Here is a 72,089-nt window from a genome sequence, read left to right as displayed (position 1 = left end):
GTTTTGTTTAAAGGGGAGGGCATTTCTTAGTAGCTTAATGCACAGAATGTCTTAATGTCCTATATATATTGATAAAGGGTGAGTGCAGAGGATCTCTTGTTGTTGTCAACTACAGCTGCCAACATCTTTGAAAACTAGGCTTTATGCATAGAATATAGGCATGTCTAGAAACTGGGAGTGGTTTGTTTTTGGGAGGAACAAAAAGTGGGGGTGGCTTAGAATTTTTTCCATGGAGTACTTCATGTGTCACCATCTTCTGTAGTGTCCCCAGATTTTGCTCTGGAAATCAGGTAACCTTATACTGCGGTCCCATCACTAAGACTACTCCCTGCTATTTCTCCTGGTTGGAGCAAAGCCGCTACTCACTTTCCTAGAAAGTGCTATAACAATATCTATCCTACACTATATAATGCTTGTTCACGGTTCTCCTGCTCCCCGACTTTCTAAAGATGATTGCTTTCTCTAGGGCCGAACACTTCTGGGCCATGTGAATCCCAGGTGTCCTGGAGCACATCCACACAGATCAACTGCTGAATGCCAAGACAGAATATCCACCCCTAACCAGTCAATATATTAAAGTGTGGCAGGAAATGCTCATACCTATGGGCCAATAATATACAATATGTTTATATAGAAAAAGACACAAGACCATCTGCCCAGCAACAGTCCAGGCTTTTAACAGGTTAGAGAGCTACAAAGGAGTAAGTTGAGTTTGGCTATTACATTAGACATCCGCTCACTCCAGCCTTTATAGATCAGCTGTTTGTATTGGGAGCTATCTGGGAGACTGGTTATTGGGCCCCACAGCAACATCATTGGGCCCCTAAACATATTCAAGTTACGTAACAACAACAGTCTAAAAATATAATTTATTGCATTAATATATTTCATTTATTGCATAGTAAAACCATCCCTAATACCTATGGAAACATGGCAACATGTGAGGGGCCTCTCTATAGCTGAAATGAGTCGAACTGCATGCACAAGCAAATCACAAGGATGTCAGATGTTTCCCCCTAAGGGAACAATCTCAGGATTTGTCAGAACAGTTCAAAAATGCATCTGTGTGGATAAAATACAATATCAGATATAAATACATCTATATACTGTATATATGAAATGAAAAATAGTCGCACTGTCATTGCAGGATAAAGTACCTGGGTGCAAATTGCAAAAACAAAACCATGTAAAGAAGAAACATGCACTCACAGGAGCAAAATATAGTTCCAACGTTTCGGCAAAGGTTTAACAAAGGTTTGAATTTCTCACTTTTTAAGTCCACAGTGTGGTTGTCAAAGTTGATATCTCTGAATATGAAACCGCAACCAGTTTTGCTGGTTCCCTTAGTTCCGTGTGCAAACAGATTCTACTGCCAAGTAGTTGGTAACAGCAGTTTCTTAAAGGACAAGGAAAGCTTAAGTCAATTTGTATGGTGCCCCTTGTGACTTTAATTGCTTCCCGGATACCTCCACTTCCTGCCTGGTTCCCACTCATCTGCTCCAGGAAAGCAACATCTCATTAATGCTGAGATGAGAATGAAAGAACTTGACCGCAGCCTAATTTCAACCCTACTGAACCCCTGTTGGATGAACTTGAACACCAAGGGGCACATTTACTTACTCACGAACGGGCCTGAATGCGTCCGATTGCGTTTTTTTCGTAATGATCGGTATTTGGCGATTTTTCGGAAAATTGTCGCGACTTTTTCGTTGCCATTCCAAATGTTGCGCAAAATCTGGCGTTTTTTTCGTAGCGTTACTACTTGCGTGAAAAGTCACGACTTTTTCGTAGCCTTCACGCTGAGTACGAAAGATTCGGATTCATTCAAGCTTCAGTATGGTGACTTTTCTTGGGCCAGGTTGGAGCTGCAGGGTGCCATTGAGTCCTATGGGAGGCTTTCCTTGGGCCAGGTTGGAGCTGCAGAGTGCCATTGAGCCCTATGGGAGACTTTCCTTGGGCCGGGTTGGAGCTGCAGAGTGCCATTGAGCCCTATGGGAGGCTTTCCTTGGGCCGGGTTGGAGCTGCAGAGTGCCATTGAGCCCTATGGGAGACTTTCCTTGGGCCGGGTTGGAGCTGCAGAGTGCCATTGAGCCCTATGGGAGACTTTCCTTGGGTCGGGTTGGAGCTGCAGAGTGCCATTGAGCCCTATGGGAGACTTTCCTTGGGTCGGGTTGGAGCTGCAGGGTGCCATTGAGTCCTATGGGAGGCTTTCCTTGGGCCAGGTTGGAGCTGCAGAGTGCCATTGAGCCCTATGGGAGACTTTCCTTGGGCCGGGTTGGAGCTGCAGAGTGCCATTGAGCCCTATGGGAGACTTTCCTTGGGCCGGGTTGGAGCTGCAGAGTGCCATTGAGCCCTATGGGAGACTTTCCTTGGGCTGGGTTGGAGCTGCAGAGTGCCATTGAGCCCTATGGGAGACTTTCCTTGGGCCGGGTTGGAGCTGCAGGGTGCCATTGAGCCCTATGGGAGACTTTCCTTGGGCCGGGTTGGAGCTGCAGGGTGCCATTGAGCCCTATGGGAGACTTTCCTTGGGCCGGGTTGGAGCTGCAGGGTGCCATTGAGCCCTATGGGAGACTTTCCTTGGGCCGGGTTGGAGCTGCAGAGTCCATTGAGCCCTATGGGAGGCTTTCCTTGGGCCGGGTTGGAGCTGCAGAATGCCATTGAGCCCTATGGGAGACTTTCCTTGGGCCGGGTTGGAGCTGCAGAGTGCCATTGAGCCCTATGGGAGACTTTCCTTGGGCCGGGTTGGAGCTGCAGAGTGCCATTGAGCCCTATGGGAGACTTTCCTTGGGTCGGGTTGGAGCTGCAGAGTGCCTTTGAGCCCTATGGGAGACTTCCCTTGGGTCGGGTTGGAGCTGCAGAGTGCCATTGAGCCCTATGGGAGACTTTCCTTGGGCCAGGTTGGAGCTGCAGAGTGCCATTGAGCCCTATGGGAGACTTTCCTTGGGCCGGGTTGGAGCTGCAGAGTGCCATTGAGCCCTATGGGAGACTTTCCTTGGGCCGGGTTGGAGCTGCAGAGTGCCATTGAGCCCTATGGGAGACTTTCCTTGGGCCGGGTTGGAGCTGCAGAGTGCCATTGAGCCCTATGGGAGACTTTCCTTGGGCCAGGTTGGAGCTGCAGAGTGCCATTGAGCCCTATGGGAGACTTTCCTTGGGCCGGGTTGGAGCTGCAGAGTGCCATTGAGCCCTATGGGAGACTTTCCTTGGGCCAGGTTGGCGCTGCAGAGTGCCATTGAGCCCTATGGGAGACTTTCCTTGGGCCGGGTTGGAGCTGCAGGGTGCCATTGAGTCCTATGGGAGGCTTCCAAAATCATGCTAAGTCTGAAAGTTTACGAGCGCTCAATACGAAAAAGTCGCGACAAGATACGAGCGCATCGTAATGGCTATGAAAAACTCACGTTTTTTCGCGCAAATCGTATTGGTAACGAAAAAGTCGCGACAATTTCCGAAAAGTCGTAAAGGTGCCGAAAAAATACGAAACAGTCACAAAATGTTCGTTTTACAATTGGAATTTTTCCAATTCGGATTCGTGGGTTAGTAAATGTGCCCCCAAGTGTGAGCCAGGCCTGACCACCCAATAACAGTGCCCTCCAATTCTTTTGTTTAATGGAAGCAAATCCCACCAACAACGTCCCAGCATCTAGTGGAAACCTTCCTAGAAGAGTAGGGGCTGTTATAGCAGCCATATACAAATATCTGTGTGGCAATGTTCTCCCCCAGCCCTTAAAGGAGAAGGAAAGGCATTTTAGCATTTTATTACCAATAGATTAGTCACAATAGTGCAAGCTAGAACGCTATATTTATTCTGCAGAAAACTTTACTATACCTGAGTAAACAGCCCTAGAAGCTCCCTCTGTTTGTTTAATATAGCAGCTGCCATTTTAGCTTGGTCTCAGTAGCATCGATGCTTCAGATCCGGATGCTGGTAGCTCTGATTACAGCACAGGGGAGAAAGAGGTGATGGGAGGGGGAGCAGGGGAAGGAAAGGGGAGAGAGGAGCAAACTGAGCAGACTTGTACCGTGCCTTGAAGGATTTTTCCGATAGAGGAAGTCTGATACTGAAGAACATGTTTACACAAAAGAAAAAAAATCCTGTGGTTTTTTTTTTGATAGAGGACTCTGTGAGTGCTTATAGCTGTATTTACATACCCCTTTTTGATAAAGCTTACTGAGTTTCTACCTTTCCTTTTCCTTTACGATCTTTCTCTGAATATTCCCTGTGAGCCAGGAAAAACAGAATTCCAGCTTTACTGCCCCACCACAGCCAGCCCTGCTAAAGAAGACCACATGTAAGTGCAATATATGAAGTTCTTTACCATTACAATTACCATTAATTTACCTGACATTAGAGTATAGAACAATCATTGATAAACAAGGGGGCAGGTATTTGTTTCCATGTTTCCAAGTTTGTGAAGACAAAAATACCGGCCTGATGACCTTGTAGTGCGGGACTGGGTAACACCGGGCAGATTAGCAAACAAAATGGATTATAAAGCTGATCCAGATTAAACGGTAATAGATACAATGAGTTCCTTCGGATACAATTAGTAGCCCATCCAGATCATCAAGTTAGACAGCAGGTAATAGATTTTCACATCATTTATATGTTTCCTTGTTTCCTTTGAGCTACTTTAATGAAGCTATTTAGAAGACATCAAGCAGAGAGCAATTAAAAACATGCTAAAACCATATACTGGATATTTACCCATGGCCCTAGTTATTTTGATCCATCCAGTATCACGGTTCCACGACTCCTTCGGCACTATTGATCCAAACGGACACAAAGAACAACTCTCACTACTTGGGATTACTGGAATTAGTGTAGCGTTATTGAGTTAATTATACTTTACTGTGAGTCGTTTGTAAATGAGCCTCAAACTTGGTACTAGAATGACCCTGTAGTCATAAATAATAGAGTGAAAGCAGAGACTAATTTGCCCACCATGGTCTTATTTAGTAGGCACTCTCAAGTCTTCTGCATTAGGTCTGTCTCTCCAAATAGCCTAAGCCCTGAGCAGGAAAGGTAAAAACTACGGAGACGGAAAGGTAAAAACTAAGTAAGCTTTGTCAGAAAGGTCTATATAAATACAGCCATAAGCACTCACAGTAATGCTACACTGAGTCCTCTATCAAAAGAAACAATGGATTTCTTGTCTCTTTTTTGTCTGACTTCCTCTCTCAGAAACACCTTAATTCCCGTGGCAAGAGTCTGTGCAGTTCTCTCCTCTCTCCCCTCTCCTGCTCCCCCTCCCACCAGAATGCTAATGCTCCCTCCCCCTCCCTTAGGAATGTGTGATCTCAGCTATAACGGCTAGAGACTGCAGACAGGAAGCTACTTAAAATGGCAGCTGTTATCTTAAGCAAATGGAGAAAGCTTCTAAAGCTGTTTACTCAGGCATGTTAATGGTTTCTGCAGAATAAATATATTGTTCTAGGTGGCACTAATGTGGCGAATCTATTGGTAGTAAAATGCCAAAATGACTTTCCTTCTCCTTTAAAGTATCTCTTATGAAGAGCAGGGATGCACCGAATCCAGTATTCAGTTAAGGATTTGACCTTTCTCTGTAGGATTCGTCTGGCCGATCCAAATCTGAATGCTTAAAGGAACAGTAACACCAAAAAATGAAAGTGTTTTAAAGTAATGGAAATATAACGTACTGTTGCCCTGCACTGGTAAAACTGGGGTGTTTGCTTCAGGAACCCTACTATAGTTTATATAAATACCCCGCTGTGTAGCCCCGGCGGCAGCCATTCCTGCACTGGTACAGCTGGGGTGTTTGCTACAGAAACCCTACTATAATTTATATAAATACCCCGCTGTGTAGCCCCGGCTGCAGCCATTCCTGCACTGGTACAGCTGGGGTGTTTGCTACAGAAACCCTACTATAGTTTATATAAATACCCCGCTGTGTAGCCCCGGCGGCAGCCATTCCTGCACTGGTACAGCTGGGGTGTTTGCTACAGAAACCCTACTATAATTTATATAAATACCCCGCTGTGTAGCCCCGGCTGCAGCCATTCCTGCACTGGTACAGCTGGGGTGTTTGCTACAGAAACCCTACTATAGTTTATATAAATACCCCGCTGTGTAGCCCCGGGGGCAGCCATTCCTGCACTGGTACAGCTGGGGTGTTTGCTACAGAAACCCTACTATAGTTTATATAAATACCCCGCTGTGTAGCCCCGGGGGCAGCCATTCCTGCACTGGTACAGCTGGGGTGTTTGCTACAGTAACACTACTATAATTTATATAATAAGCTGCTGTGTAGCCCCGGGGGCAGCCATTCCTGCACTGGTACAGCTGGGGTGTTTGCTACAGAAACCCTACTATAGTTTATATAAATACCCTGCTGTGTAGCCCCGGGGGCAGCCATTCCTGCACTGGTACAGCTGGGGTGTTTGCTACAGATACCCTACTATAGTTTATATAAATACCCTGCTGTGTAGCCCCGGGGGCAGCCATTCCTGCACTGGTAAAACTGGGGTGTTTGCTACAGAAACCCTACTATAGTTTATATAAATAAGCTGCTGTGTAGCCATGGGGGCAGCCATTGAAGCTGGAAAAAAGGAGAAAAGGCACAGGTTACATAGCAGATAACAGATAAGACACCATTGTATTCTACAGGGTTTATCTGTTAGCTGCTATATAACCTGTGCCTTTTCTCATTTTGAATGGCTGCCCCCATGGCTACACACCAGGGTTTATATAAACTCTAGTAATGTTTCTGAAGCAAACACAAAACTTTTAGCAGTGCAGCAGTACATTATAGTTTAATTTCTTTCAAATATATACATTTTTTGGTTTTACTGTTCCTTTAAATTAACGTGCCTTTTTGTCACATGAACATGGACATCAAAAAATCCTTTCCACGCCCTAATTTGCATATGCAAATTGTGATTCGAATTTGAGGTTCGGCAGAATCCCAAAATAGTGGATTTGGTGCATCCCTAATAAAGAGGCACTGTATAAGCAACACTAGAGTCCAACCCCTATGGGCGTGGTTCCCAAACTGTAGGGCTGTCTCAATAAGGTACCAACCTGAAGGTCAGTTAGAGCGAGGCCTGTGGGAAACACTTGTTTGCCCAAATATTCTTTGGGACTGTGGCTAAATGTTTGTTACAGCAATGCTTTGTTACCTTATTACCAGCTCAGGATGGGCCCTGAACAGATGGGAACACAAAGATCTCTCTAATTGAAGGCATTATGGGTACAGATTTGCGTAACAGTTACTGAGCCTGACGGAACATTATTTTAGGTTCCCTAAATCATTGGGCAGACGGGCTGTTATGTAAATATATATTGAATTTGGGCCACTATTCAGCTGCCCCCAGCAGTTCTGGGATCTTCTCCTATTGTCACACTCCTGCTTAGTAATGTAATCACAATGACCAATGGGCTGGGCCATTTTCTTCTGATTCAGGTATAGTATGTGGATGCCCTGGCATTAGCTATGATCCTCCCTTGCACCTTGGTATATGTCTATGTAAAAGTAATACTGTGTATTGTGATTGTTAGGGGGTAAAGTCAATTTTAACCATTCTCTCATTTAAAAAAAACTCTGAATGCTTGGTATCAGTGGTTTTGCTTTTCATGTGTAACCCTATCTTGGCTAGGGCAGCACCGGACCTAAATACACCTCTGGTGGGAGGTGGGCATTCCTCTTTGGCCTTCCTATTTCCAGCAGAAGGTTGTGTTCTAGGGAGCCTGGACCAACTAGACCCAGAAGCATTGAGTCCTAAAGGAAAGTTATAGCTCTAAAGATACAAGTTGGGGAGCAGGGAGCCCGTGAATAAGGGTAGGTCAGTGTGCAGGTTATCTATCTGTTAGGGCAGCTCTAGGAGTGTGAGGTAGTTCAGGATTATTTAGAAAAAGCAGCTGTGTGCTCCAACCAGGAGAAATTAGTGGGATTAGTACTCCCCAGGCTCTGCTGCTTAAGTGAAGGGACCGCAGTAGCGACAGGGAATTCAGTTATAGCTCTGCTCCCTGATTCAAGTCAGCTGTAGGGATCTGGGCCATTTAAGGTGAAAACCCTTGGGACTTCAGTCTACTTTCCCACATGGGTCTCCAAAGTGGTGCTACAACACTCTGCCTTTATTTTGCCTGCACCTGACTCACATTTGTTGTCTCTTGGACAGATAAATCAACCAGTTATCTGCAAAGAACATCTGGCTTTCTATTCTTATTACTACTACCTTCTGCAGTAGAGAGGTGTAGTTGCACAACATCTATCAAGTACATTCTCAAGAACATCTGTCTTTTTATTCTTATTACTATTACCTTCTGCAGTAGAGAGGTGTAGTTGCACAACATCTCTCAAGTACACTCTCAAGAACATCTGGCTTTCTATTCTTATTACTACTACCTTCTGCAGTAGAGAGGTGTAGTTGCACAACATCTCTCAAGTACACTCTCAAGAATATCTGACTTTTTATTCTTATTACTATTACCTTCTGCAGTAGAGAGGTGTAGTTGCACAACATCTCTCAAGTACACTCTCAAGAACATCTGGCTTTCTATTCTTATTACTACTACCTTCTGCAGTAGAGAGGTGTAGTTGCACAACATCTCTCAAGTACACTTTTCCCAATAGCGAAGGCCCATCCTGTGTGTAAGAGTTATGCATACCCATGCTCTGTACCATGTAGCTGGACATTTCTTGAATATCAGCCAAAATAGGGAGACATATTTACACCTTGAAAAGCATTGGGCACATTTGTGGTGCTTTATGGATAAATGCAATACACGACTAAGTGTAATTTCCAATTTGGCCAGTAGGTGGCAGCAACCCTTATGTTTTGGCTTTGACTGGAAGTTTCTTAGCAGTTTTTGGTGTAGGAGGAGGTGCAAAGGATTTCGAATTGTTGTGTGTCGTGTGTGGGGTGGTTGTGGGTTTATTATACTGGACTCCATGGGTTAACCTGATACTTTATAAGGGGGTTGGTACAGAGGAAGAGCCTCTTTGCGCTGGTAGTGTCTGAATGCGGAGCAGGAGTGGGGTGAGATAGCTGGGCTAGGGGCATAGGCGGCTGTGGCCCTAATAAGGAGGCTAGTGGAGTAATAGCCATTAATAGCCCTGGCAGGTCTTCCATGGGCAGTAGTCAGCAACATGGGTGAACAGTGAGAAGCTGGAGAAAATGTGTGGACTGTAAGTGACAAGAGCAAGGGCAATAAGTGTAAGTGTTCATAACTGGAGCCGAGTATGGTACTCATGTGACTGTTTCATCTCCCTCTTTTGTTTAAAAAAACAGCACTTTGTCTTTTGTTTAATGGCGGGGAGGTATGACATATAAGTGGAATCAGAGCTATAGGGGAGTATAGGTATGGGACCTGTTATCCAGAATGCTTGGGACCTGGGGTTTTCTGGACGTTTTTAGACCTGGGACTTTACATCATTTGGATCTCCATACCTCGTCTACTAAAAAAAAATTAAAATATCAATTAAACCCGATAGGATTGTTTTGCCTCCGATAAGAATTTATTATATTATGTCTCTTACAGAGACAAGGGAATCATTTAACCATGAAATAAACCCAATAGGACTGTTCTGCACCCAATAAGGGGTAATTATATCTTAGTTGGGATCAAGTACAGGTACTGTTTTATTATTACAGAGAAAAGGGAATCATTTAACCATTAAATAAACCCAATAGGGCTGTTCGGCCCCCAATAAGGGGTAATTATATCTTAGTTGGGATCAAGTACAGGTACTGTTTTATTATTACAGAGAAAAGGGAATCATTTAACCATTAAATAAACCCAATAGGGCTGTTCTGCCCCCAATAAGGGGTAATTATATCTTAGTTGGGATCAAGTACAGGTACTGTTTTATTATTACAGAGAATAAAAATTCAAATGATTTGGTTATAATGGAGTCTATGGGAAATGACCTTCCCATAATTCCTAACTTTCAGCATAACAGGTTTCCAGATAACGGATTCCATACCGGTATATATCGCTATATTGCCTCTCCTCTCATGGGAGAGTAGATTATAGCTATATATAATATCTAGGTATATATAAATTTGGGGGAACAAGGGGATATTTGGCTGAGTTCAAGAAGCAAAACCTTAGCACATCTACGTACATGAATTCCAAACCTCTAATGTACAGAAAAAATACATTCAAAACTGATGTAAAAAAGTATTAGGGTTTGAAAAAAAGGCGTATTGATGGCAATACTCATTTACGCGTAGGGTACAGTGAGGCTGCCCCTGCCATCACCCATAGGCCTTTATGGAAACTGCCAGTCAGCCCTGGGGCACAGAGTTTCTTTAGACATAAAAACCACCTTCACCAGCAACAATTTCTTTTTACCTTTAAGGATAAATTGGCATTTGTATAATATTCCTGAAATCCCACCATTTAATTTATAGTGACAAAACTGTCAGGGGTTGGGCAAACTAAGATGATTGGTTATTTTGTTTTCTCATTCAGCCTCCCACCCCCCAAGGAAGTAATAGCCTCTATGTTGCTAAGTTTATTGAATAGGACAACATTAAAGCAGTGTATCGCATAAAAGTACAATTTTCAGACAGAAATCATCATGCTTTTCCCCCACAATGCTGTTTTGTTCCGGCGTCAAATGCAGGGGGGTAACTACAGAAGAAGCAGCGCTGCCTCAGGGGCCCTAGCCAAGTTGGCATGGCAGCAGCACCCCTGAGAGGAAGCAGACCCTGCGGTTGCCCAGGAGTCTAAAGAGCCCAGTAAGCCCCTAATTAATGAGCAATTTCAAAATATCTTGGTAGAACAGGTCAACTTCCCACTGTTTTGGGGCCCCAAGTTGAGTTTGCCGTGGGAGCCAATTCAATCAACCTGAAATTACAACTTCATTCTGATTGGCCAAAAATAAAGTGGCTAAAGTATTTGGACATTTTTCATGACACTCATTAAAGATTTCCCCTGTAACTCACTGGGCCTGTAAGCATTAAATCTAAATGCGGCAGATTCTGCGGGGGGAAAGGCATGATGGGAGCTGAACCCTAGAGCCAATGCCATCACCGCTATTTTAATACATGAGGCTGTTCCAAAAATAAATCACGTATGCAATTTTCTTAGCGAGCATTAACTGCAGACCTCATTATGTGCTGAGACAAAGCAATTCATTCTTGGGTTCTAGTCGTACGCAATTAATTATTAAAATACAATAAGCTTGTTTCATATTTCAAGCCTTCCAACGGGCAAATAATAGTGTGGGTGGAGCAACACTAGGTGGCAGTGTGTGACCAGTATAGGGTGCAAGGGGATGGAGCAGCTGGGGAACATTGATTATCCCCTGATTTGATGCACAGTATGTACATATATATGGGGGTGTAACACAAGGGGCAGCAGGGGAAGCTGGGAGTGTAGATATAATTATATAATAGATAATGTATATTTGGGGTAGGCAGGTGCTGACTAGGAACAGCAGGAGGGCTGCAGGTGCTGCTTGGCTCAGGTTAAAGGCTAAATGGCACCAGTCATTAGACCAGTCTTTTCAACCAAAATTATTTTCTCCCTTACAAAATAAGCCAGACTGTTGTTGCCTTCTCATTTCCCATCATGCATTTGGCTGCCGGCTGCTCCTTGGTTTTTCTGCGTATTGACTTTCACCTTCTGCAGCGTGGCTGTAATGGAACATCTTAGCCTGGCTTGCCTTCCCTTTCCATTTCTTTCTGAAATGACCCTCTCTGCCCCACGTACAGTCTCAGATAGATCATAATTGTAACTTGTTTGCCCTCAAAGCGGCTAACTGCTGCTCTTCCTCACAACTCTGACCTCCTCCTCCTCCCTTGTTATATCATTCAGCAGCTTCTGTGCTGAGACCTCCCGAGACCTCTCCTGGAGAATGAGATACTTCTCTTCTGTCCATCCCTCCAGCACTCACTCCCTCTGCACATCTAACAATTCTACCTGTACTGTAATTGAGTACTGGGGCGCCCTAATCCACCGGGACCCGCTGGGGCAGAGCTCGGCTTGTATAGATATTCCTATACACCCACAGGGCTCCTTCCACTTATGCATTTGCATAAGTTGATCACTAGACCATAAAGGGGACCTGTCACCCTAAAAAACAATTCCAAATTATTTTCTATTGTGTTTGTCAAGCAAAATAAATGTCCCTTACGTTATATTAATAATATAAATCTTGTTTCCTTCCGTCTTGGAATTACACAATCACAACAAGCAGGCAGCTGCCATTTTGTGGGCACTGTTGTTAAGGTAAGCTTTGTATCATGCCAAAATCTTGTTTATGTGCCAGAATGGGGGGACCTGATGCCCATGCACTGGCTACACAATTAGATGGTGAAGAGGGAGAGGAAAAGTGAGTGCTAAATGGAAAGTGAAAGTAATTGTCTGCCCCGGCTCCATGCCTAATGAAATATAGAGAATGCAATATGTGATTGACAGCTGGGATTTTGCAATGCCTTTATAATGGGTATGGATGTGTTAATAAAAAAAATAATTTTGGTTTCATTGTTTAATTTAAAAAAGGACTTTTATTCTACAGTTTTTCTGTCTGGGTGACAGGTCCCCTTTAGGTCTGCTACAAATCATTTAAACATTACATAAGCAGCTTAGTTACCAACAAATACAAGCTGCTGTTTTATTATTGCTGAGAAAAAGGAAATCATTTTTAAAAATTATAATTATTTGCTTAAAATGGAGTCAATGGGAGATGGCCTTGCTGTCATTTGGCGCTTACTGGACCTTACTGGAGATTGGTTATTTGAGCCTCTCGTGGCTAAATGTACTGCCTATAATATTTTATTCCTTCCTTATATATTGATATCAGCAGCGTAACTTGGTCATTCCAGTCCCTCCTCCCCTGCCCCCTGCCTCCACCTCCTGGCACCGACAGTGCTGCTATATTTAAAGGTAAAAGAAGGGCCATGGAGGGGGGACTATGGTACAGCAGACCCTGCAGTCTGGGCCCCCCCAAAACAGTGGGGTCTGATGTATACATAGTTACGCCACTGACTGATATCTCATTAGATTGTAAGCTCTGTGGGGAAGAAGCGTTTCACTCAATATGCCTGCTGCTCTATAATATGCACCAAGTGTTCTCTGCTCCAAAGAACATCTTTGGATTCATGGATACTTGATCAGTAGGTGCCTCTCAATAACAAAAGAGCTTCTGTCCCATTGGCCACATAAATTAATGTTCATCTCACTCTAAAGGGGAAATATTCCTTAACTGAAAGTTCATTTTAGTTTGGGGAGAATGGTCAGATACTTTTACACGCAGCATGTCTTAAGTCTGGCATAAAATCCTTTATAAATGATTTATAGGTTTCCCAGTTAGGATTTATTGCTAGATGGGGCCAAGTTAAATAGATCCACAAAGAGCCAAAAAATAATACTAATTAGCTGTTTGGTTTTGATAACGAACCATAGAATGTATGGGATAAAACAGTTTAGTGCTTCCTAATCTATACCAGATATGTTTCTATATCTGCTCAGTTTAACGGTAATAGAAAGGGATATAATCTTGATTTCATCCCTAACTGGATTGGGTTTGCTCTTTAATTACTATTAACGAGTTCCCACTTCAAACCGAGGGAGTGATTTTTCTTTTATATCGGTCTCCATTATCTGTTTGTTACGTGAATTGGAATTGTTTCCGGCTGAAAAAGAGCAACCAGAAATAGATACTCAGTAATGAGAAAACCAAATTATACGCCAGTGTTTTCATTCGTTGAGATAAGGTAGCGGGAATGTGTGTTACACGCGGGGGGGAATCCACCTTGGGCCCCCTCCTGGCTCTCTCTAATACACATTGTGCGGCTGCTATATGGAGCCATCTCTGCTTTGCTATATGGAGCCATCTCTGCTTTGCTATATGGAGCCGTCTCCTCCACTTTGCTATATGGAGCCATCTCTTGTGCTTTGCTATATGGAGCCATCTCCTCCACTTTGCTATATGGAGCCATCTCTTATGCTTTGCTATATGGAGCCATCTCTTATGCTTTGCTATATGGAGCCGTCTCTGCTTTGCTATATGGAGCCATCTCTTGTGCTTTGCTATATGGAGCCATCTCTTATGCTTTGCTATATGGAGCCGTCTCTGCTTTGCTATATGGAGCCATCTCTTGTGCTTTGCTATATGGAGCCATCTCCTCCACTTTGCTATATGGAGCCATCTCCTCTGCTTTGCTATATGGAGCCATCTCTGCTTTGCTATATGGAGCCGTCTCCTCCGCTTTGCTATATGGAGCCATCTCTGCTTTGCTATATGGAGCCGTCTCTTCTGCTTTGCTATATGGAGCCTCTCTGCTTTGCTATATGGAGCCATCTCCTCCGCTTTGCTATATGGAGCCTCTCTGCTTTGCTATATGGAGCCGTCTCCTCCACTTTGCTATATGGAGCCATCTCTGCTTTGCTATATGGAGCCGTCTCCTCCACTTTGCTATATGGAGCCATCTCTGCTTTGCTATATGGAGCCGTCTCCTCCACTCGGCTATATGGAGCCATCTCTGCTTTGCTATATGGAGCCGTCTCCTCCACTTTGCTATATGGAGCCATCTCTGCTTTGCTATATGGAGCCGTCTCCTCCACTCGGCTATATGGAGCCATCTCTGCTTTGCTATATGGAGCCATCTCTTCTGCTTTGCTATATGGAGCCATCTCTGCTTTGCTATATGGAGCCTCTCTGCTTTGCTATATGGAGCCGTCTCCTCCGCTTTGCTATATGGAGCCTCTCTGCTTTGCTATATGGAGCCGTCTCCTCCACTTTGCTATATGGAGCCATCTCTGCTTTGCTATATGGAGCCGTCTCCTCCACTTTGCTATATGGAGCCATCTCTGCTTTGCTATATGGAGCCGTCTCCTCCACTTTGCTATATGGAGCCATCTCTGCTTTGCTATATGGAGCCGTCTCCTCCACTTTGCTATATGGAGCCATCTCTGCTTTGCTATATGGAGCCATCTCCTCCACTTTGCTATATGGAGCCATCTCCTCCACTTTGCTATATGGAGCCTCTCTGCTTTGCTATATGGAGCCATCTCCTCCGCTTTGTTCTATGGAGCCATCTCCTCCGCTTTGCTCTATGGAGCCATCTCCTCTGCTTTAGATGAGTGCATCTCTCTGTACAGTACATTAAATTGTCAGTTAAATGAACATTAACTGTTATTAATTACCACAGGCGCAGTTGCATTTCTGCAGTCGTTTCATGCAAATATCCCATTCATTAAATGTTCTAGCGTCAACATGGCTCCTTGCACCTCCATAGCGTTGCGCTCAGCATAGCTTGGTCCACCCTGCTCCAAATTTGACACAATTCTGCCTATCAATATAGGGGACTCACCTCTAAATCAGGCGGTAGCTCCAGGGTTCTCACAGCGGCCTGCACAGTTGCACCAAAGCATGGGGCACACACCTCGGTCTCACTCTGAGCAAAGGAAATGAGGCCAATCAGACTTTCAGTGCAGTTGCATCCAGTTCTTGCAGAGGTGTAAGCGCAAATGCATACATTTTGCCTCAGGTGGAGCTCCCTACTTCTAGTAACCAATATAATGCTGGACTTACTGGGAAAATGTTGGGTTAAAGACATAGTGATTGTGCCTGAAATTGCATAATGACCCCTTAAATGAGACCATACAGAGCTACCCCACTGGCTGATCAGTCAGATACTGTACTAGTTACTATACACGTTATGGCCGCCATTCTGTTGTTTCTGCTTGTTCAGGTCTATCAACCCAATGATCAGAACAGCAGGAAGTGAGGAGGAGCAAAAAATTAGATGTACCGTGCTGTATTTATAGTAGGCAGAAACCCAATGGGATGTTTTAAGGTAGCATGTAGGGCTCACAACATCAAATAGGCAGATCCTGTTGGTACAGTGACTCTTGTAACAGTCACAAATATACACGTGACAATATAAGAGAGAAATCACCCCAATACAAGTTGATATTGGAGAAAAAATATCCCCTCCACCAGTTTATGTGATAGGTAAACCGCTTGGAAATGGAGAGGAATGTTTCTATATACACATAAATATATTTTTATTTGATCGTCAAACTGACAGCATAACTGAAGTACTGAAAAACCACAATCAACCTAAAATTGTCGGTAGGAGAAGACCATTGTGCACAGTACAGGGAAGTAGATAGGAAGTTATACAATGTTATATAGGCCATATCCTCTGACACTATATTTTGATCTTTATGAAAGATTCAGAATGACTATTCCCACTGGACTAGTTTGTACTGAACAATAGTGGCCCTATGCATGAATACACAGTTTAGAGCTGCTTCTGAGGGAGACTGAGCAGGTAGAGGTGGGACACAAGGCTTGTGGAAACCAGGAAATGACTGGGGAGAAAGAAGAACAATAATACTACTTGCATACAGTGCCTGCTATCAACTCTGCAAATAACGATTGGGTCTCTGGGTTTCTGTTTTGCTTTGATAAGACACGGTCAGGCCCATAGTGGCAATCTGTGTACTCTGGCAAATGCCAGTGGGGCGGCTGTAGGCTCCCACAGATTATAATGTTGGGCTGCTGGGGGTGGGGGGCTGTTTGTACTTGAAATGCCAGAGCTTATTTTGAATCTTAGTCTAGAAGTGGACACAGTGACCTCTTTGTCTTTCTGTCTTTATTCACTAACGTATACATCTATCCCACCATTCAGTTGATCATTCGGTAACACTTGATTATTCCCGGTATCACACAGTAATATAATATAGATGGGGTTGAAAAAAAAACACGTCCATCAAGTTCAACCTTTTTGGGAAAAACTCCTTCCTGACCCAAGATGGCAATCGGACCAGTCCCTGGATCAACTTGTTGTAGAGTTAATTTCCCTGTATTTTCTCACTTTCCAATTGCATTCAGACCATTTTTTCTGAAACTGTCTAATAGTATCTGCTGATACAAGAGCCTCAGGGAGAGAGTTCCACTAATGTATAGTCTTCACTGTAAATAACCCATCCATCTTTAGATTGAATCTCCTTTCCTCTACTCTGAATAGATGACCCTGTACATTTATGTATTTATACATTATTATACCCCCTTAAGCGCTTCTTCTCCTGAGTAAACAACCCCAACTTGGCCAACCTTTCCTTATAACTGAGACTTTCCATTCCCTTTACCAGCTTAGTAGCTCTTATTTGGACTTTCCCTTTTTCATTCATAACCATTTCACCATTGCTTTTATAAATAGGAGTTATGGCCCTCTCCTCCCGGCTCTGTAAAGCTCTTGGCTTAGCCCAAACAACTTGTCAATGGCTGACAAAAGATATGGTATATAAATGATTAAGCAAAATCAATATAAACAAGGGCTGGGTCCTGATGGAATACCCCCTAGGGTACACATTAGTCATTCCCTTATTTGTTTCATTATTATTTCCACCCCTTTATTCATTCAAACTATTTGGGTCGCCATTTATTAAACTCTATCCCCCATCTATTTCTTTAGTTATTCTCTCCATTGTTTGTTTGTTTTTTTAAATCATTATTAGGGATGCCCAGAATGCTAGATTTGGGATGTAGAATGGCAACATTTTGGAAAAAGACTTTAAAGAACCAAAGAGCATAAATAAGTATTTTCTAACAATCACACACTTGTTTTGGGTTTTGTTAAGATGAAAATGAATACTAGTTCTGATTCAGGTTGGTATTTGGCCAAATCTTTGTATGGGAATTCATTATTTGACCAAATTCAGGAATAGATGTGTTGCACCCTAACTCATCATTACTGTCCATCACTCATCCCATCACCCATTCCTTAGTTTATTCTCATTACTTTCTAACAGCATTTTCTGCTTTTTTTCCTCCTTCATTTATTTCCTCATTAGCAGTTTACCCCCTTATCCCTAATTTATTCATTCAATTCATTGTTCCCATCTTCAGGTCATTAGTAATTCCCTTTCTCATTCATTTGCTCATTGCTTTTATCATTTAATTTTACCCCTGGTTCCTTCCATCATTTCCCAATTCTTTCCTCATTAATTCCCTCATTTCAGGATTCATTCCTCCGGGTTCTAGTTCATTCTTGTCCTTTTCTACTTCCTTTCATAATTCATTCCTCAATTCACCATTCCGTACTTTGTTCTGTTTATTCTTTGAACTCATCATGTATTCACTTATCCATACCATAATACATTCAATTGTTTCTTTAGTCATCAGTTGATCTTGTCTTTATTCTGTTATTCCTTTCTTCTTTTCATTAATTTTTCCCTTCACCCACCCTATGCTAATCTAAAAAATAAATGTCACAATAAAAAATCCACCAAACACTATTGGATGTTCAGTAAATAGGTTTACAAGGAAGGGATAATTTCTTAATGCAGCCAGGAGTTAGGGTGCTCTAAATAAACGCAATGGTTAGTGCATATTGACATAATTCATTAAGGTACTTGTATCCGTACACACTCCTGCAATTCTACATGGTTGTCAATGTGCCCAAGGAGTGATGCACCCTGTACTCCAGTGATCCCCAACCAGTGGCTCAGGGGCAACATGTTGCTCCCCAACCCCTTGGATGTTGCTCTCAGTGCCCCCAAACCAGGGAGTAATTTTTGAATTCCTGACTTGGGGTTGAATAAAAACAAGATTTACTACCAAATAAAGCCCCTGTAAGCTGATAGGGTGCATAGAGGCCCCTAATAGCCAATCACAGCCCTTATTTGGCTCCTCCATGAACTTTTATGGTGTTTGTGTTGCTCCCCAAGTCTTTTTACATTTCACTCTGACTTGCGAGTGTAAAAGGTTGGGGATCCCTGCTCTACTCTGAAAATGTTAAGAGGCATTTGGATACGATTAGTGTCAAACTGCCACATCAGGCACAATTGGGGCTGCTGTATGTATGCTGCAATTATGGGGGGAGCGACAGACTCATTTCCCAGGTGCAACAAATGCATTCCAGCATCAGTACCAGCGGCTTGGAACTCACAAATGCCAAATTTCATCATCAAGTTATTTCCATTAGAAAAAAAATATAGACTTAGGGAACACACTTTAAACAGACATGTCAACTTATCCATATTTTTTAAGGGAGTCACCCTGATTTAAGTGCTCCTCTCTTGGCCACCCGCAGTAAGAGGTCCGTCACCTACGTTCAGTAACTTACTTGTTCCATTGAAATACATTAAATCATCGACCAAAGTCCTCAGGGGGTGGGGCAGAATGGGGTGGGCCCGGGGCAGAATGGGGATGGGCCCGGGGCAGAATGGGGATGGGCCCGGGCCAGAATGGGGATGGGCCCGGGCCAGAATGGGGATGGGGGTGTGGCAGAATGGGGATGGGCCTGGGGCAAAATGGGGGTGGGGGTGGGGCAGAATGGGGATGGGCCTGGGTCAGAATGGGGATGGGGCTGGGGCAGAATGGGGATGGGCCTGGGGCAGAATGGGGATGGGGCTGGGGCAGAATGGGGATGGGGCTGGGGCAGAATGGGGATGGGGCTGGGGCAGAATGGGGATGGGGCAGAATGGGGATGGGGCTGGGGCAGAATGGGGATGGGCTGGGGCAGAATGGGGATGGGGCTGGGGCAGAATGGGGATGGGGCTGGGGCAGAATGGGGATGGGGCTGGGCAGAATGGGGATGGGGCTGGGGCAGAATGGGGATGGGGCTGGGGCAGAATGGGGATGGGGCTGGGGCAGAATGGGGATGGGGCTGGGGCAGAATGGGGATGGGGATGGGGCTGGGGCAGAATGGGGATGGGGCTGGGGCAGAATGGGGATGGGGCTGGGGCAGAATGGGGATGGGGCTGGGCAGAATGGGGATGGGGCTGGGGCAGAATGGGGATGGGGCTGGGGCAGAATGGGGATGGGGCTGGGGCAGAATGGGGATGGGGCTGGGGCAGAATGGGGATGGGGATGGGGCTGGGGCAGAATGGGGATAGGGCTGGGGCAGAACGGGATGGGGCTGGGCAGAATGGGGATGGGGATGGGGCTGGGGCAGAATGGGGATGGGGCTGGGGCAGAATTGGGATGGGGCTGGGGCAGAATTGGAATAGAGCCAGGGCATAGCAGGAGTGGCTGAATTGCACTTCAATTTAACAAATTGTTAAACTTACATTTGGGGGTACACTGGGTTTATAGCCATGGGAGGAACCAAATCCACATCTTTTTTGAATTTGGTTTATTTTGAGAAACTGAACTGAATTTGAAGCCAAACAAATTATACAAGTGTATAATTTTTGGATTCATCCAAATACCAAACCCTCCAAAATAACAAACCACCAGGTATTTACATATTTCAAATTTAGTTATTTAGAACTTTTGTATTTTGTGAACTTTAAAACAAATCCTGAATTCAGTGTGTTCCTAATCTAGTTGATTAATAGATCCACCGGCCTACAGGCATCCCTTGAGAAATCAAGCCCCCTATATGTAATAAAGGCACTAAGGAGCAGTAGCCCATAGCAACCAAGATGTTTGCTTTAAACAGGTGACCAGTAAATTCTACCTGCTGATTGGTTGCTATGGGTTACTGCTCCTGGGCAAAGTATCCATTAGTTCCATTCATCTTCCTTACTCTCTGGAACCCAAGAAACAAATAACAACCATTGATCTTTAAATAAAGGACATTTATTTGTTTTTTTTTTTCCGTTTTTTTTCTTTTTGCATAACATCACCACGGACAAATCACAAGATGAGGTATCCGAGAAAACTTTGGTATAAAATGTACATGTTTTAAAATGTGTACAGGCAAAAAAGACTTTGGTTAATTAGCACAAATAACAAAGTTTAAACATTCAAGTTTCATTTATATATGGGTACTATATTTATATATATTAAAATGCACGGCGGCTGTCCTAACACTGCTTGAATCAACATAAATTAAATTAAATTAAATAAGAAATATTTCCAGATTTTTTTTTTTATTTTTGTACAGGTTTTCCAACAATGGGGGTCTACCAGCCCCTCTCTGGCAACGAAGAGGAAAAGTAACCAGGATTGAACCCATTCATTGCCAGTGGGACCTTGAATTGTCTTCCAGTAATTATGATTGTTTCTTTCACAGGGTTGCCCGTTGCTCGGAATCATAAGCCTCTCTGGTTGGAATCATAAGCCTCTCTGGTTGGAATCATAAGCCTCTCTGGTTGGAATCATAAGCCTCTCTGGTTGGAATCATAAGCCTCTCTGGTTGGAATCATAAGCCTCTCTGGTTGGAATCATAAGCCTCTCTGGTTGGAATCAAAACCTCTCTGGTGTTTAACACCATGACACTTGGTTCCTACCAAATACTAAGGCCGTGTACCTTCAGATCATTAAAGGTAGGTTCCTATATTGATGATGTCTTGAAACACACGGCCCAGGCTGGATTCAGGACTATAGGGTATGTTTACTAAGAATGGAGATAAATATCACCGGTGATGTTGCCTGTAGCAACCAATTAGGTCTTTGCTTTGATTTCTAACTTGTAGGTGACTGTTCAAATCTTATTGCTGATTGGTTGCTATGGGCAACATCACCGGAGGTATTTATCTCCAATCTTAGTAAACATGCCCCTATATCCTTTTGAGTATATAAAACATTAGAGAAGCCATATTGAAAAGCCAACCTCAGCTTGTTGGCAGCTTGTTGTGTCAAACTTTGGACCATACATTTTACAGAGAGAGAGAATATGGCTCATCCCATAACATTTAGAGCCATTTCTTTGGACAGGGTATCTGCTAATCCATTTGTATCTATTGGCTTGTGATCACCCTTAGGATCACCCCTAATTAAAAATGAAGATCTCCTGCATCTCCTAAAGCCACCCTGTTTTCTAGCGTCCGACCCCCCGTGCTAAACCGTTGCTTACGTTTAATTGTCACACACGCTTATGCTTTCCGCTTTGTAATATCTTTGGTTTCAGTTAAAAGAAGGTTCTTTAAATTGTCTCCCTTCATAGCAGAGCCCACAGGCTGAAAGGCAAGAAGAATAATAAATAAAAAAAAAAAAGATAAATAAATAAATAACACATCATTTTCATACAAATATAGCAATCTTCTGCGTGGTGTCGGGTTTTTAACAGCAGAATATTAAATCAGTAGTCAGTCCATTTATGTACAGTTTTGGTTCAAAGGGTCGTTTTGTTCTCTAGTTCCAAAAAAACCTCCTTTATAACCCATGCAGATCCATAGGGAAATAAGGTTGTGTAAAGACATTCAAATCATCCTTTAGTCCTAGACTTGGGAGGGGCCTCGCCCAACATAACCATTGTTTGGTGAAAGTTGAAAGCCGTTATTGGTAAAAGTTGAAAGTGCCCTGGGTCAGTTGCGGTGAGGGAATGACCACGTCTCTATGGTAACATCGTATTTTCCATATGGTACAAGCTAATCGACCTATGGAAAACGGTTTCATTCCACATTTGTTTAACCAACAGGCAATGAAGAAAACGTATTCATGAATGAACATATAAGGGTTATCTTTAAGAGTCGAAATCATGAAGCAAAATGGCTGTCCCAAAAGGTAAAATGCTTTCTGAGATGTATATGCCTGAACTAAATGTAGAAAAGAGATATGGAGGATGTACTGCACAACAAGTGCCTTTGTCATTCACAGGTCCCAGGCAGACTGAGACCACAATAACAGCAACAGAACAACCAGAAGCAACAGAGATGAAACCACCAGGAATTTCCCAAGGTGACATCCAACCCTGACACTTTAAGTTCAAAATGGCTGCCTCTTGCCAGTTCAGCAAATAACTTATATATATATAGTTCTTTAAAATTAGCAAGAAGAGCCCATATTATCATATAACAAATACCCGTTAAGACTATCGTTTTTTTTGTTTTGAGATCCCCAAAACGAGGTAGAGATTTTATTGTAAGTGTATTAACATATATTCTTATTTTTTTTATATTTATGAGCATTTTAAAATATACAGATGTTCTTAATGATGCGACTGAACATGTGACAGATGGAATGTGAGTACCACGTGCCAGTATGTTCCATGCCTCGGTCTTCATGACATACGTTCTAATTCTGTTGTAAAACCTTTATCAAAGCAAACGTTCTTATCCTACTGTCCATTTCTGTGCTGGAATTAACATTATTGGACAAACTAACTTGAATCCACAGCTAGTGTTCTGTAGCATAACTAAAGGCACGCTAACCCTTTTGTCTTCTGTAATCAAGTAGCAGAAAAATCAAGAGGTTAGTGTTTAAGATTTACATGGTGCAGTGCCCCCCCCCCAGTGTGCCAAAGTTGGAGTTGAACGGCAGAAGTGTCAGGCTGGGTCTCCTAGACCCACCAAAGAACCTATCGCTCTGAGCCTGCTATTAGATATAGACAGACTGATATGGGTTTTTATTCAGGCCCACAGTGGAAATAAGAATGGGCTGATGGAAATTCTCCTATACTAGGGGCCACCGGGAGATCCTCTGGTAGGCCAGTCCTCCTTTCAATAAATAAATGAATAGTATTTTTCAAATATTTCTAGCATATTGCTTACAGAGGAGGCAGAGAATATTTCTGAGGTTAGCGTGTCTTTACTGTGTTTCCTGAGAAGAGACAAATACGTAACGAGTGATGCCACAATAGACTACATCTGGATTCAAGACCTGTACGTGTGTCATAAGTATTCTCTTCTATTTACCTACCATGACTTTGATTTGAAAAGATCCCTTCATGCCTGCATTTCCTGTGGTTCCTCAGTTGAATCCCCCACACAAATTGGGGACCTCACCCCAGACTCTCCTTGTTATAATGAGCATACGGCAGTTTATCTCCACCCAGGCAGCCCCTAATATGAAGCTATTAGGTGCAGATAAAATGCTCAGCAGTATAAACATATTTTATTGACTCATCCATACAGAGTAATGGGATAATCCTACTTCGGTTTAACATTACATTTCTCCACGTAAACAGCCATTTCCATCTGTACTACCTGATAGCATCATATGAAACAGGTCAATACTACAATCAATAGGCTGTTTATGTTTTCATTTATGATATCATAGCTGAAGGATGGAAGGGAGATGGAAGGTAGGGGAAGAAAGTGTTTGGGAGAAGGTCAAATTCATTATTGCCCTTATTAAGACCTGGAGTAATAAACATACTTTAGTTAGGCCTGGCTCTAAGCAGATGGAAACTAGGAACTTCCCTAAGGCTAACAATGACATTCTGGAAATGTGTTAAGAAACTTAGTTCTTTGGTTGGTTTATCTCAGTGTGATGTATTTGGTATAGTAGTTTTTGTGCCAACATTTTAAAGACAATAAGAAGATGCACTGAGAAGATAAGTTGAGATGTTCCACACACTTGCCAACTGGTGGTCACTGAGTGCTGCACTTACATACCCCCATTACATACAGCCTTGTTTTTGGTTTGATTCTTTGGCATAGGAGGTAGTAACATAATATAAGTGACTCAGTCTGGGTGCCACTTCAATCACAATGAATCTATGGGATCTAGTAAGTAGAAGGTTAGAAGTGCAATTGAGAAACACATGTGAAGGGAACACCTTGACCCTCCATACATCCCAGACCAATACCTTATGATCCGGTCAGAAATAAAACAGATGATTCTGGGTAAGTGAGTTTGTCTGAAACATGAACGTTCAACATGATCAAAGGTTTGTTTGAATTGCTTCTAGAGCCTACGGCAAACACAACAGAAACATTTGCTTCCTACAGAGAATCTCTACAATACCCAAAAGTACCTGGGACTTATGGTGAAAAATATTGTTCCTTCTTGATACCCAACTATGTTATTTTCCAATTCCTTTCCTAGTTGTACAACTGACACCTTTAAAAGGTTTAATAAGCTAAGGAGGCCTGAATATATTTTGTCCCACAAAATAGGGCTTGAAGCCAAAAACCTGAATGTTACTTCAAAGTGCTCTTCCAATTGATTCAAATAAGAAACTAGCCTTTTTTTAGAAACTACTCCATTACAAAACAACTGATGTTTGAAATGGTATAACTGCTAGAGTGTTTTCTTGAATGGAAACCCCCGCAAAATATATGTTCAATGAAGGGGGGGTACTACATCTTTACCCAAAGGGCCACATAGGGCTTTTTGGGGCTTCCTTATTATGTCTTATTATTGTCCCATACTTTCAGCTTTGGTCAAGCCTTGGGATTGGTGCCCAACCATTTCACAACAGCACTTACATGATGGATTATGGCATGATCATTTACAGAGCTCTACAGTACAAATATCACACTGGCTGTGAGCATCACATAGTTCAGAATACAGCTTAGATACCAGTAATATGAAATTGTGCAGATTATGGGACAGATCTATATTCAAAGCAGAACTTGTCATATCCTTATATTTATATAACAGTATGGGTCAGTTTAGCATTGGCCAGACAATGGACCTTGGGGTATCTGCCCAAACCAGTTGCCTATTGAATATGGAACTTCCATGAATTCCATTGTAACTCAAACCTGTGTTTCACAACTCTTTATAATAACCCTTGAGGACACACAATGGAGGAAAGTTTACAAAGCTGAGGTATGAGAACCATGATTCATTGCGACAGTAAAGGCCATTCCAGACCTTTATTCTTAACCTCTAAATTGATTGGCCATTGCTTCCTCCCAAATGGTGTCTCACTGAGAAAAGGGAGAACTCCAAGCTGGGTAGCCCTAGTCATTGGCGACAAGGGAAGTCTTAGTCATGACTGTCTTCCTTATTAGGAATTAAAACGGCATGGGGGGCCGGGAAACTCTTAACCTGTATAACCTGTACCTGTTTGTCCTGTTGACGCCTTATGAAAAACGAAATCAAACAAGAAAAGACAGGTCAATACCCACAATATCCCATTTAAGGAGGTACAAGATGGCAGATGGAGAGCCCCAGCCATTTACTCATATGTTAACAAGTCACCTTGTATAAAGTCTTTCTGAATTGGTGGGAAACATATGAGGATGATGGCTAAGCTGCTCCTATCTTTGGTTATTAGCAATATTGGCAAATTTTCTCATGCTTTAGTGCAAGCGATGGCTGAGCCAGTTTTGGACACCAAAGAGCCTGAAGATGGTGGACGCCCATGACCCTCATCCATCCATTTGTCCAGGCTTCTTCGGCGGGCATTCATGAAGAAGTTGCTGACGGTGGAAAGCTCCAGTCCTAGCTGCTGGGCAATAGTGATCTGTAGCTCCTTGGACGGCCGCTGATTCTCATGAAAGATGGCATGCAGGGTGCGTCGCTGGATGTCAGTGAAGACCAGGCGGTGCCTTTTAGGTACGTGATTTCTTTCGGCTTTGCTTTGCTCTTGCTCTTTCCTTTTGCAGGCTGTTGGCAAACAAGAACGTAACAGTTGGGTTAATAAGGGACTACCCAGAATCCTTTGCGGCAAGATAATCGCTTGATAGCACTACAGTTATTGATACAGACAAATAAACCAGCACATTTATGTTGGACCCAACACAGGATATTTCTGGTATTTCAGTGTCGAAATGCCCCTTCATTAATCCCTATGGAAATCATGAGAGAAACCAGTAGGGGCAATTGATCTTTTTTACAGGGTTACCCTCAAAGCAGGGCATTCTGGGGCATTTTGATGCCCAGTGTACCCAATGTACCAATGCTTTCAAATAGCATGAAAGCCTAGCATATTTCCCTCTGCTATTGCAGTATAAATGGGAGCTGCTGCACTGGTTGCATCTGCTGAGGCATTCTCCTTATACCATGTGGGCTGTTCTTTGTTGCCAGTAAAAAACAAGCAATATGGCTGCGTTTGTGAATATGTTTCAATGCAAATATCCAGTTATACTTTACTGGTGAAAGAAATTGTTGTTACCAGCCCACAGTCTAGGGGAGTATTTCCCCTTTAATACAATCTATTGTCCTTAGAGCTTGTCCTCTAGCCTGGTTAATATGGAAAATATGTACGGCACAATTCAAAGCAAACTCCAAAGTGTAGTTTAAATATTTAAGAGTGCCCAGGCTGGACATGAGGAAAAGCAATGTACAATGCCCTATCACCCCAATTTATCATATGGCATTGACACCCCTTTCCTGGTGGTTTCTGCCTCTTGTCCCCATCTGGTTAGATCTTTTCTCCAGTTCCCATCCCCCTGCCTCTGTCTGGGACACTGCACACAGATAGAGAAATATTGATCATATCTCAGCTGCGCGGCTCGCATGTAGTACTTTATATATATTCATATTAACTCTGCAGCTGCCGGGGCACAGGAGCCCCTTGTCGGAAGTGCAGACGTAGCTGTAAAGCAATGTAGGAGCCGGTCGTACCAATGGGGTTAATATACTAGTTTTGGGCAAGGCCAGGAATGATTTTTTCAATGGCAGGTCGGGTAGCAGAGACTCTCAGCCACCTCTCATATCTTCCTAATCCCCTGATATTAGGTTGGACCTGTCAGCTAATTCTAATACAGAGATATCAGCAAGCGTGGCCTCAGCTAATTCTAATATACAGATATAAGGGCACGCACCTCTCTGTTCTTTCTATAATACAGATGCCAGGCTTGGCCTCTCTCAGCTAATTGTAATATAAAGGCACTAGTGCACACACCTCTGTGTTAATTCCAATTCACACACATTAAGGCACGCGCTTATTTGCTAATTCTAATAGGGAGTCAGTGGGCCACGTATTTCTATGTCAGTGCTATAACACAGACATCCAGGCACACACCTTCCTGCTGCTCTCATCTGATCCTCATACACAGAACTCCTGGACTCTACCTGCCAGCTAATTCCCATATACAGACATCAGGGCCTGTACCCCAAGTTTGCATGCTGGACTCTACCTGCCAGCTAATTCCCATATACAGGCATCAGGGCCTGTACCCCAAGTTTGCATGCTGGACTCTACCTGCCATCTAATTCCCATATACAGGCATCAGGGCCTGTACCCCAAGTTTGCATGCTGGACTCTACCTGCCATCTAATTCCCATATACAGGCATCAGGCCCTGTACCCCTAGTTTACATACACAAACATCAGTGATGTAACAATTGAGGCTGCAGACCCAGAGGCTTTAGGCCCAGGTTAAATTGAAACCTAACAACCAGATAGCTGCTAAAATTCCGAACTGCTGAACAAACAGCTAAATAATTAAAAAAACTGCAAATAACTAAAAATAAAGACCAATTGCAAATTGTCTTAAAATAGCATTATCTACATCATACTAAAAGTTAATTTGAAGGTAAACAACACCTTTACTAATCTGAGAGTGGGGAAAGTCAGCCTTGCACTCATGCCTAGACATCAGGATCCCGTCAGTGACAATGACAGGGACATCACTCATGTGACGTCACTCATAACAGCTACAGTGCAATCTAGTTGGGAAATGCTATCTGCCTCTGAAAAGCTCTATGGAAGAGGATGTTTGGATCTGATGTGGTTTAAGTAGAAAAGCCATGAGGGTACGAAATATAATGTTCTTGTCGGCTGGCGTAGCCACCTGATACCACTTCCGAGAATAGAAAGACAGGCTAACGGTACTGCGGGATACGACCAGTCACAAGCTCGAGATTTTTGTGTTGCTTTTTTTTTTTGGAGCAAATGATCAATTGCCCTTTACAGTATGCGTTCTGTAGTAGTAAGTGCCCCTCAGTAGGCTGCAGACTCCTGTGTTGGCTGCATATAGTTATAAATATAGTAAAGCAGTTTCCTAACAGCCTTCCTCGGGTGCTTATACATGTGACAAACCCTTCATTACACCAACAAGTTCCACAAGCTTTATAGTGTGGCCAGGTACATAGATTATTATAGGACAAAAGGTGTTCTGTCATCTAGTGGCCTACTCCCTAGTAGAACCTAACACCGTTCAAAAGTCATTGGGCTGTTATATCACATGTTCTATGACATTTTATTGGGCAATTATAACACAGCAGGAGGGCTACAGGAGGCGTTAAGGAAGGTTGTGGCAGCAAGAGGGACAGTGGCAGCTTAGCCAAGGCTAAAACTCCAAGTAGTGTAACACCATCATAAAAGCTTGGCCATAGATCAGTAGGGTAAGATGTTTTCCACACCCCTAATGACATTAGGCCACAGGCACTAAACTTTTAGGTCACGTGCCCTATGACTTTATGTTGGTCAATTATAACACAATGGACGGGCTACTCTCTAGGTGGCCAACCAGCTAGAGGGACTGTGGCAACGTAGCCACAGTAGGTTAAAAACCCCAAGCAGTGTGAATAGAGAAGCTTGGTCATAATTTCCCACACCCCCAATGGCACTGAACCAGTCACTGGACTGCTAGATCACATGTCCTATGATTTTATGTTAGGGGATTTTAACACAATGGAAGGGCTATGGGAAGTGAAAAAGAAAGGTTGCTGTCAGCCAGCCATAGGGAAAGTGGCTAAAACCCTAAGCAGAGTAGCACAATCATAGAAGCGCTGGAAGGAAGCTTTTGGAAATGTTAATAATAATAAAAGGTTAAAAATTAAGATATAGTTGCCCCCTATTTTGATAATTATCATCATCAAATCTGTGCAGATTCGTTCACATGAATATAAATTGAGTAATTCTTGATTCTAGTGTAGAAAGGCAATATCTATGTATTGATCTATCGATCTATCTATTATTTATCATCTATCATCTATCTGTCTTTCCAGAGGTGTGTGCGTGTATATATATAGATATATATATATGATATAATCTATCTATCTATCTATCTGTCTGTCTGTCTGTCTGTCTATCTATCTATATAAATATATATATATATTTTATATATTAGGACACGTACAGTATCAAGACCAGTGACAAGAAGGATTTTCTTTATAATATCCATTCGCTGAAGGGCAAGCACTCAAACCTTTCTTTATTCCTGAGCAATATATTAATATATAACATGCTTGTGTTGTCTCGCAGACCTGTCTGTCAATTTTTTTTTTTTTTTTAATATATACCATAAAAATAAATGGGTTGATGAAAAAAAGATTGGGGGAAATAGTGGGACTCATTCCTGAAAAATCAAAAATCAATAGGAAAGCTACTCCAGGGAATCATGCGCGGGGCATTGTGGGTAGTTTATGAGCGTATTGTGCATGTCAGTGGCTCTGATGGAGTCTGCTGTGGAAATCAATGGTTCTGCTATAACCCTTGCTGTGCCGGGGCTGGCTCGGAGCTACATTTCTGTTATTGTACTGCTGACGCTTTAGAACCAGATAACGGTTGCCCTGTCTCCCTGATAGCGCACTGTAACTTCACAACTAGCTGAGCAGGGCTGCTTGAATAAATGGGCGCCCTACATTTAACCCTTTCATCGGAGATCACTTTCTCCCCCTGGTTCCGAAGCTACAATAGTAAATGAATGGACCATAATGAGTAAATAAAAATCAGACCTAGCAATCTGATTGAATTGACTTCAGTCTCTACCAAGGCCAATTCCAAGCAACTTTTCAATTGATCATTATTTCTTTTTTTTTATAGATTTTGAATTATTTGACACCTTCTTCTAACTGTTTGTTATTACTACTTGTTATCATTTATTTTTCTCATCTTCATGTAGCAGTCTTTCATTCAAACAACTTCCTGGTTGCTAAGGTAATCTGGATCTTAGCAACCAGATAGCTGCTGACACTCCAAATGGGAGAGCTGCTGAATAAAAATTGAAATCATTAAAAAAAACTACAAATAATAAAAAAATAAAGACCAGTTGCAAGTTGTCTCAGAATATTACTCTTCACATCATATGAAAAGATAACTCAAAGGTAAACAACCCCTTTAAAAGAGAAGGAAAGTTACAATCACAGGGGGGGTGTCAAAATTCACGGTGCAGATTTCCCCTGCACACAAACAAGCCAAGGACACACATACATGTTAGGCCACATCAATTGACAAAGTTCTATATTTTACTCCCACACTACTTCCTGTTACAGTTAGAGCTGCATTATTTCTGGTCATGTGATCTCTGAGGCCTATCACAAAATGGTTGCTCAAGGGAAAAGATGTAAAAGGGCAATATGTACTGAAATATATATTCCAGTTTACTTAATATGATATAAATCTGTTGGTGGTATAGTTTTCCTTTCACAAGCCATGGTCCCCAAACAGATGTGCTGGGCAGTTCTATAGAAAAATGATGAGCTGTAATGCCCACACACAGGGTTTGTGTTTCCTCCTCCATATAACAGTGCCGTGTCTCCATATTGTTACCCTGACGTATGTACTGGTGTCACTTGGAGCCTGGTGTTGAACTGTGTAGGCAGAGTTGCCATAGTGGATATGGAGGATATCTATGGAGTTCATAGAGCTGTGGTACAACAATGTACATAGAGCAGCTTTAGCCACTGCGGAGGGGCATTTGTATAAAGGGGATGTAGCACATTTTATTTTTTACTTCAGGGAGGTACCTGAACACTTGGCCGCATAAGTCAGCTCTAACTGATAGCAATGTTCCTTCAGCAGAACAACTGACTTAACCATGTAAGTGCTGAGCGCCAGCAGTAATCCTTTTTATCGATCCCCACCACTGTTGGCTTACTGTCTCTTACCCCCCTGGGTAATAAAGGTGCCCAGGGTTAGTAACTCATAGCAACCAATAAAATGTCTCCTTTTAAACAGGCGATTAATGAATGATAGCTGTTGATGGGTTGCTATAGGTGATTGGACCTGTAGCAATTTTTCACCCATTAGAGGGTTAAATGAGTCTAAACTCATACTATACTGCCTGCTTGGCATTGGGACTGTTCAGCTGCCTCCGGGAACCTAAACAGTGCTGAGCCCTATGCATTAACCATACCTATACTGTCATCGCCTGTATATGTAATAAACATTCATAACATAAAGAGACAGCTGCTAATTTAGAAATCTATTTTAATTAAAAAACATTACATAAATACTATACATTACAAAAACATTGCACTTCTCCACATTTTATACTATATATGCAATCTGCCTTCATATTTTCTACAAATACTTTTTTTCCAAAAATTGTAAATTCTAATTCAAGTTTCCAAAACTCAAATTTTAGAGATTTAATAAACAAATAAAAAAAAACTGATTTTCCAGTTCTTTCATATATAAATACACATTCAAGATTTTTTATTTTTTTTTTCAAAATAAAATAAACACAAAAACTGCTTTATTATTTTTTTTTTATAAATGATTTCTTCCCATTAAATTCTCATTTTAAAGACAACTACAGGAAGACAATTAGTCCAACTTACTGACCCCTCTCCTAATATAGGGATAGAGAGCTGTGTATAATGAACTCCTCCCTTTCTCTGTGCTGCCTGTGTTTTCTAAACCCACTTGAGCTGGCAGCCTGGGATTAGGCCTAACAATTCTCTAAGGGTGAAGACACACGGAGCTACTAGTAGCAGCTACTTGTCACGGTTACTAAAACAGACAATGCTGATCATTTAATGATAACTGTCTCTACGTGTGTTTTAGAAGAGGCAATTCTCAGTATTGTCTATGGCAGGGGATTTTCTGGCTTTAGTAGCCGTGAAAAGTAGCTGCTACTAGTAGCTCCATTTGTCTTCACCCTAAAGCTCCATTTAGATACTGACAGCAATGGAAGATTGTTGCCCTTCTCTGCAATGCAATTTTAGGAGTAAAATCAGGAGTAATATTTCCATACATATAATTCTGTCCTAAATTGTTTTCCTGAGTTAAAAAGGTTAAAAAAAAATTACAATTAATTAGTTTCTCATAGATATGAACTGTAATAAAATTTCTAAATTATATCAGAATTGTCAAAATGTTTAAAATGTCAGGGGGGGTGGAAGTTTTTATAAATGCGAAAAAATATTGTGTGGGGAAAAACCCCAAATTACAAGGAAAGACAATTCTAACTATAAGGACTGTGACAGACGGGGAGATTAAACACCCCTGTCGCGGGCGACTATTCTCCCCGAACTGCCACGCGACTGGCGAGAATGTAAATCGCCGGTGGGATGGCATATGAGGTGCCGAAATTGCTGAAGTTTCGTCTCAAGGCAACTTCGGCGATTTCGGCAAATCGTTGTGCCGCGACTAATCTCCCCGTCTGTCACAGCCCTAATACTGTAACTCTGCCCCGTAATACAGATAGGGCGCATCACCTGTCTGGCAGATCATTTCAGGGGCAGCAGGACACCCAGAAGGGACATCAGGAAGTGCTGCTTTACTGAAATGGATGCTTGGAACTTCCTTCCAGCAGCAGTGGTAGAAGCTAAAATAGCAAAAGAATGAAACTGGGATATTGGCAACAATAACAAACAATAATTCCTTTTCACACAGGTAAAATATTGGGCAGTTTAGTAACATCTACTTTCTATATTTCACAGTTTCTAGGGGCTTGTATAGACATTTACGCCAAGAGGCAGATGTATCTGAGTTTTTACGATTCAAGTTTTGTGTGGCAAAAATTGCAAATTTCCGAAACCTGCAAGTTTCTCAAACTCGAAATTTAGGGAGTTATTAGCCCCCCCCCCAAAAAATCAAATAATATTCAAACCCAGAATGAAATAATTCCGCTGGCGAGTCCAGTCAGAAACTTATTATTAATATTATTATTATTGAAGAGTTGTATTTATACAAATTCAAATTATTTTTTAATCTGAGTTTTGAAAATTTGACTCATTGAAAATCAAGGGTAGAATGGGATTTCCCTGCATTTGAGGTTTTTGTTTCATATTTTTTATGTTCTTTCATACATAAGTGCACATTCAAGATTTTTAATTTTTTTGTTCAAAAAAAAAAAAATCAAAAGGGAACCCCTGGCAGACAGTTTTCTAAAAAAAACCACCAAGCATCAAGTATCTTCAGGCAATGGTGGATTTGGATCCATGTAGCAGCTTTGTGTCCTTATATCCCCCCAACCATTTTGGGTTCTTCCCTACCTATAAACACTGAGTTCTATAGCAAGTTCTTCCCTACCTATAAGCACTAAGTTCTATAGCAAGTTATTGTGCCAAGTCATGTACTACAAGCTCTGAGTATTTCTGGAGCTGTATAATATATTTCTATTACCATGGCCAGAGGTTCAGATATCTGAAGTTCTCTTTGGCTCACAGGGTGCTCAGGAATTACTGTAGCTTTACTGGCGGGATGGCCCTAGGTGTAGGCAAATCAAAGTCAGCATTTAGCAATTTAGTTCCCAAAACCATTCCACACTTTCTGCAGTGCTACCCCTAATAAACAACATGAACACTTGACTGACATATAATCACCCATACTATAATCTTTCCTACTCCCTTGCTACTCCTTTCCAACTAGCGTTAAGAAACAGCACATTAATCAGAAATGTATAAAATATTAGCAAATACTCGCTGTTTCTCATTTTTCCATATATTCCTTGTTAAGTCTTATTAAAGCAGATAATTATAACAGAAGAACCGGTGGATATACAAGGAACCTCTAGGGAGGTCACCATTCCCCATAAGTCATTGGTATCTGTGACCTTACATGAATGCTGAGCTGGGCTCTCTGGGAGATAGGATGGGTGAAATGTCAATTTCTGATAGGTCCGGATGGCCGCTTATTGCAAGGACCAGGAACAACCATGTTTCTTGGGACTGAGTGAAAGCTGAGCCCATCGGTCAGTCATTGGCTTTGGTGGAAACAACATTTTCTGAGTTAGTGAACGTCAGCCCCTTGGAACCTTCTGCACTCAAGCAGAAAGAGAATAATGTGACAGGACAGACACAAACATATTACTTTCATTTCAGAACATCACACAGTTCCCCATTTTTGACTGTATAATGGATGAACTGTGTGTGAACTATTTATCGTATTGCCCCCCGGTTGTCTTATATTATTGACTTTGCACAAAATAAACAGAATGGGGCAAATCAGCAAAAATCAAAGTTTTCTTTAATGGAATTTATCTATTGTTTCTGCCCGCACAATTCTGTTTTATCGTCATATCAGAAAACCCTATAGATGGTTTCTATAGATGGTTATTAGTAAATAAAAGTGCAACAATCCCACTCTGTTTTTATATATTATTCTATTTCTTAATTACATTGTTCTTCTCTGAACCCCTTTAGTTCTGTAATGTGTTATTTTTGTAAGTAAGAGACCAAAATGGTCCTGCATTCAACGTGAAGCCCTAGTAGAGGCGATGTTGCCCATAAACGCGGAGGAAAACACTATGGCAGCTCTTAAATACAAATATGGAGGGAAGTAATGTAAAACCGCTAGTCTCGATGGGCTACTGTATTAAAGAAAAAGGTTTAGGTATAGATACGTGGGGTAAAAAAATTATAAAAATAATAAATTGTGGAGTGAAATCAGGATATTGCCTCTTTTTAAATGAAGGCCTATATTGTGTACTACCAAAAATTGTTAATTTCATGGAAATGTAGGGACTAAAAAGGAATATGTACACACTGCACACTTAAAGTTGATGGTTCAGTTCTGCCTGCTAATGATCTCATTATAATTCCCAGTGCAGTTACATATATTTATTATAATATTTGCTTTATCTTACTGTATCGGTGTACTTGTAAATGAATTACGCAGTCCTATATGCACGCTACAGATACACACTGAGACTCTAGCTGCATATGTAGGAGCAAAGGCCGACTGCGGTGTTATGTATTGAACCCTTTCCCTGCCAAACACACACATTTTGTGTTCTTTGTAAGGGGGGGGGGGGCAACAACCCGCCAATGACAGGGTTCATTCAGCACTATGGCTTACAATGTGTACCGTAGTTAGAATTGTGGTGGCCAAGCAGGGAAAGGGTAAGTAGAAGCCAATGTAAATAATGGGGAATTGAGGGATACTATACCAAGTATATGGGCCCCTTAAATGGATAATATACTGACTAGTTAAGGAGGTAGAAAACAGCAAATACTTAGCTTGGCTTTCTTTGCATAGTAAAACAAGGGTTTCATTGTTTAAGCTTGAAAGTCATGCTTCAAAAGATACTGCTTGGTAAAATTAAGCAAGCATTCTACCATTTTTCATGATAATTTGTCCACAAGAGGGCGCTTTTTTGGTTTTTTTTTTTTTTAAACAGATAAAACTTCCCGTGTCCACTTTTATAGCAATCAAAGTTGTTCCAAAATGTAAATAATCACAAATATTGGGGAAAGTATGGCTTCCTGTGTAGAACAACCTGTACAAATTTGTTTTACACGTATGGGATCTGTTATTCAGAATGCTTGGGACCTGGGGTTTTCTGGATACGGGATCTTTCTGTAATTTGGATCTCCATACCTTAAGTCTACTAAAAAATCATTTAAATATTAATTAAACCCAATAGGCTTTTTTTGCCTCCAATAGGAATTAATTATATCTTAGTTGGGATCAAGTACAGGTACTGTTTTATTATTACAGAGAAAAGGGAATCATTTAACCATTAAATAAACCCAATAGGGCTGTTCTGCCCCCAATAAGGGGTAATTATATCTTAGTTGGGATCAAGTACAGGTACTGTTTTATTATTACAGAGAAAAGGGAATCATTTAACCATGAAATAAACCCAATAGGGCTGTTCTGCCCCAATAAGGGGTAATTATATCTTAGTTGGGATCAAGTACAGGTACTGTTTTATTATTACAGAGAAAAGGGAATCATTTAACCATTAAATAAACCCAATAGGGCTGTTCTGCCCCCAATAAGGGGTAATTATATCTTAGTTGGGATCAAGTACAGGTACTGTTTTATTATTACAGAGAAAAGGGAATCATTTAACCATTAAATAAACCCAATAGGACTGTTCTGCCCCCAATAAGGGGTAATTATATCTTAGTTGGGATCAAGTACAGGTACTGTTTTATTATTACAGAGAAAAGGGAATCATTTAACCATTAAATAAACCCAATAGGGCTGTTCTGCCCCCAATAAGGGGTAATTATATCTTAGTTGGGATCAAGTACAGGTACTGTTTTATTATTACAGAGAAAAGGGAATCATTTAACCATTAAATAAACCCAATAGGACTGTTCTGCCCCCAATAAGGGGTAATTATATCTTAGTTGGGATCAAGTACAGGTACTCTTTTATTATTACAGAGAAAAGGGAATTTTTAAAAACATGAATTATTTGCTTATAATGGAGCCTATGGGAGATGGCCTTTCTGTAATTCTGAACTTTCTGGTGAATGGGTTTCTGGATAACGGATCCCATACCTGTACCTTAATATTTCTAGAATATCAATCCGGCCTATAAATAGATACCCGGATTGATATTCTATAAATATTAAGGTACAGGTATGGGATCCGTTATCCAGAAACCCATTCTCCAGAAAGTTCAGAATTACAGAAAGGCCATCTCCCATAGAGATTCCAAGGAAAGCAATATGGCAGCTCCCACATCTAGATGAAAATTCATAGGAAATTGTGGGCACAATAAGCCATGCCATTGTAATTCCACTGTTAATTCAGAATCATATAAACAGGCTATTCACTTTCAAGAAAAAAACATCAAAATAGGTTTAAAAAAAATAGAATTTGTGTTGGAATTTCTGTTCCCTGCGTTGACCCTTTTTTTGTTATTAAATGGCCACTGATCCATTTTCTTCAAGGGTAGTTTAAAAAAGAAAAATATCACTTTTTTTCCCCCAAATAATGTGTTATTTATATTTTACTTTATTTTGTACCCGAAGCAAGACTTTTCCATTCACTGACTTGGCAAATTATAAGAAGACAAATAATTGAAATCAATGATTAAAATCAGTGAGAGAATTTGAAGCAATTAGGAAACGGTGGTTCTGCGGTTGTACTCGCGGGAGCGGGGAATGAACTCTTTAGGGTACAAAGCGCTCAGTGTAGGAATAACCGTTCCACTTATTTCCAACATAACTTTAATTGTGGAATATTGTGGAAACCTCAGAAAACATTTCATTGTTTTCTCTTTTTTATGATTTTTTTTCTATTCTGTATCATTCTTTATTGTTCTATTTGTTGTTGGCATCTCTTGATTTCACCATTACTGTCAGCTCTTAGCAACGTCAGTAGGATTATTTAGTATTATCATTAGTACTACGTTTTCATTTGGGATCCTATCGCTTTTCATGACTCAAATTTAAAGTTGTTATTTTTCCTGACATTAATCCTGCCTTATAACTGTCACCTCCAATAAGAGTATCTATCTTCTTTTTAAATGTGCGCTCTAAAATATGCTGAATAATGAAGATTTTACAAAAAAAATGAATATGCACCTAAATCATTTTGAAAACTTTACTTGGTTTTGGTGATATTAGCATGTGTAAGAAGTATAAATATGAGATTCATTATCAGAAAACCCGTTATCTAGAAAGTTCCAAATTATGGGAAGGCCGTTTTCCTTAGACTCCATCATTTTTAAAAATGATTCCCTTTTCTCTGTAATAATAAAACAGTACCTGTACTTGATCCCAACTAAGATATAATTACCCCTTATTGGGGCAGAACAGTCCTATTGGGTTTATTTCATGGTTAAATGATTCCCTTTTCTCTGTAATAATAAAACAGTACCTGTACTTGATCCCAACTAAGATATAATTACCCCTTATTGGGGGCAGAACAGCCCTATTGGGTTTATTTAATGGTTAAATGATTCCCTTTTCTCTGTAATAATAAAACAGTACCTTTACTTGATCCCAACTAAGATATAATTACCCCTTATTGGGGGCAGAACAGTCCTATTGGGTTTATTTCATGGTTAAATGATTCCCTTTTCTCTGTAATAATAAAACAGTACCTGTACTTGATCCCAACTAAGATATAATTACCCCTTATTGGGGGCAGAACAGCCCTATTGGGTTTATTTCATGGTTAAATGATTCCCTTTTCTCTGTAATAATAAAACAGTACCTGTACTTGATCCCAACTAAGATATAATTACCCCTTATTGGGGCAGAACAGCCCTATTGGGTTTATTTCATGGTTAAATGATTCCCTTTTCTCTGTAATAATAAAACAGTACCTGTACTTGATCCCAACTAAGATATAATTACCCCTTATTGGGGGCAGAACAGCCCTATTGGGTTTATTTCATGGTTAAATGATTCCCTTTTCTCTGTAATAATAAAACAGTACCTGTACTTGATCCCAACTAAGATATAATTACCCCTTATTGGGGGCAGAACAGCCCTATTGGGTTTATTTCATGGTTAAATGATTCCCTTTTCTCTGTAATAATAAAACAGTACCTGTACTTGATCCCAACTAAGATATAATTACCCCTTATTGGGGGCAGAACAGTCCTATTAAGTTTATTTAGTGCTTTAGTCTTAAGGTATAAGGATCCAAATTACAGAACGATCCCTTATCTGGAAAACCTCAGGTCCTGAGCATCTTTGATAAAATGTCCTATACCTGTACCCGAAGCAGTGCTGTATAGGAATGTCTTTCTCTAAGTCTTGTATTATTGCTTAAAAATGTGAATGAAAGAAAGAACAAGCAGTTATTTGGTTCCTAATAAAACCCTACTGTGCGTGAATGGGATAGGCACCTTAGATTGTAAGCTCCACTGCTGCAGGGACTGATATGAACAATGTAAAATCTCTGTAAAGAATATAATAATTTGCACTTATTGAGGTGTAAAAATGGAGTGGGATTTTGTGTTCAAATTCAACCTTAAATTCCATTTAAAAAGGAAAGGAAATTACAGTTAAACCATTAAATATTCCAAACCAGACACTTCAACGTGACAAAAAAAATGTAAAAACTGTGTTAAACTTCTTTCCAATAATATTATTTCTCTTGTCACCCTTTGCAGGGATCGTCAGGCAGAATTTTATCAGTATGCGCTCATTGTTAAACAATTGTTCGCTCTAAATATTAAACAGATCAATGCATTTTATAGATGTGCGGTCTTGTAGGAGACTGGGAAAAAAATAAGCCGGCCATGTTTGAATTTTTTTTTTTAAAATGCAAATACCGTTTCCCCCTCCCTTTCGTAATATGTAAATAGCGGTCATAACTACGAGAAAGCGTAGAAATGGTCAGTGAATAGATAAACATTTTTCTATCTGCAAGTCTCTTGGTCAAAAAGTGTAACTCAGTATCAACTGGTAAAAATTGTCACCCTAAATGTTTTCTTTCTATGGCAATTTGCTTTTTTTTCTGTACGGTTGAAAGGAAGGAATAGGAATGCCTTTAGATAGATAGATGATAGATGATAGATAGATAGATAGATAGATAGATAGATGATAGATAGATAGATGATAGATAGATAGATAGATAGATAGATAGATAGATGATAGATAGATAGATAGATAGATAAATGATAGATAGATAGATATATAGATAGATAATAGATAGATAGATAGATAGATAGATAGATAGATAGATAGATAATAGCTAGATAATAGTTAGTTAGTTAGTTAGTTAGATAGATAGATAGATAGATAGATAGATAGATAAAAGTTAATTAGATAAATAGATAGATAGATAATAGATAGATAGATAGATGATAGTACACCATTTTTTGCTTAGCTGCCATTTGATTTCAGAACATGCAAGCAAAAATTTTTTGCAAAAGGGTTCAAACAAATCCATCACAAAACAATACAGGGAATGTTAAAACTGCATTTATGACCAGGCAGATGTATTTCAGAGATGGAGAAGATGCAGTTTGGATCGTGGGGATCGTCAAAAGGGCCTATGGGATCGTCAAAAGGGCCTATCAAAGTCTTTGTCACTTGTCATGCCTGCTGTAGAGTGAACATACGGAGTTGCTTTACCCTTTTATTTCATTATTTGATTTAACTTGATTCTCCATGACAAGTCGTTCCCTGTTATTGTTCTACAAGGTCATTACAAAAGCGTGCTTTATTATCTAATGCATTTTGATCTGACAAGTTAAGCCTAGAAGGGCAGAGTCACTAGCATCAGTGACCCCTGAAATTTGAGCTGACCTGCCTCTTACGGGATGACAAGTGTCCTACTCCCCTAATTGCACAATGCATACGAATGAAGCGTTTCCCTGTGTTGTTTATGGTGTAGGATAGCAGCATGCATGATAGAAAGTATCTTACCTTCTAACCTTAAAGCTGCCATTCTCTGGAACTCTGGTTCTTGAAGCCACCGCCACATCCTTTTAAAGGTTTCTCTCCCAGACTTTAGCTTGCTCCAAGGTTTGGGATTCCTTAGAAGGTCCGAGAGAGTCCCTTGTGATCTACACAAGACTCTCTCGGCAAAGATAGCCTGGGGTATGCTGTATCGTTTCAGTTCTGCTATGATTCTTTGGGCAACATCTTTGGTATTAATTTCTTCCAGTTGGTTGGAGATTGCTGTGTTTTGCGTCTGCATGGGAGGATTCTGCCTGCAGTTGATTTCGGGCCTGTGGTGTACATAATGGTGTTGGTGCATGGAGTTAGGTGACCCCACTCCTGAAGACGGAGGTGGGGACAACTCCCTTGAAAAGTGCTGGTCAATTCTGCTAAACATACTGTGGTGGGCCTCAAAACCGTTCCCAGAGACCATCTTTTCGTTAGCTAAGTGTCCAGAAGGATGACCATAACTGTGCATGGTGGTGAGATTGGGACTAGGCAAAGAAGAAAGACTTTGCCCCATGCTTATGTCTTTGGGATAGTGACTGTAAAAGTTACTTGGTGGCCCCAAGCCTCTATCCTCTCTCATTAGAGTAAAACTTCCAATAACGTTGCCAACTGGCACACACTGGTGATGCTGGTGATGATGGAACTTATCATGTAGAGGCTGCAACGGAGTCAGTGTTGTGTAACTGTTGGCTGATGCTGGAGGGGAATCACCCCCAAATCCAATGCCGGGGTGCAGAGAGGCAGCCAGGTGGTGATCTGAGCGGTGATAGTCCCCTCCATCCAATACAGAGGTCATGCTGGACACCAAGGAGGATCTAGGGACAGGTGGATGTAAAGTCCTACCTTGACTGTGCATTAGCTCGTGGTCTGAGCTAGACATGTCTTGGCTGTTCTGCAAACCCAACTGGACATTCATGTCTTCAGGCTATCGCATCCTCCTCTTTATCTAATCGTGGTCATTAATCTCTACTCTAAATTGACTGCGAGAGAAACCCAGCTGAATGTCCCAGTAAATGACTACTCGTATCAGTACAAAGATGGTACTTGCCTTGGATCGCCACTGGCTTTTGTCTTTCGCCCTTTTCTGATTAGCAACCTCGTACAACCCAATTCATTGTTTGTTTGCCGCGTTCCTGAAAAGAGCCCAGGCGCTTTCGATACCGCGTCCTTTATCAGTTAATGTGATCCTTCTTGAGTCACTGGCACAATTCACCGATTTGTTTTTTTGTTTTTTCTTTTTAAATCCCGAATTCCATCCAAGCAGTGAAGCTATGGAGATAGTATGGAAAGCAAAGAAACTGAAAATCTTACCTATTGCTGGGGCTGTCTGTTTCAGGCAAAAGCACACAGATCAGCTTGCTTTGGTCTATCCTTCAAAAGTGAGCCTGCTCCTTCATTAGGACCTGTCTTAAGCACAGATCTTCATGTGCAAATGAGATGTCAATCAGGGCCGGTCCTCCCCCTTTTCAGAGACAGCTGAGTTTTGTGAGCTTGCTCTCCTGGCTGTGAGGTTGAACAACCCAGGGCTGGACTGCAGCGCAGCTCTTGGACGTCTCCTCCAGCCTCTGCCCTATTGTGATACTGTCTCTCTTGTCTCTCTCTCGCTCAGAGATCAGTACCCTGCTTGCTTCCACTCCCAGCCCACAGCTAAGTCTCATCGATTTTAGTCCCAAACACTACGCTTTCCTGCTTCCACACCTCACAAGCCTAAAATCTGACAGATGTGCAAACACCCACCACAGTAACTCTTTCATTGCTGGATCCCATTCATGGCTCTGTCCTGACCAGATACTGCCCCCGCCTCTTTAAAACACATTGTGGCTCCTTACTGAGCTGAAATACAAATGTTTTATTTACTAACACACACATTGGTGTTATATAGAGAGTCATAAATATTCATAAATCTAGCCATTTTTGTCCATTTAAAAAAAACATCTTTAAAAGAAAGAACCCATTTATTAGTTGCAAGCACTGCTAAAGTGCTTGGCATATGGGCATGTGTGTATATACAGTAAATTAACAAAAATATCATTTATTTTACCTGAAACGTCTCATTTTATTGACACAAAAATATTCCTTATACCTTGGTGCAGCCCTAAGCACATCACACAGAGATCTCAATTAAAAATCAGTGCATTTATTTGCGTAAAGACATATATTAGGCAAACATAGTATATATATATGTATATATAGAGAGAGAGGTATTGGACCTATTATCCAGAATGCTTGGGACCCTGGGATTTTGGGATAAGAGATCTCTCTCTAATTTGGATCTCCATACCTTAAGGCTACAAAAAAATCATTTAAACGTGAAATAATCCCAATAGGATTGTTCTGCCCCCAATAAGGGGTAATTATATCTTAGTTGGGATCAAGTACAGGTACTGTTTTATTATTACAGAGAAAAGGGAATCATTTAACCATGAAATAAACCCAATAGGGCTGTTCTGCCCCCAATAAGGGGTAATTATATCTTAGTTGGGATCAAGTACAGGTACTGTTTTATTATTACAGAGAAAAGGGAATCATTTAACCATTAAATAAACCCAATAGAGCTGTTCTGCCCCCAATAAGGGGTTATTATATCTTAGTTGGGATCAAGTACAGGTACTGTTTTATTATTACAGAGAAAAGGGAATCATTTAAACATGAAATAAACCCAATAGGGCTGTTCTGCCCCCAATAAGGGGTAATTATATCTTAGTTGGGATCAAGTACAGGTACTGTTTTATTATTACAGAGAAAAGGGAATCATTTAACCATTAAATAAACCCAATAGAGCTGTTCTGCCCCCAATAAGGGGTTATTATATCTTAGTTGGGATCAAGTACAGGTACTGTTTTATTATTACAGAGAAAAGGGAATCATTTAAACATGAAATAAACCCAATAGGGCTGTTCTGCCCCCAATAAGGGGTAATTATATCTTAGTTGGGATCAAGTACAGGTACTGTTTTATTATTACAGAGAAAAGGGAATCATTTAACCATGAAATAAACCCAATAGGACTGTTCTGCCCCAATAAGGGGTAATTATATCTTAGTTGGGATCAAGTACAGGTACTGTTTTATTATTACAGAGAAAAGGGAATCATTTAACCATGAAATAAACCCAATAGGACTGTTCTGCCCCAATAAGGGGTAATTATATCTTAGTTGGGATCAAGTACAGGTACTGTTTTATTATTACAGAGAAAAGGGAATCATTTAAACATGAAATAAACCCAATAGGACTGTTCTGCCCCAATAAGGGGTAATTATATCTTAGTTGGGATCAAGTACAGGTACTGTTTTATTATTACAGAGAAAAGGGAATCATTTAACCATGAAATAAACCCAATAGGACTGTTCTGCCCCAATAAGGGGTAATTATATCTTAGTTGGGATCAAGTACAGGTACTGTTTTATTATTACAGAGAAAAGGGAATCATTTAAACATGAAATAAACCCAATAGGACTGTTCTGCCCCAATAAGGGGTAATTATATCTTAGTTGGGATCAAGTACAGGTACTGTTTTATTATTACAGAGAAAAGGGAATAATTTAACCATGAAATAAACCCAATAGGGCTGTTCTGCCCCCAATAAGGGGTAATTATATCTTAGTTGGGATCAAGTACAGGTACTGTTTTATTATTACAAAGAAAAGGGAAATTAATTTTAAAAATTAGAATTATCTGCTTATAATGGAGACTATGGGAGATGGGCTTTCCATAATTCTGAGCTTTCTGGATAACAGGTTTCCGGATAATAGATCCCATACCTGTATATATATATATATATATATATATATATATATTTATATATAGGAACACATGCAAATATATATATCAATCTCCACTAGTCTGTGCCAAGAAATATATATATATATATATTTGCATGTGTAGTATTGCTATATAATATATATAATTGATTCCTAAACTCTTCTATTGTATAATGTTGCAGTATAAGTTGGCACTTGTTCTAAATATAATAATTGTAATATATAAATATAATATATATATAGTAAATAATATGTCATATAATAATAATAATAAATATTTATTAAAAAAATAATCATATAAATATATATAACAATAATAAATATAATACTGGGTTCTTCATTTTTTAAGAATTCATTGATTTTTTCCCCACTTCTCTATGAAAATAGAAATGGTAGAAATGTTGCGCTGAATTTCCCACCATCTTGCTGTTACTTTTCTACGAATGGAAAAGGCAGTGCAGAAGGAATCGCTTATTTGTTTGAATACAGCTGTTCCTGTAATTAGGGCAGATTTTCCCTCTAAGACCTTTCCACGCACGGCAAATCTCCAGGCAGTTGCAGCTGAAACCGACTGTAAAATGACAAATCGTTTGTATGGCCAGATTCAGTGAAATCAATGGATCTAATCCTCTGTGTGTTGGTGTGCAGACAAAAAGGGGGGGAAAAAATATGCACTGAAAATTGTGTGGCGTGGGCCTTAAATAGATGGAGGGATGGATAGATAGATAGATAGAAAATATATAGACAATTAAAAAGACCAATCCTTGATAGAGTGATATACCTTAGATATATAGAGATAGAGTGTTAGACAGATTGATAGATTTAAATACATACAGGCAGGTTAATTGTCTCATCATGATACTGGCCCCTGTGTGTGTTGGGTGATAGGCACCATAGATTGTAAGCTCCGCCAGGACAGTGGGCTGATGGCAATGATATATCATATCTGTAAAGCACTGCATAAACATATTGGAATATTGAAATAACGGATAGGTATTGATAGATAATAGATAAAGGGATAGATTGATTAGATACTGATAGATAGATAGATAGATAGATAGATAGATAGATAGATAGATACAGTAGATAGACTGATCGCTAACCAGTCCACAGACAAGGCAGCAATGTACCAATGATATAGCTACAGGTGAGGGCCCCAGCCTCTATTGGGATGTACTGCAGTGAGTCAGGAGTCCAAGAGCAGACCTGAAACTGACACCATAGCAATAAGTACTATGCAGTATGTACCATGATACAGAAATGCATGGGGCTTTCATTAGGGGGTTCCCATGTATTATCTAAAACTGTAATGAGCCTTAATATTATATAACTGATAACCTGCCTAGTGAGTGTTGTCAGTTGTTGAGTTAGTTATGCTCTGATTGCTTTATTAGCCCTGCATTATATCTGCCACTATTACACTGAGTGTAAAGCACCAACAAGAACAATAAAATGAATTCCATTATTGCCCTAACATTTTCTATGTGGAGGGGCCTTTAAAGCTAGGAGGCCAAGCCAAATGCACTCTATGTCCTGAAAAAACTCTGTCCCTGCCGATAAAATAGAGTAGAACCCCAATTTTATGTTTACCAGGGGATGGCACCTAAAGGGCATAAATACTGGGAAAACATAAAGTCCAGGAAAAATAAAATGCAGCTTACCTGTATGGGACTGCAGAGAAAATGGCATAAGTCCTAGGAAAACGTTAAATCCGGGTACATGAAATTGGGGTTCCCAGGGTCAGACTGGCCTGTATGTAGTGTTCACCATTTGCACCGGCCGCTAGTTACTGCAACTTATAATCCACATTTTAATTCCCTGTCGGTCTCCCTTTATCAAACCCCTGCCACTGCTCATGTCACAGGCAGCACAGGGGCCCCTTGGGCCAGGTTCGCTGGTGGGCCCCCAGGTGCCCCAGTTTGACACTAAATACCATGATCAATTGAAACCCTTGTGCAATGGTTCCGTGCCACACTCACTAGCCATATTACTTTTCTCCTTTCCCCCCTGAAGTGTTGTACCCTGAGGTTTCTCTAGGGACACAAAGGGGGAATTTACTAACCTACGACTTTTTTTGCAGTCACAAACCCTGAAAAAGTTGTAAGAAAATTTTTTTCTTAGATTTTTTTCTGTGACAATCCTGAATCCAAAAACTCTCCACCTAAAACCACACATAGGAGGAGTTATGGCAATTACAGCTGCCCAGCGCAGTCCAGTATGGACAATTTGGTGACACGTGTGGATCATCTGATTACATTAATTAATCTGATGCATTCATGGACCTATTGGCCAAAAATCTATGTGGAATAGCATGCCCTTGTGTCTGGGTTGGCCTCTGACCCCATACATGTGGCCAGCAGTCAGAACAGCTTGCCTTTATGATTCACCTACTGTGGTGCCATCAAGATAGCCACACACATATGCATTTTTTCAACCCCCATGGTTGGTTATTGCACTTTGTAGAGGACAAAAGCTCCATCCAGATACTGTATTTCCCCTATGGATTATTGTTGAGAATCAGCAAGTTCCCAGCAGCCCCTAACAGAGCAAAGAAAGCCGAACACAATATCTCGTCCTTAAGGCAAAACCAGACTTGGAGTTCTGCCTTGCACAAGAGCAAAGCTAAATGTTGCCATACAGGGTACCACATTATGTGTATTTTACTGACAATTTGGTCATGGACAGCTAAATAATATTGCTCCAAATGTTTGGAACAACAAACCCAACAAATATATTTCAGAAAGAGGCTGTCATATATGTCGATGACCTATCCACTTGCTAAGAAATGGCATCAGCAGGTTGAAAATGCCCTTCGAAATAGGCTAAAGCTGCCCAACCAAATCAAGGCATGAACAGCAACCTTAGTCCTGTCGGCTCTACAAATACAAACTGCCAGATACAAATCCTAAGGGGCTTTAGCCAAAAGACCAACAGTGTTAGGTTTACTGTCTACATCTGTAGAGATTATAGGGCGTCATCATCACTGATGTATAAATTCAGTGCCGAACCGATCATCTTACCCAAGATGGAGCAGGCTCCAGTGGGGCCCAGTTATGGCAGTAAGCAAGGACACTATTTTAAGATGTGACTAGGAACTTCCCTGACCAATTGTAGTATCACAAATGTTGGTCTATACCTAAAATGTCTTCACAAGGCACAGAAAGAGTAGAAAGGGTTTATAGGCCCAGGCATCTGCCAAATACAGCCAGTGAAACACATTATTGCTCTTATTGCTCCCCAATTAGCCGGCATTCATCCACAGTCCCTTTCAGTTTGAGCCTCTGGCAATTAATGTGTGAGTTGCCAAGGTACAGCTGCAAAGCTGGGGTGTTCCCTCCTTTGTAGATTCACATTGAGACTGAGCATTGTAGTTCCAGTGGGATCTAACAGTGCGGTACAATATCATGCATCCGTTCGCTGTTCCATGTGTCGGTGCTGAATGGAGAGCTCTATAGCCCCTCGATCCACCCTTAGCTCCTCATTCCCTGCCCTGTACATGCTTTGCCTTCTCTGGATAATTATAATTCTTCCATTTAAATTCATTTTACCTTTGTCACATTCTCATTGAATGCCCCTTCAACTTAGATGAACATTGGCTAAGCCTTAAGTAGCCAATACACAAGTAGCCTTTCATTATAACATCAATATAACTCCTATACTGGGAGGTCTCGGCACAGGATAAGCTAACCCTTATTGTTGTTTTGGCCAAAGTGGACTTAGAAAAATACATCATATTTCCAAATATTTTATAATATCCATTAGAGTTAACATAATATATAGTTTATATATATATATATAGTTTTTTTTACATATATCAACACATATATATTTCACAGGCACAAGGCAAAGTAAAAATATATAATACATTTATATGTGTGAGTCACATCATAGTATACACACAACACAATATATTTAATAGTAAGGTGATTAGTATTCCTGCCTAAATGACAATTTTTTACGCTTATTGAGATCAGATATATACATTTTTTCTGGAACCCGCTGTACTGTAGGTGTTTATATAATGAATGATTCTGCCTATATTATATTTATGTGTAACTACTATATCTGACCATGGTATATTTATCTGCATCCATTTGTCAGTATCTATTTCCCCCTCTCTTAATTATCTTCTCTCTCTCTCTCTCTGTGCCTATAATATAAGACTAAGACATTTGCAGCACTTTTTGTATTTATTACAGAGAATACTCAGGATTTAAGATGTGCCTTAAAGCTGCATTGTCCCAAGGAGAGCCTCTAATTTCCTAATGTCATCCCATTGTGTGCAATCTGTTACACCAACGCATTCCGCTGAATGAGGAAAAACCATCAGGGATGCAAATGGGGCTCTTTCTCCATTTATCACTCGGCTTCCCTTAATGAATGAGGTTTCAATTCTACACTTGAATGGCAGGAAACAAATTCTGAAAATAGAAATTTGGGAACTTTTGCTTTCTTAGCTTGCCTGCTCCTTGGAGGAGCTAATTAGTACCGCAGACCATTAATAAAAATCAATTGTAATTGCTTTTGGGGGTTTTTTTTTTTGTTTTTTTTTGCATCAGCTGAAGCCCATTATGATATATATATATATATATGTGTGTGTAGTGCGCTATATATATATATATATATATATATATATATATATATATATAGTTTTAATATGTATAAAAAATGTTCTACTATATATATCTACTATATATATATATATATATATTTACATATGTGTGTGTGTGTATATATATAATACTCCATCAGGAACATCTATATATATGTGTATAAATATGTACAAGAAAAAATGTTCTTATATAGATATATATTTAAAACTTCATCAGTTGCATATAATTTTACCAGCACTAAATGCAATACTATATGTACAACATTGTTTTCTTAAATAGATACAGTATATATCTAAAATATTATCTAGATAGATATATATATAAATGTTTTTATATATATATATATATAGAGAGAGAGAGAGAGAGAGAGAGAGAGAGAGAGAGATAGCATAAGATAGCATTGCATGCAGTGCTGGTATCAGTAGTTGCCACTGATAGAGTTATATGTGTAAATAATGTGTATATATATATATATATATATATACCCAACCACTTAGATTGTAAGCTCTACAGAGCAGGACCTCCTTCCTACTGTGTCTCATAACACATGGCACTTATTCCCTGTGCATTTATATATATTTATTGTATTTATTTATTATAACACTTGTCCTCCCTGTGTGTAATTGTGTATATAGTGGCGCTTTATAAATAAAGTTATACATACATACACATATATATACATATATATATTGGAACATTTTTTTAAAAAAGAAGTAGCATATAAGTTTATGAGCTGTAGAAGCAATGCTACACAAACCCAATACATTCTGCTGATCATTTACATTCTTTTCCAGACCCTGAATTGAGTTTAAAACATCAATTTGTTGATTTTTTTGCTGCGTATTAGTGGACGTGCTGAATCTTTTAGTCAATATATTTAAATATACTTCTCTGCCTTTAAAGATAAAGAATACCGTGCTGATTTGCTTGTTTTAACGTCTATTGCGTTTGGTCCTGTTGGACTTTTTACTGTTTACAAACTGGTAAGCAAGAGACATTTTCAGCCCTAAATGTGCATATCTATTAATATATTAATGGGGAGGGGGATGAAAGGACCCATGTAAGATCCAAAATGTTGTTATGTTGGTGAAATTTATGGATATTGGAATGCGGACCACCTTTATTGTATGTATTATATATATATATATATATATGTTTCTCTACATTATATATATTGTCCATAAAATCCTGTGTACCCTTAAGGACTATGGTTATGAATAGGTATATAATATATATATATATATATATATATATATATATATATATATATATATATATATATATATATATATATATATATATGTATAACCATAACATGGGATATACACAAAGGCTAATATATATATATATATATATATATATATATATATTAGTCTTTATTTTGATTGATATTTATGCCAATGTTACAATTAAAATTTTGCCAGGAATGAATGGAAAATGCACAATAATAATTGTGTAACTAATATGAGGCTGTGGAGGAGAAGCTGTAGGTGCATGGAGCAGGCTGTAATGGGCAGTGCTAAGGGAAGAGTCATCAATGTATCCCATGTTCTATTGTCCTGCTGCACTGTTGGAATAAAAAGTCACAAACAGAATTTACACATATACAGGTATATAGCAACACATTTATATAGTAACCTGTATGCATTATATTCCCTTTTTATTCACCAGGGCCTACGGGCTGGGGAGAGACAGGGAAAGGTGCACAGATAAATACCAAAGTCCCATTCAAGCCTATCCTGCCTGAATACAGAATTACAGTTTGAGCACACTGTGTCGGGAGTGGATGGGCAAGGGTTTTTTTTTGGGGGGGGGGGTGGTCAATAAAATTGACCTGAAATAGGTTTTACTGGTTAATGTCTGTGGATGTGCATTTTTATTAACCCTTTCAGCCCCTTCTGTCCAGACAACCTAGCCTCCCACCATACTCTGCAGTGCCCTGGCAGATTCAATGTTAACCCTTGAATTGAAGGGTGGTCCCTTCCATTTATGGCTTTGCATTAAGTAAATAACTGTGGAACTGGCTCTTTCACAGAACATAGGTTATAAAAGAGTGATTTACGCAGCCCTGGAGTGTGGGGGGGAGTCCTGCTCTGCTATAAACACATGTTCTCTGCCCTGACAATCTAACAGGACCTGGGAGGAGAATGCAGGACAGTGTCTGTATGGAGCCTTTGTCCTCTGGAATGTGCAGTAACTCCTGACAGCAGGGACCAACACCACTTTTATCTCTTCATTTCTTTCATCAAAGTGAAACCCCGGGGATATGGGAAAAAGGGGCACAGGGTGCACCCCCATATTACTTGCACCGTCCATTGAGTATCACTCTTACAGTCCCTTGCACACACTGCCTCTTGCATTGAGTGTAACTCACATGTTCTTTGTTTCCCTCACCCTCATCCTTGCACATCTGTATCACACTCACACTGTGTATCACTAACACTGATCCTTGCACATCTGTCTCACACTCACACTGAGCATCACTAACACTGATCGTTGCACACCTGTCTCACACTCACACTGAGCATCACTAACACTGATCCTTGCACACCTGTCTCACACTCACACTGAGCATCACTAACACTGATCCTTGCACACCTGTCTCACACTCACACTGAGCATCACTAACACTGATCGTTGCACACCTGTCTCACACTCACACTGAGCATCACTAACACTGATCGTTGCACACCTGTCTCACACTCACACTGAGCATCACTAACACTGATCCTTGCACACCTGTCTCACACTCACACTGAGCATCACTAACACTGATCCTTGCATGTCTGTCTCACACTGGGTATCTCTCACCCTGATCCTTGCACGTCTCTCTCACATTCACACTGAGCATCACTCACCCTGATCCTTGCACACCTGTCTCACACTGGGTATCACTCACCCTGATCCTTGCACACCTGTCTCACACTGGGTATCACTCACCCTGATCCTTGCACACCTGTCTCACACTGGGTATCACTCACCCTGATCCTTGCACGTCGGTCTCACATTCATGCTGAGCATCACTCACCCTGATCCTTGCACACCTGTCTCACACTGGGTATCACTAACACTGATCCTTGCATACCTGTCTCACACTCACACTGTGTATCACTCACCCTGATGCTTGCACACCTGTCTCACACTCACACTGGGTATCACTAACACTGATCCTTGCATACCTGTCTCACACTCACACTGTGTATGACTCACCCTGATCCTTGCACACCTGTATCACTTTTACACTGGGTATCACTCACCCTGATCCTTGCACGTCTGTCTCACACTTCCACTGGGTATCACTAACACTGATCCTTGCATACCTGTCTCAAACTCACACTGTGTATCACTCACCCTGATCCTTGCACACCTGTATCACTTTTACACTGGGTATCACTCACCCTGATCCTTGCACACTTGTCTCACACTGTTTATCACTAGAACTGTTTCCTGCAGCCGTATGTGTGGATACTCAGCTCATCTCAGCCACTCAGACAGCCCCCTTGCATTTTATCTCACTTGTCACCCCTCTGAGTATCACACACTTTCTACCCTCTAAAAATATTGCCCCGTTCAGCCCTGTGATTATAATGTACACAGCATTATCAGTATTGGTCACAATCAATATATCCCATAAGGACAGTACCCCGCCTCCTAGCAATCCCTTCAACATGACTGCAAAAATACCTCCAAAATGTAAACTTCCCATTCATAATTCTCCCTCTATCCACCTGTTACTGTGTGAATCCTTAAGGGAATTGCAGGAGTATTCAACTGATTGGAACAATCTTGACATAAATATGTGGGATGGAATATGAATATGTGTTAAGCTTTGATCTGGAAATGGAGTTTCTGTTCTTTTTCTGATCTCCTCCAAACTGTCTGCCCTGTGCAACCCTCCCAGCTCTACCCCAGTGTCCAGCAAATACCCCTTCCACTCTATCTAACAGCTTCCCTTCCATTAATATCCCAAGGTCCAAAAAAAGAAAAAAAGAAAATCCTCTTAAAACAAGATTTGAGTTCTCAGGAGATACACAATGGGGATGACGTTGCCGCTCTCCCTGCTCCGTATCAGGCAAACAAGGCGACTCGCGAGGTATTCTGTATCTTTAATGGCACAGAAATGTATTTAAATATATTCACTCAAGGATTCTGCTTTACTGCCAAACAGCAAATTGATCAATACGCGGCAATTAATCAACCAAATGGTGTTTTAAACTCTTTTTCAGGAGAGAGAAAAAAAAAATCAAATTGATGAGGAGAATGTGTTAAGTATTTTAAAAGGAACATATACAATTTCATGTAGTCAACACGTTCCTATGGGGGGAGAGTTTAGCAACAGAAACTGGGCGAGTGATACATGAGCTTTAATGAAATGATGCTTAGAAAACAACACTCGCCCTTGTGTATAATATATATGTATATATGTATATATAGTTACACAGCAGTGTATATGTTTCCGTGTTTATGCTCTCATTGGGCATTATTTTAACATAAATATCCGTGTTTTTGATGGACTCCAGTCTATGCATAAAAGCAATGCAATTTCCATTGATTTTTATTTTAATGCTCTGCAGCACTAATAAGCTCTGCTGCTCTTTTCTCTACTTGGCTGGCTACAAAAAAAAAAAAGTACAACAATTTCAAAAATTTTTTAGAATTTTTGTCGTTCAAGTGTTAAATTGAAACCTCATTCATTAAGGGAAGCCGAGTGATAAATGAAGGGAGAGCCCCATTTGCATCCCTGATGGTTTTTCCTCATTCAGCGGAATGCGTTGGTGTAACAGATTGCACACAATGGGATGACATTAGGAAATTAGAGGCTCTCCTTGGGACAATGCAGCTTTAAGGCACATCTTAAATCCTGGGGATTCTCTGTAATAAATGGGAAAAGTCACTTTTTTCGTTTTTGGGGGAAACTTCTTAAGGGTTTTATTGGTATAAGGAATTATTTTATTAGCTTGTCTGTGCCTAAAAACAGATTTTTTTTTCTTAGCAAATTATTCTTATTTAATTAATCAATATATTAAAATATATATAATAATATATCCATTTTATATATAATACAAATATATATAAGTTTAGGAGAAAACATATAGTAATCTGTGTGTATATATATATATATATATATATATATATAAACAGTAAAACCTCCATTTTATACTTTTCAGCAGACCAGAAAAAAATGGTGTAAAATCCGGGAAAATATAAAATTAGGGACATGCATTATTATTGGTGGGACCACAAAACAACGGTGTAAAATGAGGGTAAACCTAAAATCAGGGGATGTATATAAACATATATTAAAAATTCTCTTTTCAGAAATATATAATTGAATATATATATATATATATATTTATTGTCACATATAAAATTGAGAAAATTGTAATTGTAGAGAAATTTTTACAATTTTATAGAAAAATTACAATACAGGTATGGGACCAGAATGCTCGGGACCTGGGGTTTTCTGGATAAGGGATCTTTCCGTAATTTGTATCTCTATATCTTAAGTCTACTAAAAAAATAATGTAAATGAAAAATAAACCCAATAGGGCTGTTCTGCCCCCAATAAGGGGTAATTATATCTTAGTTGGGATCAAGTACAGGTACTGTTTTATTATTACAGAGAAAAGGGAATCATTTAACCATTAAATAAACCCAATAGGACTGTTCTGCCCCAATAAGGGGTAATTATATCTTAGTTGGGATCAAGTACAGGTACTGTTTTATTATTACAGAGAAAAGGGAATCATTTAACCATGAAATAAACCCAATAGGGCTGTTCTGCCCCCAATAAGGGGTAATTATATCTTAGTTGGGATCAAGTACAGGTACTGTTTTATTATTACAGAGAAAAGGGAATCATTTAACCATTAAATAACCCCAATAGGGCTGTTCTGCCCCAATAAGGGGTAATTATATCTTAGTTGGGATCAAGTACAGGTACTGTTTTATTATTACAGAGAAAAGGGAATCATTTAACCATGAAATAAACCCAATAGGGCTGTTCTGCCCCCAATAAGGGGTAATTATATCTTAGTTGGGATCAAGTACAGGTACTGTTTTATTATTACAGAGAAAAGAAAATTATTTTTAAAAATTAGAATGATTTAATTCAAATGGAATGGCCTTCTCGTAATTCAGAGCTTTCTGGATAACGGGTTTTCAGATAATGAATCCCATACCTGTAACAATGATCAATGCACATTCACTGGCTCCTTTGTTTTTTTTAATTGGGGGTTTCTGGTCACAAAACAAACTATAAAAAATTGCTAAAAATATTTCTTGTTGCAAATTAAATTTTAGGAAATGAAAATCCAATAATTTATTTATTTTTTTAAAATAAAGCAGAAAGTATGATCATTAGAATTTTATAGATTAATAGACATTAATAATAATGTAAAAAGCCCCTTTGTCTCGTGCCTAATATTTTTCTTGATTTTACACCATTTTTTCTGGTTTCCTGAAAAATCTAAAATGGGAGTTCTACTGCATAGATATATATATACACACACACACAGAATATTGATATTACCTACACCAGGCTGCTATTCTTTGTTTAGAGCTTGCACCCCTATGTTTCAATATATATTTTTATGTATGAATTAAATAAATGGATGTGTGTGGCAGGTAAAATTTTGTTTTTTTTCCCAAATGAAATGTACGGCTGTGCGTCGCCCCCCACTTGAGGCTGCATCCCGGGGAACGGGTGAAACCATTTTGCCCGTGCCCTGCCAGATTAATAGAGAGCGGCAGTAAAATGAATAGGACAGATTAGACAAGGCAGGAAATCTCCTGCAGAGATGTGAAATTGCTAACCTTTAGAGAGCCATAACGGGCTGCTAAGTAATAGGCGGATTTAACTTAATTTCAGACAATAAACATTATTTAAAGCCTTCTCTGGATTAGTTCTCCATGTATTTTACCTTGCATAGAAAGGAAATGACAGCGGGATAATGACATTAAATTCCTATATTTACCAGGCAATGTATTAGTTGCCTGACAGTAAGGATGTGAGACGCTGAGCAATATCTGTGGAACATTTTTTAATGCCCAAATGTTGGATTTGGCTTAATCTTCAGGGCAATTTTTTTTAAAGATCAAATTTAAACCAATATTATTTTTTTTTACCCCCTCTGTATTAAAATAGACATGTAGAGAAGATTTTTGTTTGCTGGCAGGTAAAGCGAAACCCCATAAAGCAGGTGGATTGTACGCAGCACTGGGAGAAATCTACAGCCGTGCAACTGAGGGTGTTGGAGTTGGCTTTTCCAAGATGCTTATTGATCCACTGGCTGCTCATTGATCGCCTCGGATCTATACATGCTAACGCCCTGCAGTAGGATATTGGTGCAAGGAAACTCGCCCGTACTCCCTGCTACTGCTCTCTGCATGCACCCTCCCAGGCACTCGGGCTATGTCTTCTACTGGCATGGATAGGGGTTAATTCTGCTGTTTAACCCCTCATTGGCAAGGACGAGTTATATATAACTAATATCCCTTATTATTTATAGAAGTCCTCCAAGGAGGAGAAACAAGTGTAAATATTTAATGCGTGCATATAGACATATATAAATATATTTATATATATATAGAGAGTATACATATATTTAAACCAACTGTTAAATGCACATCTCCTCTTGTCTGCAAGTAAAATAATTAAATTGATTAGATATATATATATATATATATATATATAGATTATTGACACTGTACATAAATATATATATTTGTATCTAGTGACATATCTAATATTGGACCCAAGGGAGGTAACTGAGGTAAAAGGACCAGCCAATGCCGTAAACTGTATTGAGCGGATTAGATCTTAAAGTGAGGTCTCTATTTTGTTGTTTTGTTTGTTTTTTTTATCCTAGCACCTTGCACAAATTCTAGATATATTATCAAACCTGGAAAAAATTCATTCTTATTATTAATTATGTATATACCTTAGATATATAAATAAGCTACATGGCACGGGGGAATTCTTTTTATCACTATTTTTTATTTTTATATATTGAATGCATATTTTGTCCCCAGCAGGCTAAGGTTGGGAATTATTTCTGTGGTGCACACTAATTGAACACCTTTCCAACCCCCCTCTGATACTTACCTGTGTTCCACTACTAAAGCTGGCCATACACGTGGCGATCCGACGATGTTTCGTACGACCATCGGTCGCACGAAACATCGTCAGATCCGCCACACACCATTCAGGGCTGAATCGGCAGGTAAGGAGGTAGAAACAATAGGATTTCTACCTCCTTCTGCCGATTCAGCTCTGAAGGGAGAATTTTGGTCAGGCGCCTTCTATGGCGCCCGATCAAAATTTTCTAACCTGGCCGATCGACGAGCCGACCGATTTCAGCAGCTTCCTGCGACATCGGTCGGCTCGCTGACATACCATACACGCACCGATTATCGTACGAAACGAGGTCGGTACGATAATATCGGTGCGTGTATGGCCACCTTAAGACCTCTTCAGCCTAACAGTGTCTCCAGGCTATCGGGTCTGTGTTTTGCCCTGTAGCCTAGTATTTCTACAGCAGGGGTGTTAAATAGGAGTCCAGCGCAGGTATGGAATGGGGGTCTGTGGGCAGCAAGGTGGAAGATTTAATACATTTAATAAAACATTTGAATTCTATAATGGATGCAGTACTGTACACAATAAAATCCAGGATGATATAAAGGAGTATTATTAGAGTATCAGTGCTTTTATCCAGGTCTCAGAACTCTGATTTGTTATATATTTTGGGACAGGGAAGTGTTATTACTTATAATACAAAAGGGTGGATGGTGCATGGCAGGGAGTGGGTAGGAGACACAGAGGACTGTGAGTGTAGGGAGCTGGAGGGCTGCACATTGGTGTTCCATGACCTGTATAAAAGCACACAGCCTTCGGTCATGGAACTCCTCGGTGGCTTATAATATCTTATGTTTTACAACGGGGGGCACATTATTCCCTATCTGTTTATCACTTAATTCTCCCTGTAGAAAGTTGGATGGAGCTCACCCAGCGCAGAAGCATTGCAGCCGTGCCTGGTTGGAGGATATCAGTAACATGGCAAACTCTTCCAACCGTGTCTTGTATTCAGCAAATTCCAGTATTGATTAAAATCAGAATTATCTGCAAAAAAAAAAAAGAATTATTTTATCACTCCCAAAGAATTTAGAATAAAGAAAATGAGATTGCATTGTTCCCTTTATGTTTTGTAGAATACTGCTAACATGGAAAGCAATATGGCAGCTCCAAATAGCATGCACGGCTGCAAATTGAGGCTGCAATATGTTCTGTATCTGCATTCATTTAGGAATAAAGAGCTGTGGTGGATTCAGGATGGTATCCAAGCTGGAGGCATAAGGTGCAGCACTTGTAGCCTAAAAAAAAAAAAAAAAAAGAAAATTTTGAGATTAACTTGACATGCTATTTATTTCAATTTTGTATATCTAAAGGTGAACTCTTTTTCACCCAAAAACATGTCTGAGGGAGACATCATGGGGGGAAAATGCTATGGGTAACAACACTCTAAACGCTATAGAGAAATGGCTGTAACTGTCTACCACTGATTTGAATGGCAGCCGCCAAGTTTTTTAGATAAAATCCACTTGTCATCAAATTGCCATTCATATCAAAGGCTGGCAGCACAGGCAGTGAGAGGCGCTTCTCTGCCAGCAGAAAGCCATTAGAAAATATGGAGAAAGTGACCCAATAAGTCCTAGGTGACGAATTCTGATCTGTAACAGGTAAAACTCATATGTAAAACCCTTCTAAATAAACAATTTTTATTAAAAATATACATTTTTAGTAGTATGTGGTCGCTGGGTAATCCTAAATAGAAAATTGCCATTTTAGGGCCACCACAGGAATTATAGGATTCACGTGCACAAAACAAGCCAAGGCACACATACATGCTAGGCCCCATCAGCCAATTAATAGGCAAAGTTCTGTCTTTTGCTCCTGCACTACTTCCTGTTACAGTTAGAGCTGCATTATTTCCTGTCAGCTGATCTCTGAGGGAGCACACAGCCCATCACTAAATGGCGGCTCAAGGGAAAGGATGTAAAAGGGCAATATTTACTGATACAGGTATAGGACCCATTATCCAGAATGCTCGGGACCAAGGGTATTCCGGATAAGGGGTCTTTCCGTAATTTGGATCTCAACCCCTTAAGTCTGCTAAAAAATCAATAAAACATTAATTAAACCCAATAGGATTGTTTTGCATCCAATAAGGATTATTTATATCTTAGTTGGGATCAATTCCAAGGTACCGTTTTATTTCTACATAGAAAAAGGAAATCAGTTTTACAATTCTGAATTATTTGATTATAATGGAGTCTATGGGAGAAGGGCTTTCCGTAATTCGGAGCTTTCTGGATAATGGGTTTCCGGATAAGGGGTCCGATACCTGTATATATATTCCAGTTTGGCGATATTCTTTAATAGGCCACTTAACATAATATAACCTATCTGTTGGTTATGTATTCATTCTGGGGGTATAGTTTTCCTTTTAACTGTCCCAGCCCACCACAGCTCTGTATAAGTGAAGATCTGTGCCTCAGAGGATGCCCACAGACACCTCCCTTTTGTTTCTGCTTATTCCCAGCACATACTCTGTGCTGCTGTCACTTACATGAGTTTAGGGACCCACTCACCATATAAAGTCTATATACACAATATATAATTCATGATACAAGGCAATTAGTTAAGCTTTACATTACATACCATCACAACAAAGCATCAGAAATCAGCCATCAGCCCTGAAGCCTCAACTTTATGACAGGATGTAACCCCCCCCCCCCCCAGCTATAGCTTCTCAACAGCAGCCTGGGGCACACTGAGCATGTGCAGTGCCACCGACACTCTAAGCCTAATGTGATTAAAAGAAAAGGGAGCTACTGTAGGCTAATTGGAAGGCCTGGACCATTCTGGTTTGCCAGGTTGATACAGTATATAAAATACAACAGCTCCTCCCTAATACTTTTTTTAGGCTTTATCTCTCCGTTAGAGATAATGGCATATATGGAGCATATTTTTGTACCTCACCTATGTATTGCAAGGAGCTGGCTCTAGATCCCTGTGAAACTGATCATGTAACTAGGTCTGCCCCAACTTCTCACTGGTGTGCAGCACGGATCCTCTCCCTACATCTGCGAGATTCAAAACCTTCCTTGGCCTTTTCTCTGTGGTCCTTGGTCTTCCCGTCTGTCCAAGCCTCCATTACGTTGCATTAGTGCCAAGCATTGCCCCGAGTAGTTATAATATAATGATAAGGATGAGGTTTCTTCTGCTTCGGATACAACCATGGCTCCTTCGGCTGCATCCCTCTGTCTCTCTTACTGGGTTAATCAACATGTTAATGAGAAAAGATCCCAATCAATACTTAGTATAAGGAAAGCAGAAACAATAAGGCCTTCCTTTCTCCCAAGAAACACATGCCATGCCGCCCCACTCTCCCTAATGAAAACAAACGAGATGCCTTGGTGAAATGGGTTAATTTGGCCCAATTTAATTATTCCTTTACCAGACGAGAATATGTTCCAGTGGGCTATTAACCTCAAGCTGCAAAGCTCATGTTAACCACCCTGAGCAAACCCATAATTCTACCGTGCCTTCGGAAAGTAAATGCACCCACTTTTTTTTACTTCCTGGGCCCCCTTATAATTGAAGGTAGACTTAGTGAATTGAGGGTATTAGTGCACACATGCTATCATTTGTTGCGCATAAGGCAACATAAAGAAGAGTTTGTTAAGAGTATAAGAAGTACACAAGACATACATCTGAATCAGAAGCTACCAATTTGCCTGCCTTAGAGAATAAGTAATCCTTTTTTTTAAAAATCTATAAAATTACTCTGTATAGCCCCCAGTATAACATAGCTTTCTCCCCTCATCCACATTTATTTCTCTATTACAGGCAGCTGAACTGCAGCTCTTTAGCTGACTTCCTTGTGCAGTGTGAAGCTCCGCCCCTAATGTGCATGCCTGATTGATTTTAATTAGAGAAGAGGCAGCGAGCATGCCCAGTAGGCACCTCTTTGAAATCTTCATAGTTGGAGAAAGAAGGAGTGCTCAGAAAGCAAAAGGGGGAAGCGCTTCATAGTAGCCAGGGAAGTAACTAAAAGAACTGCTGTTCAACCGCTTGTAATAGAGAAAGCAAAATAAATCTGCATGCAGGGAAAAATGTACAGTTATTCTGTGGGCTATGTACAGTAATATTATGGGATTTTCAAATAAAAAGCTTACTTATCCTTTAACTATTTCCATAGACACCAAGGTCACATCAGCCAATGTGGTCACTATCAGTGAGGATGGATGGACACATACTGTATATACTGAGACACAGAAGCCCAACCATGTACTAATTATACGCCTGCTTTTGCCCAGTGACTTTACAATAGCAATGTTATTAATTTACACACATCCCCCTGCCTTCTCTAATTAACTGCTTCACTGCTGCACAACTGCCGGCTTTAATTACTGCCAGTGAACTTTTCAGCCATATAACATGGCTATAATATACTCAAGTGTGCCAACCACATGGAGGGAATCTCGGCATGGCAAGCCCTAGCCACTTAACTGCATTAAAATATATGAAGGGAGACCATAAATATCTCGGGGGTTTCAGATCTGTGCAGGAGAAATTATTGGAATGCGCACGGGAATCACAATCCAGAATGTAACCCAGCTATTTCATATACTGTAGCTTAATGCTGAATAATGGTGGCTCTGGGGGACAGGCTTTAGGCAATATGCTGGGTTTTTTTGTCCTGGCAAGCATAATTATAACCAATGACAGAGAAGGGATGGATTCTATCCTGTACTGCTGACTTGTCCAGCCAGAACCTACCCCTATACAACAGAGCTCTCTGGGTGTTGCAGTTCGCAAACATTTAGAAATTTGAATATTCCCATATTATATCCCTGGGGGTATCAGAGCTTGTATGGCATGAGTGATATCCAATGGGGGATATACTGTAGTGCCAAGGGAGCCGCACAGCACTTATTTCTGTATATCCCACGGTGATGGGTCTGAAACATGAGTACAGTAACACTTAAGAAAGCCTCAGTAGATCTTACATTTAGGGTCAATGTTGTTTCCCCAATAGGCTGCATGATTGCAACTTGATTGGATGGGTCCAGTTGATAGCTGATGAGTCCAGCTATCTCAAATACAATTAGACATAACCCTTTATAGAAGTAAGGGGAATCCCTTCAACAAGAATACCATAATTCACATTGTTTAACTGATCTCTGTGTGTTTTCATTAGACACTCAGTTTAGATGAGGTTGCCAAAAGAGTGGGTCTTTACCCGATATGGCTACCAATGCACTGATATAAATAGGGATGATCCAATCGCTTGGCCTCCAGTTACTGGTCAGATCATAATGTAGGCCTAGAAAACCAGGGGCCCCGGGATAGAACGAGGCAGGAGTTGGGGTACGGGGCCATGACAAAGCTAGGAAAGGGCCCGGAAGTAGTTGGTTGTTAGGGATTATGGGAAATGTAGTTTGGGGCTGGGATTGGTCAAAGTGTAACAGAAGGGTATAAGCAGGGAGGAGCAAAAGAAAAGCCACCATTTTGCGTTAACAGGTTCCCACCCTCCCTCCCTATTGAATGAGAAAAAAGAGGAGAAAGGTAAGTGGGGGAGGAAGAGAGCATAGTCGCAGCTGGGGTATATGTAGTAATAGGAGAGTGTGGCGGAAGGTTAGGCCTGAGGCTAGGGCTTAGAGCCATAGGCCGGTGGAAATGGGGCCGGGGTGGCTAGAAAAGGGGGTCTATAACCTCAGGGAAATGATTTGGGTGGGGGCAGGTACAGCTCCCACAAAGCAGCCTTCAGCGGCTTATTGTTAGTATGTTACAAGGAGATTTATGTTATGTTAAAATATGTTATTTAATGACAATATGTTATTGTGAACAAATTTGATATTGTTGTAAATAAACAGGCTGCGGCCTTTTCTATCCACAAAGAAAAAAAGGTTGTCATGTGAGTTTCTATGTTAGGACAAAAGGGGGGAAAAGGGTAAAGGTGAAGGGTTATTTATGGAGGGCCACAAGAGTTGACGACTGCGCTTGTCATGTCCCATGACTATAGATATGTGGGCAATTTTCAGCTTGATCAATTGGGCAGGCCATCAGGAGGCCAATATGCTGCCACCTAGGGTTGCCACCTTTTCTACTAGGCAAAAGAGCTGGGTGTTGGGTCAGACAGGGTCGGACTGGGCAAGCAGGACACTGGGTAAAAAAAGCCAGACCCGAACCCCATCTGCCCTTCCCCAGTCACTCCCCCACTGCCCTCCCTCCCTGGATTGTGCATTGGATTGGCAAAGTGAGTATAAGGGGCTGGCAGTGGGTGAGCATGTAGGCGGCAGGGGCCCCAGAGGGGGTGTGGGGGCCTCGGACACCCCAGTCTGACACTGTGTATGGGGAATAAATTGTGCCAGGAGGGGCAGAGCCATGATGTAAAAGGAGTGGGGGGCTTTGACTTAGATGGGGCAGAGGATGAGTGAGTAGGTAGATTTACAGAGCTTTCGGGAGGAGGGGGAGCAGGGAGAGTTGATTGGGGCAGACCAGGGATTAAACAAGTTATCCTTGGTTGAAGTCAGAAGCTTTTATTGTGCTAGGTATAGCCAGCTTTACTCTACTTTATGGTACCAAAAAGTTATATAATACAAACAGAATATAAAACAGAATCAAACCTCTCATAGGACCCATCTATTTTACTCCTGGACCTGACATGTCTCTGTGCAGTCACTGTGAGTGAGTTTAATACAGCCCCGCACAAAAATCCTTTATGGCCCCTGCCTGCTCCTTCCCAAGGATTTATAAGGGCGCCCGCTGGCTGCATGTTAATCTTGATTTATCCCACACATCCATCTCTATGCAGATTAACAATGTTACATTAGAGGTAATTTTCAGTCGCTGAGTGAGAATTATGCTGCAGAAATGGACTATTATTGGTACTGTGTATCATATATTATCAGCGTAAAAAAAAAATCATTGCCTGATATAAAAGCACGATTGGATGTTAACCCATCGGCTGCTGCCAGGAATTACGAGCTCTGTCCTACTCTTGCACATGAAATGCTTGAGTGTTTTAAAGGATTTCTGGCGCTGGGTCTGTCCATGGAACATATATCCTGTTAGAGGCACTCAGTGACCTTCTGCCCTTGCCCTGTAATGGTCCAGGCTGGAGACCATTTGGCAGGGCCGACTCCATCTTGGATGCTGTTGTTTCCTAGCAACTCCCTGTGACATGACCGCTCCTGGGATAAGTCTATTGATTATTCAGATTATAAAAAAAAGGAGGGGGGGGGCACTAGTATGTAACCCTCTATTGACTGGTTTCTCTGGCAGTCCTTGCCAATGAAATTGACACATGGGACATTGTTAAGAAACAGATTAGGGTTATTTTACTTACGCCGCAAAGTCAGGGCCACCATTTTACTCCGCACGGTTGCTTCGACGAAGGTTTAAGGGGCGGCCATTTCATTCCAATGAACAAGGTGGTGAGCGGTGTTCTTCCCATATGTAACAGAAGGCACCACGCTGCTCAGCCGCTATAATTCACAAGAAATGTTTTGCATACGTTATTGATTATTTACAAGCCAATGGAATGGCCCATCAGGGCAAACTGCTGGGGGAAACAATATCTCCATGCATTAGTCATGTTCAACTCGTTGTGATACAGAGTAGTGCGTCCCGGATAGCCAGGAAGCACGGCGAGCAAAGGACTTTGGTTTCCAATAGATAGATAAAGCATTTCCATCCCATAGCAGCACGTTAGCCTTTACATAAAAACTATATGGATGTTAAATCAATAAGGACTACAAGCCCTAGCCCCCAGGGAGCCCCAGAGCACACCCTGTTCCCTAATTGTTTAGACCAGTGGTTGTCAGATTTTTTCATCCCCCCCCTTGAGGTTGGACCTTTGGCCAGACCCCCCCCCCCCTACTTTTAGCTTATAGCAAGGTTAGAGTGATAAGAGATCATCCATTTTCCATACTTTCACCAAATCCCACTCTGTTTGACATTTATGCTAAGATTCCAGGAGTATCTAGGGGCAAGGGACTACAAAATACTAAATAATACTAAAAAGATTTTTTTCCCAACAGCTTGACCCATATGGCCTATAGGCAGTGTGTTGGCTATGCCCAACTCTATAGAACATACCATTGCCTGTGTCTGAGAGGTGAGCATTGTCCAGGGCATAAGAGAAAGCCCCACTGCCTAGTTGGTCATACTCCCAGGGTATGAGGGTTTGAACCCTGTGGGCTAATGGTAAATTATTATGCATTAAAAGTGCAAGTTAACAGGACAGTGCAAACTGCCCGATATTTATCTGCTAGGCTCACAGTTCTGCTCAGTTGGTGGCATCGGCCTACTCCAAGGCACTACATTCAGATCTAAAGCTGTAGATAGCCACATCTGCAGAGACCTTTAGCCAACCAAAATAGCCTCAGACACCCAGCTTCTAACTCTTATCATTCTCCTTGTCCGGCTCTAATCATTTCCATTAACAACCACTCTCTGCCTCTGTCAGGAAGCCATGTTTCTGCCACTGAAAATAAGTGATTTTATCTAGCAATATGCTCCTTAATTTATACAGTAACAGCTTATCAACTGCTTAGCAAATTCCAAGTCAACATTTACTGCCAATAGTCACTCAAGCCAACATATTGATAAAGGATCTGGCTGCCATAAAACCATGACTTCCACATATAATCATCGACATAATCACAAACTACTGCACCCCACAGTAAAACCTCTGAATTGCCCGCCATTACATACACTGAAACTGTGTATCATTTAGGGTCCCACCATGCCCTCTGTACACCAGGCCCCCCCAGGCTCTTCATACACCATAGCTCATACCATACTGATACATCACTTGCAAGAATAGAACATTACTATTTTATTGCTCGGCAGTGACTAGCCTAAAGTATCTTTTTGGCATGTACAGGCAGAGAGTACTAAGAGAGAAGAAACTGGTCTAGGATATTTAGGGAGAAATTACTTAGAGGCAAATACAAAGAAATACTGGGAAAGCATTCCAAAAGGTATAGGGAGATTATATGTATGCTAAGGCAGATGATACCAAGACATACAGGGTAGAGGGAGAGAAGGTCCTAGACAGGGAGATTATAATATGATTCATAGTGAGAGGATACCATGATGAGTAAAGGTGGAGAAGTAGATACTAGAACATAAAAGGAGGCAATATTAGGATATAAAGATGGAAGAGTTTAGAAGACTATAGGCAGAGGTACATAAAGGTAGAGGATATTAGGATATATAGGGATAGAAGAGTACAATATATAGGGAAACTAGAACTAGGACATACAATTAGAGGATATATAGGGAGAGGAGAGTTCAATTTATAGGACAGGAGTCCCTAACCTTAATTACAGGTGAGCCACATTAAAATATAATAAGAGTTGGGGAGTAACATAAGCATGAAAAAAGTTCCTGGGGTGCCAAAAAGGGCTGTGATTGCTATTCACACAGGTAGCCCCTAACCCTAAGGAGAGGGGTGTACAGTTTATAGGAAGAAGATACTAGAATACTATAAAAGTTTAATATATAGGGAGAAGATACTAGAACATACAGGTAGAGGGTATTAGGATATACAAGGGGAGAAGAGTTTAATATATAGGGAGATGGCACTAGGACATACAGGTAGAGTATTTTATATAGATAATGCAAGGATATACAGGGTAAGAATACTAGAATTTACAAGGAGATGATATTAGGATATACAGGTGAGAGAGATAAGGATGTAGAATACAACAGACCATATAAACATAGGATACTGGGACATGGAGGTAGGACATATTAGGATGTATAAGGAAATGACAGTAAAATATTTAGTGTGATACTAGGGCATACAGATAGAGGATATTAGGATATGTAGGGAGCATACAATAGAATATATGGAGAGGATACTAGAATTTATGGGGAGATGATAGGTAAAGAATACTAGATATTACAGGGATTTTTAGGCTATAAAGCAGGGGTCCCCAGCCTTTCTTACTCGTGAGCCACAATCAAATGTAAAAAGACTTGGAGAGCAACACAAGCACCATAAAAGTTCATGGAGGTAACTCTTGTTTTTATTCAACCAAAACTTGCCCCCAAGTCAGGAATTAAAACATAACTCCCTGGTTTGGGGGCACTGAGAGCAACTGTTGCCCCTGAGCCACTGGCTGGGGATCACTGATATAAAGGGAGAGGAATCAACAAAAGAGAAAATAAGGTCTGATTGCCATTTAGAGTTCCCTTGTTAGACCTCAACAGTGTTTAGTCTGTGAGGCCACGTCTCCATTCGGACATTCTGCAACACAAAGAGGCAGCACAAAGGACCCTACGCAAATGGTGAGGGGCAGACAAAGTTAATCTTTTCAAAAAGGCTGAAATGGCCACAGCTTGCAGGAATAAAGGGTCAGGGTGAATGGTATTTAAAACCTTTAGAAGATATTAGTGGATTAAGGATTGTTCTAGTGCCATATTGGCCAGAGAAAATGAAAACATGGAAACAAGTATGGGAACAAAGATTGTTCGCTAGGAAACAGCATTAGTGGTGGTAGATATCTACAATAGCTTACCAGAAGGAAGACTACATATGGGAAATGTAAGCCTCTATGGTCCAAGGGAAGCAACATTATCAAAGGTGTGACTTTGGCTGTATAACCCTGATCACCCACCTACAAGATAGCAACTATAGAAACATGAAACGCTCTAGAACTGCACATCTCAGACTATACAGCTGCCCCCTAGATTAACCTTATGCAGTGGCGAGGGGGGGGGGGGCAGGTGGAAATTGGTTGGCCAGTATTCCTTGTTATGAGCTGAAGGAGGCCCTGAAGGTTCTGCCCAAAAGGAAACCTTGAAACCAAACCAAGGTTGTCAAGAAAGAACACCTGGGATTACTAGAGGGCTCTCTTGAGTAAGAGAACTTGGAACATGCCTTTTGGGAGTTGGTAACCAAGATGGGACAGAAAGAAGGAATTTGGGAAGGTAGAACAGCATGGTGTCCAGAGAATAGGATATATAATGGAACATTGATCTTCTGATGTTTTTCAGATGATCTGAGGAACAGAGAGCCAGTAGATGATTACTATATATTGTCATATAATGCTGCGTGCTTCTCTGTGGGAGTTAGAATATATTTATCAGACTCAGGAATATAATGCTATTCGTACACACCGACCTTTCTGTGCATCAAAATTAGGAATTAGTGTGGCCCTAGCACTTATGGGGTTAAAAGCCCTAATAAATGGACCCACACCTTCAGCTTCCCGGATCTGCACTTAAACCCAATCAATCCCCATCACTCTTCAAAGGGCATAAAGTTGACATGACAGAAACATGTGAATCCATCAGGCTGGAGTGCAGAGCTCCTTACACGCAGGAAAAAAGCCCTGAAAGGGTCATCAGCGCCTTGACATGAGACGTATGTTACCGACACCCAAGGCCAACATAATGTACTGTCTAAAAAAATGCTACTGTGGGCAGAAAACACCGCACTCAGCAGTTGTTAAGCTTGAGTTGTGAGCTTTTATGCAGGTGTCGAACACACAGTTTATGAGTGATTTCATTAGTAAGTGAGGATTCGAAAATACTGCTCACATTTCATCTTAGATGGCTATTGGCTAAAGATGACAGAGAATTTGATGGCCGGTATGAACCAAGTGACCCCCTCAGCTCAATGTGCAATTTACCTGCAGAGCACAGTCAGATGGTGGGCAAGCTTGTTATTTATATGCAGTCCCTCCAGCAACTCTCCCTACTATACCTGCTATCCCACAGCCCCAGTCCCTTCCCAGAGGCTATTATCCCCCCACTGCTACTATAGGCACCATCTCTCCCTACTATACCTGCAATCCCACAGCCACAGTGCCTTCCCAGAGGCTATTATCCTACTGCTACTATAGGCACCATCTCTCCCTACTATACCTGCTATCCCACAGCCCCAGTCCCTTCCCAGAGGCTATTATCCCACTGCTACTATAGGCACCATCTCTCCCTACTATACCTGCTATCTCACAGCCCCAGTCCCTTCCCAGAGGCTATTATCCCCCCACTGCTACTATAGGCACCATCTCTCCCTACTATACCTGCTATCCCACAGCCCCAGTCCCTTCCCAGAGGCTATTATCCCCCCACTGCTACTATAGGCACCATCTCTCCCTACTATACCTGCTATCCCACAGCCCCAGTCCCTTCCCAGAGGCTATTATCCCACTGCTACTATAGGCACCATCTCTCCCTACTATACCTGCTATCCCACAGCCCCAGTCCCTTCCCAGAGGCTATTATCCCCCCACTTCTACTATAGGCACCATCTCTCCCTACTATACCTATCCCACAGCCCCAGTCCTTTCCCAGAGGCTATTATCCCCCCACTGCTACTATAGGCACCATCTCTCCCTACTATACCTGCTATCCCACAGCCACAGTCCCTTCCCAGAGGCTATTATCCCACTGCTACTATAGGCACCATCTCTCCCTACTATACCTGCTATCCCACAGCCCCAGTCCCTTCCCGGAGGCTATTATCCCCCCACTGCTACTATAGGCACCATCTCTCTGTTGTGTTCAGCTTTTCAGCTTCTGCAGATCATATCAAGGATCCAGAAACAGGCAGCATATTAACAACTTTATGTAAGTTTATTTAACAAGGAAGATCTAATCCCTAAGCACAAGGTATAACTCTAAGAGAGCAAGCTTTAGCAGAACAGGCACTGAAAATAAAACTACTGCAGGCATAGCGCAGCGCCCTCTATATTACTCCCAGTGGTAAACACACAGATAAATATACTACACTCTCCCTACTATACCTGCTATCCCACAGCCACAGTCCCTTCCCAGAGGCTATTATCCCCCACTGCTACTATAGGCACCATCTCTCCCTACTATACCTGCTATCCCCCAGCCCCAGTCCCTTCCCAGAGGCTATTATCCCCCCACTGCTACTATAGGCACCATCTCTCCCTACTATACCTGCTATCCCACAGCCCCAGTCCCTTCCCAGAGGCTATTATCCCCCACTGCTACTGAAGGCACCATCTCTCCCTACTATACCTGCTATCCCACAGCCCCAGTCCCTTCCCAGAGGCTATTATCCCACTGCTACTATAGGCACCATCTCTCCCTACTATACCTGCTATCCCACAGCCACAGTCCCTTCCCAGAGGCTATTATCTCCCCACTGCTACTATAGGCACCATCTCTCCCTACTATACCTGCTATCCCACAGCCACAGTCCCTTCCCAGAGGCTATTATCCCCCCACTGCTACTATAGGCACCATCTCTCCCTACTATACCTGCTATCCCACAGCCCCAGTCCCTTCCCAGAGGCTATTATCCCCCCACTGCTACTATAGGCACCATCTCTCCCTACTATACCTGCTATCCCACAGCCCCAGTCCCTTCCCAGAGGCTATTATCCCCCCACTGCTACTATAGGCACCATCACTCCCTGTTATACTTGCTATCCCACGCATAAGGGTTAAATGTGCAACCACCTTGCAAACTGGATTCTAAATTGTGGAATTCTGCATTGTGGGTAAAAAAACATTCCATTTAGTTTTATCCCATTGATGCAAAGTATATATATATATATTTGGTATTTCCCAAGTGAGCCCATTGCTTGTATCACGTTGCACCTCCTGCTTTCTCTGACCGCTGCTCTCCCCGCACACTTGCCCATTATAGCGTTCCTTCCAGTAACCTCTCCCTGAGTGCTGGCTCCTTCCCCCACCCCACTGGTTACTTTATTCTGCCTCTTTTCTTAGGCAAGGACATTTGGATGGGGTTATAGGTCCCCCACCATCCTGGTGCATTTGACTGGCTTTGGTGTGTATATGACTCTCTGAGAGCCGGACCATGTGTCAGCTTATAACTCTCCCCGAGGGGTCCCAGCCTGCTCTGTCCACCTGCGCCCAGCTGTTACACTCCTTTGGCCTGGAGAAATTGGGCATGGTAATTAGGGTGGAGGGCAGAAGGCTGACCTTGGGGGAGGGGGCTGAGGAGGACACTAGCCATTGTCCATGCTGAAAGAAAAGAGGAAAGTAGCTACAAAACAAAAAAAAATCAGAGGTCCATTAAATTATTTCATCTGTTCCCTCCTGGGACAACCTGTTCCACTGCATCCGATCTACCCATCAGCCATTGTGGCACCGGAGAGCAATGCGGCACGTGAGGTGTTAATGCCCTTTGCCCTTTTTATTTTCTCATTTCAGGCCATCCTATATCTGAGCCAGATCAGTTGCCTTGGGGCGCACATTATCAGAGAGGCCCCTGGGGGGAACACAGATAACAGGACAAAATGACATATACTGTTCAATAATATTTTTTATATAATTCAGGATATACATCAGGGAGGTCAAACCTGCAGCCTTCTAACTATTAAACTACAACTCCCAGAATCCACTGAAAGCTGATATAAGACCAGCATCTGGGAGAGCAAAGCATATGGGCAAATACAGTGATCAGGGCTATCCCTCCTTCTGTCACCGAAATACAACTCCCAGCAGCTCCCTGAATATACTGAAAGGAGCAGTCTAATAACAGCTGTACACCTAGAGGTGGGATTATGGAGAGAGTGGCCCCACAGGCAGTTTTGCCCTGGGCACTGCCACCGCTAAGGACACAAGCACGCATGGGGGGCTCAGTAAATACAATACATTTCAGATAAATAGATAAGTGCTGAGAGTGACACAAATAGAAGGAGGTTCCTGCCCTGAAGGCTCAGAGTCAGACATGATGTTCTTAGAATCAACTCTCCACTTCATTGCTATCGTAATAATCTGCTTTATGCTCCTTAACCTGCATGCACTGCAGAAGCCAACTAGCGCGCTTATCTGCCTCACTCCTCGCTTTATATCTCTGCCCTGCCGGCTCTTGTAGTGTTCAGATAATGGGCAAATCCATGGGGTTCCCCAGAAAGGTTATCAGTAACAT

The 72,089-nt window shown here is 41.1% G+C and overlaps 1 protein-coding gene across 1 annotated transcript; it reads right to left on the bottom strand.

Annotated features, from left to right (window-relative positions):
- Positions 1 to 20,485: 20,485 nt before the first annotated feature.
- onecut1.2 (one cut homeobox 1, gene 2) lies at positions 20,486 to 42,521 on the bottom strand. The gene is made up of 2 exons (XM_002935458.5): positions 40,732 to 42,521; positions 20,486 to 26,153 (listed from the first exon to the last, which is right to left on the bottom strand). The coding sequence occupies exons 1-2, from the start codon at positions 41,669 to 41,671 to the stop codon at positions 25,840 to 25,842; spliced, it is 1,254 nt and encodes a 417-aa protein (XP_002935504.1). The 5' UTR covers positions 41,672 to 42,521; the 3' UTR covers positions 20,486 to 25,839.
- Positions 42,522 to 72,089: the final 29,568 nt, after the last annotated feature.

This window comes from Xenopus tropicalis, chromosome 8 (genome assembly GCF_000004195.4).
Source record: "Xenopus tropicalis strain Nigerian chromosome 8, UCB_Xtro_10.0, whole genome shotgun sequence".
Classification (NCBI taxonomy): domain Eukaryota; kingdom Metazoa; phylum Chordata; class Amphibia; order Anura; family Pipidae; genus Xenopus; species Xenopus tropicalis.
This window is presented reverse-complemented; position numbering and strand designations above follow the sequence as displayed.

Excerpts from the sequence above, each read along its gene's own strand:
- onecut1.2 (XM_002935458.5), bottom strand. The coding sequence starts at position 41,671 with ATGAATGTCCAGTTGGGTTTGCAGAACAGCCAAGACATGTCTAGCTCA. Across the intron at positions 26,154-40,731 it reads GGCAGCTTTAAGGTTAGAAG|CCTGCAAAAGGAAAGAGCAA; the intron begins GTAAGATACTTT and ends GTTTGCCAACAG.